We start from the raw sequence: 62,613 nt of genomic DNA, 5'->3' as shown, positions 1-62,613 counted from the left end.
CTTTGCCCCCAACTATGCAAACCTGTATGTGGGACAAATTGAGGAAGCACTCATTTACAAAACAGAGACACACACCCTACTTTGTAAAACACTCCTATGGAAGAGATACAAAGATGTCTTTGCGCTCTGGGAAGGAAGTCAGCAGGAGCTAAATTAATTCCAAACTCCGCTAAACAAGAGCTCTGAATACCTCAAATTCCCCATGCAGACTGATGAGAGAAAAATAAAACTACCTGCATTTATGGATCAAAGAGAGTGATGCATTACACACAGAGTTATACACAAAGGCCACAGACCGCAATACCCTGCTGCGTGCAGATAGTATGAATACCCTTCCCCTCAAGAATGGTCTACCATACAGCGAGCTACGCAGGGTTAAATTCATCTGTGGCCACCAGTCAGATTTTGACAGCAATGCTAAGAAAATGACAGATACATTCAAAATGAAAGGCTACAAGGACAAAACCCTTGATGCTGCAATAATGAACATCTCAATCTCTCAGTTTGCTAAAAAACTAAACCGAAGAAAAAAAACAATTAAACAGTCTGTGTGTTCAGAGAAAATGAAAGCGAGTAATCTATCTCATCACCTGTTCATGTGAGAAAGCCTACGTAGGACAAACGAAAAGACAAGTAAAATAACGCATTGCTGAACAATCAGGTGTAAGAATACTGACTATCAAGTAGCAGCTCACTTTGAAGCTAACCATCCTCTCCCATCAAATACACAGGCATTGAGCATGTTCATCTACCTAGGAAAGGAGGTAAAACTCGAGATCCTACTACAACAGAGGGAGGCCTACCGGATATCCTGTCTAAAAACATTGACCCCTAGTGGTCTGAAAATTGACTTGGATCTCAGGCCCTTCTTATGAACAATAAGTCTTATAAATTAATATATTATTTCTACGGCTTATTAGCGTACACCCAATATGTTCCCCCTTTTGATGCTTATTATGCATTATGGTTGAACCAACATATTACATGTAACAACATTTTTATGAATTTGGAAACAATTCAATATTATACAGTGCATTCGGAAAGTATTCAGCCCGCTTGACTTTTTCCACATTTTGTTACGTTACAGCCTTATTCTAAAATGTATTAACTAGTTTTTTTCCCCTCAATCTACACATAATACCCCACAATGACAAAGCAATTTTTTTTTTTTTTTATGTTTGCAAATGTGTTAAAGATAAATAACGGTCTCTCCAGAGATGATTGATTGGGTTCAAGTCCGGCCTCTGGCTGGGCAACTCAATGACATTCAGAGATTTGTTCCGAAGCCACTCCTGCATTGTCTTGGCTGTGTGCTTTGGGTCGTTGTCCTGTTGGAAGGTGAACCTTCACCCCAGTCTGAGGTCCTGAGGGCTCTGGAGCAGATTTTCATCAAGGATCTCTCTGTACTTTGCGCCGTTCATCATTCCCTCGATCCGACGAGTCTACCAGTCCCAGTCACTGAAAAACATCCTCACAGCATCATACTGCCATCACCATGCTTCACCGTAGGGATGGTGCCAGGTTTCCTCCAGATGTGACGCTTTGCATTCATCAGACAAGATACTCTTGTTTCTCATGTTCTGAGTCCTTTAGGTGCCTTTTGGCAAACTCCAAGCAGGCTGTCATGTGTCTTTTACTGAAGAGTGTCTTCCGTCTGGCCACTCTACCATAAAGGCCTGATTGGTGGAGTGCTGCAGAGATGGTTCTCCCATCTCCACAGAGGAACTCAGTGACCATTGGGTTCTTGGTCACCTCCCTGACCAAGGCCCTTTTCCACAATTGCTCAGTTTGGCCGGGCGGCCAGCTCTAGGAAGTCTTGCTGGTTCCAAACCTCTTCTTGGGACCATCAATGCTGCAGAATTATGTTGGCACCTTTCCCCAGATCTGTGCCACGACACAATCCTGTCTTGGTGCTTTACGGACAATTCCTTTGACCCCCTATGACCTTATATAGACAGGTGTGTGCCTTTCCAAATCATGTCCAATCAATTGAATTAACCACAGGTGGACCCCATTCAAGTTGTAGAAAAAGTTCCAGGATGATCAATGGAAACAGGATGCAACTGAGCTCAATTTCGCGTCTCATAGCAAAGGGTCTGAATACTTATGTAAATAAGTAATGTTTTTAATTTTGAATACATTTGCAAAGATTTCTAAAAACCTTTATTCACTTTGTCATTATGGGGTATTTTGTGTAGATTGATGAGGATTTTTTATTTATTTAATCCAATTTATAATAAGGCTGTAATGTAACAAAATGTGGAAAAAGGGATCTGAATACTTTTCAAATGCACTGTATTTAAGTTTCACTCAATTCATTTACACCCCTCACTATTGTTATTGGTAACACTAATTGCACCGTTTGTCTTCATAACCTGGTTTAAGCATTCATGACATTACCCCGAAGAAGGCACAGTGATGCCGAAACTTTGGTGTTTTACCCAATAAATGACTGGGAGTTGTTATATATAGGTCTTGCGACTCTTTATGTATTTTGATAGCTTACAAATAAAAGGGAGTTAACAATGACAAACATCACAACGTGGAACGACAACAGATACATGTTGATTGATTTAAACATGGTTTCATATTTGGTTGGTTTCCTGGACACAGATCAAGCCTAGTCCTGGACTCAACTGCTACTGTTAATGGAGAATCTCCATTGAACATCATTCTTAGTCAAGGACCAGGCTTAATCTGTGTCTGGGAAACTGGCCAAATAAGTGGTAGCCAAAATTCTTGAGTACAGAAAACTGCAAATCATGAGCACACTCACGATATACACCTAATCTGTATCTGTGTAGATGAGCACAGCATCACATTTACATCCCGGTGCCACAGATTTAGCTTATCTGGTATTGCAGAGTGGCGCATTAGGGTTGATTGTCCTGCTGCAGAAGACAGGGTTTCAAACCGTGCACCATTTCAATGTGCAGGGCACAGGAGGTTGGTGGCACCTTAATTAGGGAGGACAGGCTCTTGGTAATGGCTGGAGCAGAATTAGTGGAATGGTATCAAGTCCATCCAACACATGGTTTCTATGTGTTTGGTGCCATTCTATTTGCGCAGTTCTAGCCATTATTACGGGCCGTTCTCCACTCAGCAGCCTCCACTGGTGCAGGGGCATACATCAAGTAGGCTACTCTTGACATCACACACATAAGATCAGGGTCATATTCATTAGTGCATACTACAGCAAAACGTTATGAAATGGAATAGGAAAATTAATGTTTGTTATTGGGTAAGTTCAGGTAGTCACTCCCTGTTTCGGTTCATTTTCTTCTGCTTGATGTCAGTGAATACGACCCAGAAAAGTGTTCAAACAAAGTATTACTGTCAGGGACGGATATCCTACTGTACAGCAGCAGGGCCTCGTTCAGGTCGGAGTAATGTTACTGAATGTTCAGATAAAAAATGTATTGTGTACAACATGACTGGCCAATATTATACAGTGGGGCAAAAAAGTATTTAGTCAGCCACCAATTGTGCAAGTTCTCCCACTTAAAAAGATGAGAGGCCTGTAATTTTCATCATAGGTACACTTCAACTATGACAGACAAAATGAGAAAAAAAATCCAGAAAATCACATTGTAGGATTTTTTATGAATTTATTCGCAAATTATGGTGGAAAATAAGTATTTGGTCAATAACAAAAGTTTATCTCAATACTTTGTTATATACCCTTTGTTGGCAATGACAGAGGTCAAACGTTTTCTGTAAGTCTTCAAAAGGTTTTCACACACTGTTGCTGGTATTTTGGCCCATTCATCCATGCAGATCTCCTCTAGAGCAGTGATGTTTTGGGGCTGTTGCTGGGCAACATGGACTTTCAACTCCCTCCAAAGTTTTTCTATGGGGTTGAGATCTGGAGACTGGCAAGGCCACTCCAGGACCTTGAAATGCTTCTTACGAAGCCACTCCTTTGTTGCCCAGGTGGTGTTTGAGATCATTGTCATGCTGAAAGACCCAGCCACGTTTCAATGCCATTGCTGATGGAAGGAGGTTTTCACTCAAAATCTCACACGATACATGGCCCCATTCATTCTTTGCTTTACACGGATCAGTCGTCCTGGTCCCTTTGCAGAAAAACAGCCCCAAAGCATGATATTTCCACCCCCATGCTTCACAGTAGATATGGTGTTCTTTGGATGCAACTCATTCTTTGTCCTCCAAACACAACGAGTTGAGTTTTTACCAAAACGTTATATTTTGGTTTCCTCTGACCATATGACATTCTCCCAATCTTCTTCTGGATCATCCAAATGCTCTCTAGCAAACTTCAGACGGGCCTGGACATGTACTGGCTTAAGCAGGGGGACCCGTCTGGCACTGCAGGATTTGAGTCCCTGGCGGCGTAGTGTGATACTGATGGTAGGCTTTGTTACTTTGGTCCCAGCTCTCTGCAGGTCATTCACTAGGTCCTCCCGTGTGGTTCTGGGATTTTTGCTCACCGTTCTTGTGATCATTTTGACCCCACGGGGTGAGATCTTGCGTGGAGCCCCAGATCGAGGGAGATGATCAGTGGTCTTGTATGTCTTCCATTTCCTAATAATTGCTCCCACAGTTGATTTCTTCAAACCAAGCTGCTTACCTATTGCAGATTCAGTCTTTCCAGCCTGGTGCAGGTCGACAATTTTGTTTCTGGTGTCCTTTGACAGTTCTTTGGTCCTGGCCATAGTGGAGCTTGGAGTGTGACTGTTTGAGGTTGTGGACAGGTGTCTTTATACTGATAACAAGTTCAAACAGGTGCCATTAATACAGGTAACGAGTAGAGGACAGAGGAGCCTCTTAAAGAAGAAGTTACAGGTCTGTGAGAGCCAGAAATCTGGCTTGTTTGTTGGTGACCAAATACTTATTTTCCACCATAATTTGCAAATAAATTCCTTAAAAATCCTACAATGTGATTTTCTGTATTTTTTTTCTTCTAATTTTGTCTGTCATAGTTGAAGTGTACCTATGATGAAAATTACAGGCCTCATCTTTTTAAGTGGGAGAACTTGCACAATTGGTGGCTGACTAAATACTTTTTTGTCCCACTGTAGATAGACATATCAGAATTATTAGTTGTGTCTGAATAGGAAATTGAGTCAGCTCTATCAATTCTACAGTTTTTGAGTGCTTCTTTTTTGTTTTTGAGTGTTTCACCTCACTGAATACACCTGGGGCACATTCAGCAGAGTGCAACGTTGTTGGATGTTCAGATAGAAATATAATATGTAGAACAGACAAGCCTCTCTTACCTGTAGAATAAGGAACCATGTTAGCTCTATTAATGACATTTCTATCACCAGTTTCTGAACATTTCCCCTCACAGAATACAAGTAACAATAGTGCGAAGGTCAAAGATCCATTGTCCAATCAGAGCAAGATTTTTGGTAATGATGTGTCCACTGTCCAGCCATATCAAAGCAAAGGGAGTTCAGGGGTGTGGAGAAGCTCCTGTCCTTGGTCTGAGTCTCTGAGGGCGAAGACCGTCACACCTGAACTGTACGCTGCGGGGATCACGACATGGCTCATCCTAAACTGATCTTCGTCATCATGGTCTTCCTCACGAATCATCTGCCTCAATTGACCTAAGGGAGTAAAGGACCACACGCACACAAATGCACAGGTGTGCACACACACACGCGTCATTGGCCGTCATTGAAAATAAGAATTTGTTCTTAACTGACTTGCCTAGTAAAATAAAGGTAAAATAAAAAATAAAATAAATAATTGACATCCTGCTTTGGCAGAACTAAATTGTGTGTTATTCTGAGACAAAGAGTGAGAGAGAGAGAGAGAGAGAGACAGACATAGGGCGCCTTCCTGTGCCCAGGCGTTACTGACGCATGCCAGATCTTAAAGTGGCTGGATAGGTATTTTACATAACACAGTCGATGACGTGGCACACAACCATTGGTTGATGCATGCAAGATCTGAGCAGGGGAACATGACCAGAGTAACAGAGATCAGTGAAATCTCTCTCTCACCCTCCACATCCAGGGCTTTCCAGCGTGGGTCAGACTGGTCGTCTGATAGGCTAGACAGAGGGGCGTCAGCTGTCAATCTCAGCAGCACATCCTCTCGACGTATCAGCAACACAGATTCACTGCAGAGTCGCTGATGCACCTCCCGCTCACTCACTGGGACATAGAATGCATGAAGTCACACAGGCTATACTCTCTCTCTCTCACACACACACACACACACACACACACACACACACACACACACACACACACACACACACACACACACACACACACACACACACACACACACACACACACACACTACTTACCCACATCCAGGGGGTTGGTCATATAGACAGTGTCGGGTCCGACCCCAAAGATGAGTTGGTGGTGCCATGCGTCGGGAACCTCCTCTCCCTCTGGCACTGCCAGCTGCATGTTCATGGTGGCCACGGGCACTGCCCCTTTCTGGATCCACTGTGCCAGCCAGGGTACCAGCCTCACCCGCCGGCGAGGGTGGAGGGGGAAGTGGCGACCCAGCACGCGCCCACCACTGGCCTGCTCCGCCCCAGCTATCAGCTGTGCGTGTGTGGCGCCTGTGAGAGGGGAAGAGACAGAGAGGAGGGTGTATCACAGATATACAACAGTGGAAAATAAATACAGAAACACACAAACACGCACACACAAAGATTCTTGTCATAAATTGTGGAAATTAGGTTAGATTGCTGTCAGGTGATTATTGTGAAAACAGTGCACAGTTGTTAGCTAAAAAGAACAATGAGAGTAAGCGGTCAATACCAGCCTCGCTCCGGGAGAACAGGTAATCGGGCAGCGGCGCCTCGTTCCTCCTCAGGCACGTCCGCACACACCGGTCAGCCGTCTCGGGTGCCACAATGATGCCGAGGGCCTGTAGGACATCCACTACGGCCGTTGCCCCACAAGCGGACGCTCCTATCTGCATGGTCTGCCTCTCCATTGCCTCCTGGATGGACCATAACATAGCCCCTTGTCCCTGCCTTTCCTCTCCATCTTTGGGACATTGGGATGCACAGCAAGCAGTTTCAGTCTGCTTCTCCTCATGAGGATGCTCTCCCTCCATCTTCACAATCCACACCTGCTGAAAAACGACTTATATGATGATCATATTTATTTTTTAGACTGCATTGCATATTGATATGCTTGACCGATACAGACTCTTATCAGAATCACTGTTATAAGTTGTATTGTTATGCTAGGTCGGTGAGAATCGCACACGGAGCCTTTTGATCTGAATCTACATTTGGGGAATACTGACAAGTAGCCCAATAATAGACTACCTTACAGTACATTTTCTATTTAAAAGGCAAATTGTCTCTGGCAGCCAAAACAGCCAAATACACCATCTAAACTTAAATAGATTCTCAAATGGCCTACGATTTTAGAAAACATATCACATCAAAATAATTATTTCACAAATGCAAAATATGCACTTACTGTCCACTGTTTTACAGTTGCAGAAGTATTTTTCAGTGACAACAAAGGTGTAATCATTAGCCAAACAGTTGCAACTAAAACTAGAGTTTGTATTGGACAAATTCAGGTAGATCCCTCCCCAATTCGTTCCGTTTGCTTCCGCTTAAGAAATGTTTTGCGTCCTTCTTCCGTTTACACCAAGGGTTGGATTCCAAATAATTTCCCAATCGTTTCATTTTGAACAGAACAATTTTGTGGGTTCCGTTCCAGTACTGTTCCAACCAGCAAAATAAAGTTCTGAACCAGTTTGAACCAAAACAAGTAACGGCTTATATCGTTCCTTACTGTTACTTTTTAAACCTCCAAAATCGTTACATATATATATATTTTTTCTTCCCGAAAATACGATGGTGTGGAAGGAACGTTCAATGTCTGAACTTCTGAGAGTTGGCTTAACATTGGACCAGAGCTACAAGCTTGTGTGTGCCAGCAGCGGTTAGGGTGACCACATGTCCCGGATTGTGCGGGACAGTCATGCATTTTGACCCTTTGTCCCGCAACAATCATGTCCGACATTTTATCAACAAATTCAAACAACATTAATTTAGAAAAAAGGTTAATTTGTCTCTTATTTTAGTCAAACATTACAACTTGTCTCTTGCCGTCACAAAAAAAAAATATATCATAAGGATGTGGTAGCCTGAGCCTACTGGTAATGTTAAACACTTCTCCAATCGTTGTTGAGATTTGATATTCTGCGCAAGATGAGAAGTAGGCCAATGCCACAGATAGGATTTAAGAAATATGATTGGTTGACAATAGGCCTTTCGGCTTAAAGTCCAGCTAAACTTGAAGAGGACAGTAGGCCTAACTGCCAAATGTTTTTATTAATGTAGGCTAAAATGTTCAGGGAATGTCCAGCAAAATCATCCGGTTGTCCTGCATTTGGGTCTTTTAAATGATTCCACCTAAGTAGTGATGCGTGAGTAACATCACTGGGGAAGCCAAGCCCCCCCCAAAAAAGCCAAGCCCACTATAACCTGTTAGTTCATACACGCATTGACACTGTGATATATAGGCCTAAGGCCAAGACAATAAGATGACACAGTGGCAAAATAAATTCAACCACACAATTGTTTCATTACAAAACCAGAGAGCAACATCTGTCCGGTGAAGTCCACAAAACATATTGCATGTAACAAGCAGTTACATGACCTACAGCATGGTCAAGCAAGGTCATGTTTCTGACATTTTCGGACTATGAAACAACTATACATTTAGAACCACAGAGAGTTACCGCAAGTCGTAAAGAAAACAGGAGTTGCCGCCACTCTTCCAGCACCATTTCAACTTTAACATCATCTAATCACCTATGCTTAGTCTAATACAGTGACAACTACAAGATACCAAAAACGATTAAGTCCAATCAACTTAAACTAAATATGGTGTGGCTGTCCATGGTTCTAATTTCTGTGTGTGTGAGTGTGTGTGTGCGAGTGTGTGTGTGCAAGTAGAAAAAACATGTTGACTCACCCTACTTGTAAAAACGCCAATGCCGTCCTTTTCTTTCATGTTGACTAAACAGTCTGTGACTCTCTCATACAGTACAGTTTCAGTTTTTGTTGTCCTAGGCTACCTGGCTAAAATGCTTGTTCGCTAGCCTAACTTCACTTCAGGAGCAACAATGCGCCAGGCCAGCTAGTAAACATGAGCATACTACATCTAGCTACATGTTGAACTTCCATCCTCTCAGGTCAGTGTATGGTCAGGGTATAATGTATGAATGTATGGTTGGATCAGAATCGCAAAAAAAAGGTCAAAATTCCTATCTCCGTGATGTTTGGTTTCTGATGTGATTGCTCTGAAGCCAAATTCAAACTAGCTTCCTTTGACACTTTTTTTGGCACACTATGACCATTCACAGCTGAGATCACTCACTTTAGCTCAATGCTGGTTGGCTATTATTTAATAAAGGGAGGCCAAATGCTTGCAACAATGTAATACTCTATTTTGACCAGACAGCATCAAATAGATAACTGTTTTGTTCGCTCGGATGCTTTCTCCAGTGAGATACATTCAACTTGTTGAATAACACTTATGAAACACAGAGAGACGAAAGATAAATCATTATTATTTAATTTTTTACAAATTATTTTTTGTTGTAAATTCTTTGGGGAATCCTGGCTTCCCTTGGCATCCATGAATACACGCCACTGGTACCACCAACATTTAAATGAAAACACTTCTTAGCTTTTTGTAGTTAATGAATCCAATGTAAAATGTGATAGCTATAGTATCCTTAACTAGCATTGAAAAAGTGAATTATTATTCTCTAATTAAAAAATCAGCGCAGATTCGAGTCCCTTGTGAGAATTTGTCTGCCAGTGGGTAACCTGCCATTCGTTCTATTGATCAACGTGCAATCACTGGAGAATAAACTGGATGAGCTCCGTTCGAGACGATCTTACCAACAGAACATCTTATAAACTGTAATATATTATGTTTCACCAAGTCGTGGATGAACAACGACACTGGGTTTTCCGTGCATCGGCAAGACAGAACAGCTACCTCTGGTAAGACGAGGGGTGGTGGTGTGTGTCTATTTGTCAATAACAGCTGGTGTGCAATGTCTAATATTAAGGAAGTCTCGAGATATTGCTCGATGAAAAAAGTACCTAATTGTCATACTTGAGTAAAAGTAGAACTATGTGGGGCCTCCCGGGTGGCGCAGTGGTCTAGGGCACTGCATCGCATTGCTAGCTGTGCAAGCCCAGGCTCTGTCGCAGCCGGCCGCGACCGGGAGGTCCATGGGGCGACGCACAATTGGCCTAGCGTTGTCCCGGTTAGGGAGGGCTTGGCCGGTAGGGATATCCTCGTCTCATCACGCACAAGCGACTCCTGTGGCGGGCCAGGCGCAGTGCACGCCAACCAGGTCGCCAGGTGCATGGTGTTTCCTCTGACACGGCTGGCTTCCGGGTTGGATGCGCACTGTGTTAAGAAGCAGTGCGGCTTGGTTGGGTTGTGTTTCGGAGGACGCATGGCTTTCAACCTTCGTCTCTCCCGAGCCTGTACGGGAGTTGTAGAGATGAGACAAGATAGTAACTACTAACAATTGGATACCACAAAATTGGGGAGAACTTTAATAGTAAATTTACTTTAAATATACTTAAATATCAAAAGTAAATGTAATTGCTAAAATATCCTTAAGAATCAAAAGTATAAATCATTTCAAATTCCTTATATTAAGCAAACCAGACAGCATCATTTTATTTACGGATAGCCAGGGGCACACTCCAACACAGACATAATTTACAAATTACGCATGTGTTTAGTGAGTCTGCCAGATCAAAGGCAGTAGGGATGACCAGGGATGTTCTCTTGATAAGGTTGTGAATTAGACCATTTTCCTGTCCTGCTAAGCAGTCAAAATGTAAAGAGTACTTTTGTGAGCCAGGGAAAATGTATGGAGTAAAATGTACATCATTTTCTTTAAGAATGTAGTGAACCACGGTGCCGGAGGAGATGGCCGCCGTTTTACGGTCTCCTAACCAATTGTGCAATTATGTGTTTTTCCCCAGCGATATTTGTAAATTATTTTGTACATAATGTTTCTGCAACCGTATCTTACAGAAGAGATTCTGGATATCAGGACAGCGATCACTCACCTCGGATTAGACAAAGATTTCTTCAACAACAACAAGCAGGACTCACACAATATTCTCCAAACACCCCACAGGGCAGACATCCCAATTTTTCGCAAAAGGAAGTGAGGCAGAGGACGAAGAGCCGGATGCCTTGTCCGGACCCGCAGAAGGCAGAACTAGGAAAGCTGCCGTTACCGTCAATATTACTCGCCAACGTGCAATCATTGGACAATAAACTGATATCCTACCAACGGGACATCAAAAATTGTAATATCCTATGTTTCACGGAATCGTGGCTGAATGACGACATGGATATTCAGCTAGCGGGAAACACGCTGCACCGGCAGGATAGAACAGCACACTCCGGTAAGACGAGGGGGGGGGGGTCTGTGCAGATCTGTAAACATCAGCTGGTGAACGAAATCTAAGGATGTCTCTAGATTTTGCTTGCCTGAAGTAGAGTATATTGTGATAAACTGCAGGCCACACTACTTGCCTAGAGATTTCTCAGCTATACTTTTCGTGGCTGTTTATTTACCACCACAGACAGATGATGGGACTAAGACCGCACTCAGTCAGCTGTATAAGGAAATAAGCAAACAGGAAACCACTCACCCAGAGGCGGCGCTCCTAGTGGCCGGAGACTTTAATGCATGGAAACTTAAATCAGTTCTACCAAATCTCTATCAACATGTTAAATGTGCAACTAGAGGGAAAAGAATTCTAGATCACCTGTACTCCACACAGAGATGCGTACAAAGCTCTCCCTCGCCCTCCATTTGGTAAATCCGACCACAACTCTATCCTCCTGACTCCCGATTACAAGACAAAATTAAAGCAGGAAGCACCAGTGACTCGGTCTATAAAAAATGGTCAGATGAAGCAGATGCTAAACTACAGGACTGCTTTGCTATCACAGACTGGAACATGTTCCGGGATTCTTCCGATGGCATTAAGGAGTACACCACATCAGTCACTGGCTTTATCAATAAGTGCATTGAGGACGTCGTCCCCACAGTGACTGTGCGTACATACCCCAACCAGAAGCCATGGATTACAGGCAACATTTGCACTGAGCTAAAGGCACTGATGTTTACTTCCGGCGCCGACTGAGATGGCCGCCTCGCTTCGCGTTCCTAGGAAACACTGCAGTTTTTTGTTTTTTTTACGTGTTATTTCTTACATTAGTACCCCAGGTCATCTTAGGTTTCATTACATACAGTCGAGAAGAACTACTGAATATAAGATCAGCGTCAACTCACCATCAGTACGACCAAGAATATGTTTTCCGCGACGCGGATCCTGTGTTCTGCCTTACAAACAGGACAACGGAATGGATCGCATGCAGCGACCCAAGGAAACGACTCCGAAAAAGAGGGAAACGCGGCGGTGTTCTGGTCAGACTCCGAAAAAGGGCACATCGCGCACCACTTCCCAGCATTCTTCTTGCCAATGTCCAGTCTCTCGACAACAAGGTTGATGAAATCCGAGCAAGGGTGGCATTCCAGAGGGACATCAGAGACTGCAACGTTCTCTGCTTTACGGAAACACGGCTTACTGGGAAGACGCTATCCAGGGCGGTGCAGCCAACGGGTTTCTCCACGCATCGCGTGGACAGAAACAAACATCTCTCTGGTAAGAAGAGTGGCGGGGGCGTATGCCTCATGACTAACGGGACATGGTGTGATGAAGGAAACATACAGGAACTCAAATCCTTCTGTTCACCTGATTTAGAATTCCTCACAATCAAATGTAGACCGCATTATCTTCCAAGAGAATTCTCTTCGATTATAATCACAGCCGTATATATCCCCCCCCAAGCAGACACATCGATGGCTCTGAACAAACTGTATTTAACTCTTTGCAAACTGGAAACCATTTATCCGGAGGCTGCATTCATTGTAGCTGGGGATTTTAACAAAGCCAATCTGAAAACAAGACTCCCTAAATTTTATCAGCATATCGATTGCGCAACCAGGGGTGGTAAAACCTTGGATCATTGTTACTCTAACTTCCGCGACGCATATAAGGCCCTGCCCCGCCCCCCTTTCGGAAAAGCTGACCACGACTCCATTTTGCTGATCCCTGCCTACAGGCAGAAATTAAAACAAGAGGCTCCCACGCTGAGGTCTGTCCAACGCTGGTCAGACCAAGCTGACTCTACACTCCAAGACTGCTTCCATCACGTGGACTGGGACATGTTTCGTATTGCGTCAGATGGAAATATTGACGAATACGCTGATTCGGTGTGCGAGTTCATTAGAACGTGCGTCGAAGATGTCGTTCCCATAGCAACGATAAAAACATTCCCTAACCAGAAACCGTGGACTGATGGCAGCCTTCGCGTGAAACTGAAAGCGCGAACCACTGCTTTTAATCAGGGCAAGGTGTCTGGCAACATGACTGAATATAAACAGTGCAGCTATTCCCTCCGCAAGGCTATTAAACAAGCTAAGCGTCAGTACAGAGACAAAGTGGAATCTCAATTCAATGGCTCAGACGCAAGAGGCATGTGGCAGGGTCTACAGTCAATCACGGACTACAAGATGAAATCCAGCCCAGTCACGGACCAGGATGTCTTGCTCCCAGGCAGACTAAATAACTTTTTTGCCCGCTTTGAGGACAATACAGTGTCACTGACACGGCCTGCAACGGAAACATGCGGTCTCTCCTTCACTGCAGCCGAGGTGAGTAAGACATTTAAACGTGTTAACCCTCGCAAGGCTGCAGGCCCAGACGGCATCCCCAGCCGCGCCCTCAGAGCATGCGCAGACCAGCTGGCCGGTGTGTTTACGGACATATTCAATCAATCCCTATACAAGTCTGCTGTTCCCACATGCTTCAAGAGGGCCACCATTGTTCCTGTTCCCAAGAAAGCGAAGGTAACTGAGCTAAACGACTACCGCCCCGTAGCACTCACTTCCGTCATCATGAAGTGCTTTGAGAGACTAGTCAAGGACCATATCACCTCCACCCTACCTGACACCCTAGACCCATCCAATTTGCTTACCGCCCAAATAGGTCCACAGACGATGCAATCTCAACCACACTGCACACTGCCCTAACCCACCTGGACAAGGGGAATACCTATGTGAGAATGCTGTTCATCGACTACAGCTCGGCATTCAACACCATAGTACCCTCCAAGCTCGTCATCAAGCTCGAGACCCTGGGTCTCGACCCCGCCCTGTGCAACTGGGTACTGGACTTCCTGACGGGCCGCCCCCAGGTGGTGAGGGTAGGCAACAACATCTCCTCCCCGCTGATCCTCAACACGGGGGCCCCACAAGGGTGCGTTCTGAGCCCTCTCCTGTACTCCCTGTTCACCCACGACTGCGTGGCCACGCACGCCTCCAACACAATCATCAAGTTTGCGGACGACACAACAGTGGTAGGCTTGATTACCAACAACGACGAGACGGCCTACAGGGAGGAGGTGAGGGCCCTCGGAGTGTGGTGTCAGGAAAATAACCTCACACTCAACGTCAACAAAACTAAGGAGATGATTGTGGACTTCAGGAAACAGCAGAGGGAACACCCCCTATCCACATCGATGGAACAGTAGTGGAGAGGGTAGCTAGTTTTAAGTTCCTCGGCATAGACATCACAGACAAACTGAATTGGTCCACTCACACTGACAGCGTCGTGAAGAAGGCGCAGCAGCGCCTATTCAACCTCAGGAGGCTGAAGAAATTCGGCTTGTCACCAAAAGCACTCACAAACTTCTACAGATGCACAATCGAGAGCATCCTGGCGGGCTGTATCACCGCCTGGTACGGCAACTGCTCCGCCCTCAACCGTAAGGCTCTCCAGAGGGTAGTGAGGACTGCACAACGCATCACCGGGGGCAAACTACCTGCCCTCCAGGACACCTACACCACCCGTTGTTACAGGAAGGCCATAAAGATCATCAAGGACATCAACCACCCGAACCACTGCCTGTTCACCCCGCTATCATCCAGAAGGCGAGGTCAGTACAGGTGCATCAAAGCTGGGACCGAGAGACTGAAAAACAGCTTCTATCTCAAGGCCATCAGACTGTTAAACAGCCACCACTAACATTGAGTGGCTGCTGCCAACACACTGTCATTGACACTGACCCAACTCCAGCCATTTTAATAATGGGAATTGATGGGAAATGATGTAAATATATCACTAGCCACTTTAAACAATGCTACCTTATATAATGTTACTTACCCTACATTATTCATCTCATATGCATATGTATATACTGTACTCTACATCATCGACTGCATCCTTATGTAACACATGTATCACTAGCCACTTTAACTATGCCACTTTGTTTACTTTGTCTACACACTCATCTCATATGTATATACTGTACTCGATACCATCTACTGTATGCTGCTCTGTACCATCACTCATTCATATATCCTTGTGTACATGTTCCTTATCCCCTTACACTGTGTATAAGACAGTAGTTTTGGAATTGTTAGTTAGATTACTTGTTGGTTATCACTGCATTGTCGGAACTAGAAGCACAAGCATTTCGCTACACTCGCATTTAACATCTGCTAACCATGTGTATGTGACAAATAAAATTGGATTTGATTTGAAGGGTAGAGCTGCCTCTTTCAAGGTGCAGGACTCTAACCCGGAAGCTTACAAGAAATCCCGCTATGCCCTGCGACGAACCATCAAACAGGCAAAGCGTCAATACAGGGCTAAGATTGATTCATACCACACCGGCTCCGACGCTCGTCGGATGTGGCAGGGCTCGCAAACTATTACAGACTATAAAGGGAAACACAGCCGCGAGCTGCCCAGTGACACGAGCCTATCAGACAGGCTAAATCACTTCTATGCTCGCTTTGAGGCAAGCAACACTGAGACTACACTACATGAGATCATCAGCTGTTCAGGACGACTGTGTGATCTCACTCTCCGTAGCCGACGTGAGTAAGACCTTTAAACAGGTCAACATACACAAGGCTGCTGGGCCAGACGGATTACCAGGACGTGTGCTCCGGGCATGTGCTGACCAACTGGCAGGTGTCTTCACTGACATTTTCAACATGTTCCTGATTGAGTCTGTAATACCAACATGTTTCAAGCAGACCACCATAGTCCTTGTGCCCAAGAACACAAAGGCAACCTGCCTAAATGACTACAGACCTGTAGCACTCACGTCTGTAGCCATGAAGTGCTTTGAAAGCCTGGTAATGGCTCACATCAACACTATTATCCCAGAAATCCTAGACCCACTCCAATTTGCATACTGCCCAAACAGATCAACAGATGATGCAATCTCTATTGCACTCCACATTGCCCATTCCCACCTGGACAAAATTAACACCTGTGAGAATGTTATTCATTGACTACAGCTCAGCGTACAACAAAGCTCATAAGGACCCTGGGACTAAACACCTCCCTCTGCAACTGGATCCTGGACTTCCTGACAGGCCGCCCCCAGGTGGTGAGGGTAGGTAGCAACACATCTGCCACGCTGATCATCAAAAGGAGGAATCTACTGAGATGAACTTGATCAACCAAGTCGATTTCACCTTTCTCTCAATGCCACACACTTGTCACTAATTATCAGGACTTCCCTGACATGCTCATTCACACCTTTTTTTGTACATAAATCCTGTCCAGTTTTTGTTTTCTTTTTTTACAGTTGTGTGTGTCCAAGTTAAGAGAAAGTTTATTTCCTATTTATTATCCATGTGTATTTCCTTATTTTTGTTATTTGATATATATTGGTTTAATAGTAATCCTTATCACCTTTACCTTTTATGTTATGCAATCTGCTTGGAATGCATCTTCTCTGTTGCAGAACCACACACAAATCCAACTTTACCATGTCCAACCACAAGTCCTCAATAAATATGTGAACTTTGGCACTGTCTCTGCCGTCAGCTTGCTCTCTGACCGGTGCAGAGAACCCCTGGTGACATCTATCCAAGCAGGTTACCCATCTTGGGTTTATTAGACTATTTTTCAGCAGCCATGTTGGAAATGACCGCCAGGGGGTAATGGACAAAATCTGCGATGGCATTTATAGCCAAGAATATACGTATTTCAACATGTCCAAGCTGTGTGGGAAATTTGCTGCTGGAATATGGTCAAAATGACCTCAATATGGCACATATTATGGTCTTACGAGTATCTTATAATCAGAATCGTTGTCTACCTGTGAGGGTTTCTTTAATGAGTAAATAACATGAAAGTAATTTTCATTTTGTTTGAATTTATTTTAACCTACTTTCTAACAGGAAATCTGGATGGCTGGTTGACTGACCGGCTTCCCAGACTGGCTCCAATCTTTAGCTAATGTCCATTAAGCTATCTGGTGTTAGTGTACCAAGTGTGAAACTTGTATCATAAAAATTGAACAATTATGTCACCTATCCCTGGACTATACCGTAAAATAGGCGCTAAAGCTAGTTTGCGTCTATGAATGGGTTAACTGACACGTGACCGTGGTAGCTAGCTACTGTATAGCAAGCTAATCTTATCATCAAGAAGTCCCAAAGAGAAGTCTTCACAAAACCGAATGTAACGTTGTTTTTTTTAAAGGACACTAACCTTAACACGAAACTAGATTTGCTCTGCTTCCTGATGTCTGCACTTTTACTATAATTGCAGAGTATGCAATGACAAGAAAAAACAACTGTTCTACATGCTATATTTAACGTTGATTCCGGTTGGTTTGGTATATCCTCTGCCTGGATTGGACGAGAACATTTCCATGATGTATAACTATTGGTAGACAAACATGTCAATCACTCATGGCACGCAATGAATACATATTGGAGAGTAGTTGTCTGTATCTACGGCAGCGAATGAGAGGGGTGAACACCATGACCACACGAGGGCAGTGATGTCCATTATTTTCCAGATAAGACATTTCAAATCACAAATGACTGTCAACATAAAAGTTGAGGGATACTTTTAATACCTTCACTTTCATCCTCAGACTGACCGTTACAAGAACTGCATTTTGTTCGGGGGCAAAACACGTTAACAGGTATGTTTCTGCATTTACTTCTGTTCAATGTCATGTGGAGGTAAATTATTTATGAATGATTAAATCAAGAATAACAGCATTTATGAAGTCAATCTTTAACAATTTCTTGATTCAATTAATGTTGTCATAGAAAGTTGCACCTCTACATTCGCAAATGTTTGTGTTTCATTTGAAGGTTGTTTATGTATGACAGTGTTGTAAAACAGGTTCAATATAGCCAGTTAAATTAAATGGGCAGATTCCAGGCTAAAAGTACATTAACAATGTCATTATACAAAAACTTGTATGTATTATGTTTGTTTGTTTGAATTATTGTCTTCATTATCTCCATTATTTTGCTGTAGGTTTAACAAAAGCATGTGGACAGTAGTTGGCATGTTCGCCTCTGTGTGCCCCACTGGTAAGTCTGTTATATTCTGCCATACCATAAATAATTCAGAAAATAGGGATTGAAATGGATCATATTGTGAGAATTCCAGATATGTATTTTTCAACATGGCACCAGTAAAATTGCAGGCTATCAAACGTTGAAGGTTTGGCCTAGGTAGAATTTAATTAAACTAGACACAAATAGACTCTGGAAAAGAAGAAGGGACACCTGACACAGCCACAAGACCACAAATTCAATCCCAAATACGTGCCAGTAGTTAAACCACGTATGTACCTAGTAATCATGTGGTTGCAGAAAGCACATTATATGTGGTGTCAAGATATGAAGATGTCTCCTTGAAATGTTATGTAAACACAGACACTAGCCACCATCTCCCAATGATGTTTAGAGGCGGCACTTAAAAAGCTATAGTGTACCCCTACAGACGGGCAAAAAAAGCCTTATCTGAGGAAGGGTAGGGGGAAATTGCGATACTATTGTTGCCGATTGTACCTGAACTAAAACGTATTCTTAAAATGGTGAGCGTATGTGTTTTCAGCATTTTTATCTCCAAAAGTAATTTTCAAAAGGCTCTCTTGTCCATTTGCAGCAGAAATATAGTGATCAATATGTTTGGAACATCAAATCGCAATAAAATCACAGTATCGAATCCTAATACATATACAATTGTGATACACTATGTATACAAAAGTATGTGGACATACCTTCAAAATAGTGGATTCAGCCATTTCAGCCAAACCCGTTGCTTACAGATGTATAAAATGCAATCTCCATAGACAAACATTGGCAGTAGAGTTGTCTTACTGAAGAACTCTGTGACATTCAATGTGGCACAGTCATAGGATGCCACCTTTCCAACAAGTCAGTTTGTCAAATTTCTGCCCTGCTAGAGCTGCCCCGGTCAACTGTAAGTGCTGTTATTGTAAAATGAAAACGTCTAGGAGCAACAACAGCTCAGCCGTGAAGTGGTAGGTGACACTAGCTCACAGAACAGGACCGCCAAGTGCTGAAGCGTGTAAAAATCTTCTGTCCTCAGTTGCAACACTCATTACCGAGTTACAAACTGCCTCTGGAAGCAACTTCACCACAATAACTGTTTGTCGGTAGCTTCATGACGCCATTGGACTCTGGAACAGTCGAAACACGTTCTCTGGAGTGGTGAATTACGCTTCACCATATGGCAGGACAAATCTGGGTTTGGCGGATGCATAGTAACAACTGTAAAGTTTGGTGGAGGAGGAATAATAGTCTGGGGCTGTGTTTCATGGTTTGGGCTAGGCCCCTTAGTTTTACTGAAGGGAAATCTTAACGCTAGAGCATACAATGACATTCTAGACAATTCTGTGCTTACAGTTTGGAGAAGGACCTTTCCTGATTCAGTATGACAATGCCCCCGTGCACAAAGCGAGGTCCATACAGAAATGGTTTGTCGAGATCGGTGTGGAAGAACTTGACTGGCCTGCACAGAGCCCTGACCTCAACACCATCGAACACCTTTGGGATGAATTAGAATGCCAACAGTGAGCCACGCCTAATCATCCAACATCAGTGCCAGACCTCACTAATGCTTGTGGCTGAATGGAAGTAAATCCCTAAAGCAATGTTCCCAAATCTTATATAGCCCTTTTGCCAGAAGAGTGGAGGCTGTTATCGCAAGGGGGACCAAATCCATTTTAATGCCCATGATTTTGGAATGAGATGTTCGACAAGCAGGTGTCCACATACTTTTGGTCATGTAGTATACATATAGAATCTTAATACATCTGGTATTGACACCTCAGTATTGTGATAATATTGTATCATGAGGTTCCCGGCATTTGCCAGCCCTAATCTGAGGAGCTTGTGACGTAGCATTTCTCTTCTGTCTAAAACTGTCAAGGATATGAGACAGATGTTTTTTTTCTCCAATTTATTTATTTATATATAGCTGATATATCAAAGTGCTGTACAGAAACCCAGCCTAAAACCCCAAACAGCAAGCAATGCAGGTGTAGAAGCACGGTGGCTAGGAAAAACTCCCTAGAAAGGCCAAAACCGAGGAAGAAACCTAGAGAGGAACCAGGCTATGAGGGGTGGCCAGTCCTCTTCTGGCTGTGCCGGGTAGAGATTACAACAGAACATAGCCAAGATGTTCAAATGTTCATAAATGTCCAGCATGGTCAAATAATAATAATGACAAGTAGTTGTCGAGGCTGCAACAAGTCAGCACCTCAGGAGTAAATGTCAGTTCGCTTTTCATATCTCTACCGCTCCTAGTGTCTCTAGAGAGTTGAAAACAGCAGGCCTGGGACAGGTAGCATGTCCGGTGAACAGGTCAGGGTTCCATAACCGCAGGCAGAAAGGTTGAAACTGGAGCAGCAGCACGGCCAGGTGGACTGGAGACAGCAAGGAGTCATCATGCCAGGTAGTTCTGAGGCATGGTCCTAGGGCTTAGGTCCTCCGAGAGAGAGAAAAAAAAGAAAGCGAGAAAGAGAGAATTAGAGAGAGCATACTTAAATTCACACAGGACACCGGATAAGACAGGAGAAATACTCCAGATATAACAGACTGACCTTAGCCCCCCACACAAACTACTGCAGCATAAATACTGGAGGCTGAGACAGGAGGGGTCAGGAGACACTGTGGCCCCATCCGATGATACAGGGCCAAACAGGCAGGATATAACCCCACCCACTTTGCCAAAGCACAGCCCCCACACCACTAGAGGGATATCGTCAACCACCAACTTACTATCCTGAGACAAGGTCGAGTATAGCCTACAAAGATTTCTACCACGGCACAACCCAAGGGGGGGGCGCCAACCCCAGACAGGAAGACCACGTCAGCGACTCAACCCACTCAAGTGACGCACCCCTCCTAGGGATGGCATGGAAGATTACCAGTAAGCCAGTGACTCAGCCCCTGTAATAGGGTTAGAGGCAGAGAATCCCAGTGGAGAGAGGGGAACGGCCAGGCAGAGACAGCAAGGGCGGTTCGTTGCTCCAGAGCCTTTCCGTTCACCTTCACACTCCTGGGCCAGACTACACTCAATCATATGACTTACTGAAGATATGAGTCTTCAATAAAGACTTAAAAAGGTTGACATGGGTAGGCAGACCATTCCATAAAAATGGAGCTCTATAGGAGAAAGCCCTGCCTCCAGCTGTTTGCTTCGAAATTCTAGGGACAATTAGGAGGCCTGCGTCTTGTGACCGTAGCGTACGTGTAGGTATGTACGGCAGGACCAAATCGGAAAGCTAGGTAGGAGCAAGCCCATGAAATGCTTTGTTGGTTAGCAGTAAAACCTTGAAATTAGCCCTTGCCTTAACAGGAAGCCAGTGTAGGGAGGCTAGCACTGGAGTTATAAGATACATTTCTTTGGTTCTAGTCAGGATTCTAGCAGCCTTATTTAGCACTAACTGAAGTTTATTTAGTGCTTTATCCGGGTAGCTGGGAAAGTAGAGCATTGCAGTAGTCTAACCTAGAAGGCCAGAACAAAAGCATGGATGAATTTTTCTGCATCATTTTTGGGCAGAAAGTTTCTGATTTTTGCAATGTTACGTAGCTGTCCTTGAAACGGACAAAAAAGCGGTCCTTGAAACGGTCTTGATATGTTTGTCAAAAGAGAGATCAGGGTCCAGAGTAACACCGAGGTCCTTCACAGTTTTATTTGAGACGACTGTACAACCATCAAGATTAATTGCCAGATTCAACAGAAGATCTGTTTGTTTCTTGGGACCTAGAACAAGCATCTCTGTTTTGTCTAAAAGTTTAAAAGTAGAAAGTTTGCACCCACTTCCACATCCACCTCCTTATGTTTGAAACACAGGCTTCGAGGGAGGGCAATTTTGGGGCTTCACCAGGTTTCATTGAAATGTACAGCTGTGTGTCATTCACATAGCAGTGAAAGCTAACATTATATGTTTTCGAATTACATCCCCAAGAGGTAAAATAGTGAAAACAATAGTGGGCCTAAAACGGAACCTTGAGGAACACCGAAATTTACAGTTGATTTGTCAGAGGACAAACCATTCACAGAGACAAATTTATATCTTTCTGACAGATAAGATCTAAACCAGGCCAGAACTTGTCCGTGTAGACCAATTTGAGTTTCCAATCTCTCCAAAAGAATGTGGTGAGCGATGGTATCAAAAGCAGCACTAAGGTCTAGGAGCACGAGGACAGATGCAGAGCCTCGGTCTGACACCATTAAAAGGTAATTTACCACCTTCACAAGTGCAGTCTCAGTGCTAAGATGGGGCCTAAAACCAGACTGAAGCATTTCGTATACATTGTTTGTCTTTAGGAAGGCAGTGAGTTGCTGCGCAACAAATTTTTCAAAACTTTTAGAGAGGATTGGAAGATTCGATATAGGCCGATTAGTTTTTTATATTTATTTTTTTTACCTTTATTTTACTAGGCAAGTCCGTTAAGAACAAATTCTTATTTTCAATGACGGCCTACGAACAGTGGGTTAACTGCCTGTTAAGGGGCAGAACAACAGATTTGTACCTTGTCAGCTCAGGGATTCGAACTTGCAACCTTTCGGTTACTAGTCCAGGGTAACCACTAGGCTACCCTGCCTCCCCATTTTCTGGGTCAAGGTTTGGCTTTTTCAAGAGAGGCTTTATTACTGCCACTTTTAGTGAGTTTGGTACACATCCGGTGGATAGAGAGCCATTTATTATGTTCGTTTGCTTTCCAACGATCATCATCTTTTCCTCAAAGAAGTTCATGAATGTATTACTGCTGAAGTGAAAGCCATCCTCTCTTGGGGAATGCTGCTTTTTCGTTAGCTTTGCGACAGTATCAAAAATACATTTCGGATTGTTCTTATTTTCCTCAATGAATTTGGAAAAATAGGATGATCGAGCAGCAGTGAGGGCTCTTCGATACTGCAGTTCCAAACATAGAGATTTGGAACTGCTCCCTGCTCATCGCCTCTGTCACAGACGAAGGAACTTACACACATTACTACAAGACTTCCACCACTCCACTCATATACTCTAATGTTATTCTTACCATCGCTGGTGAGTGATGCCGGTGCCGTTCCCTTCTGTCTGAGTAGTTTTCAATTGCTTCTTTAATGTCATACATGAGAGATTTTGGCTGAATAATAATGTGTAATATCTCTAGTTAAAATTAGATTCTGCTTCGTTTCATTTGTCGTTGTTCATTTGAATGTTCAATCATTCCCTCATCTCATCACTGCATGAAAAGAGGGATCTACAGTATGATTATGAAATTTGGGGAAATGTACCATATTTGCAGAGATTTTACTTGTGTTCACCAATCCACAACTCAAAACACAAGTGGTAAATGACCTGGAAACATCCCCCCCCCCACCACCCCCCAGTGTCCACACCAGCAAACTACAGCACACATCTATAGTGTCCCATCAGTGAAGGAAGCTCTGCTCATGGAACATACCACTGTGAGGCCAGTGAGGGGTATCCTGAAGGGACACCCGAGTCACCAGGACAACCAAAGGGGTCTCTGAGCAGCACTCGCACCGAGAGCACAGTGGTGAAGTGTGTGGTAGAGTACCCGCGACTGCTAAACATCTGTTACCTGCCTGACAGGGAAGCCCAGTGTAAACATGACTGGTCACATTCCAGGTCGTCTTTATTGCAGCCACACTGCACAGATTAGGGTGAGGTAAAGAACCCCCTGCTTCTCAACATTACTGTTACTTGCCAGTGGAAATAAGGCTGTGGACATGTTCCAGGTTGTCTTTGTTACAGTCGGACTGCGTAGAATAAGTGATCTACAAATAACTACTCATTACGTGATTTAAGATAAGCAATTATACACCTTGCCTTGCTCAAATTGATCACCTCAAACACGTTGCATGACAGTGGTCACTTTCTAGGTTGTCTTTATTGCACTTGCGCTGCACAAATTACTACATATGGAGCAGTGTTTAGCGTGAGGGGGAGAAGGGCCTTGGTCAGGGAGGTGACCAAGAACCTAATGGTCACTCTGAATGAGCCCCAGAGTTCCTCTGTGGAGAGGGGAGAACGTTCCAGAAGGACAACCATCTCTGCAGCACTCCACCAATCAGGCCTTTATGGTAGAGTGGCCAAACGGAAGCCACTCCTCAGTAAAAGGCACATGACAGCCTGCTTGGAGTTTGCCAAAAGGCACCTAAAGGACTCAGACCATGAGAAACAAGATTCTCTGGTCTGATGAAACCAAGATTGAATGCCAAGTGTCACGTCTGGGGGAAATCTCTACGTGAAGCATTGTGGTGGCAGCAGTTTGCTGTGGGGATGTTTTTCAGCGGCAGGGACTGGGAGACTCGTCAGGATCGAGGGAAAGATGAACATAGCAAAGTACAGAGAGCTTCTTGATGAAAACCTGCTCCAGAGCTCTGAGGACCTCAGACTGGGTCAAAGGTTCACCTTCCAACGGGACAAAGACCCTAAGCACACAGCCAAGACAGTGCAGGAGTGGCTTCGAGACAAGTCTCTGAATGTCCTTAAGTGGCCCATCCAGAACATCTCTGGAGAGGCCTGAAAATAGCTATGCAGTGACACTCCCCATCCAAGCTGACAGAGCTTGAGAGGATCTGCAGAGAAGAATGGGAGAAACTCTTCAAATACAGGTGTGCTAAGCTTGTAGCGTCATACCCAAGAAGACTCAAGGCTGTTATCGCTGCCAAAGTACTGAGTAAAGGGTCTGAATACTTATTTACGTAAGGTATCTGTTTTGTTTTTTAAATAAATTAGCAAAACATTTTTTTTAACTGTTTGCTCTGTCATTATGGGGTATTGTGTGTAGATTGATGAGGAAAAACAACAGTTTAATCCATTTTAGAATAAGGCTGTCAGGAAGAAAATCAAGGGGTCTGAATAGTTCCCAACTGCACTGTATATCCCTTCTGCTCAGAAGATAAAATGCAGATTATCCATCCAGATGAGTGGCCACCATCTTCCCCATTCTTGGCTGTGGTTGGAACAATGACAGTGTTAATAGGACTGACAACATTACTACTGATGGTCAAAAGGTGACAGCAATATCACAGCTCAAGTGTAAATACAACAATTCTCCATTCTCTCCTACTAAAATGAAATGGTGCAGTTATTGTTGTGTTTTATTAATACGAAGACATGTTTTTTTTTTTAACTAACCACCTTAGAATCTCATTTGTCACATGATTCACCTACCAAAAGGTACATTTCAATAGGTGGTGCAGGTCTCCACATGACATTTTCAGAGTTGCTCCTCTGTCCTGACCAACTGTGTTTTTCTTTGTTGTCTTTATGCAGGGACCGGCGGCTGCTGATCCACAGAGGAATACACAAGCCCCTCTAGGAACATGCTCGATTCACCTATCCTCTCCTTTCACCAGGATGCACGCACACAGACACTTCTGTCCTTATCCATTTTGGATAGTGTGTCTGGGAGGTGCATAGGAGTGTCTGGGAGGTGCATGGGAGTGTCTGGGAGGTGCATGGGAGTGTCTGGGAGGTGCATAAGTGTCTGGGAGGTGCATGGGAGTGTCTGGGAGGTGCATGGGAGTGTCTGGGAGGTGCATGGGAGTGTCTGGGAGGTGCATGGGAGTGTCTGGGAGGTGCATGGGAGTGTCTGGGAGGTGCATGGGAGTGTCTGGGAGGTGCATGGGAGTGTCTGGGAGGTGCATGGGAGTGTCTGGGAGGTGCATAGGAGTGTCTGGGAGGTGCATAGGAGTGTCTGGGAGGTGCATAGGAGTGTCGTTGCAACCTCATCTGACTACAGAAAAATCACTCAAGCTTTGTCATTCAAGTTAAGTTTAGTGATAAAAATTACTTTTGTGGTACTACATACAGTATTTGGGTAAACTGTCATTAATATGAAGTTATATTGTTTTGGCTGGGATTCAACTCGCTCAGTATTCAAAACAGGTACTATAGGTTGTGTTTGGGATGGCTCTCTATTTTTCTCTGTACCAATAGGGCAGGAAATGTCTACTTTGCGAGGATTTCAAAGTCCTACTTGAGTTGTTAGTTAGTGCTTATTGTATGCAAACCTTTGGAGTATGTGCATAAATCCTAATGTGTGGCCGATCTGATAAGACCAGGTATATGTAACTGAGATTAGGTCATATCATAAAAAGTGTGTTTTTGTCCAGCCAAATACAAATATGAGAAACATTTGGATGATGCATCTAATTCCACATCTATCTCAGTAGTTTCATTGCATATTGTCCAGAACAATCCTGATTGTAAAGAAGATGAGACAATAAATGATGACAATTTAAAGCTCGTCTGCCTCTTTGATCCTTATAATAATAATAATAATAATAACCTTATGCCACATGTAAGTAAAGTAAGCCTTGTCGGAGCCTGTTTCTATAGTGGGAGGCATCTTGGTCTACAAGTACATATACACCCTATGGACGCAGGTTGACATTTGTCATGAATCTTGCCCTGTAGGCAGAACTGAGCGGTTTCTACTAGATGGGCCAGCTGCCAAGTAAAAATTGGCTATCTCATAAAAATCTATAAAAACATAAATGGGCTTTTTTGATCTTAATTTAAGGTTAAGCATTAGGGTTAGCAGTGTGGGTGAGGTTGGGTTTAAAATCTGATTTTATGACTGTGGCTGTGCCAGCTAGTGACCAATAAATGCCAACCTGCCTATAGACAGGACACAGTGCTGAGTGCCAAGCAGAGAGGCATTTCATAACTTGACTGGGGATCAAAACCCTAATCTTCCCATCTTAGGGCAGTCACTAACCACAAGGCCACTGAATTGGTTGATGAGTTGGTTGGTATGCCACATGTGCCAATCGTATTTGATGTACGAGTTTGATGATGGTTCTTGTTCCAACAAAAATGTCCCACCCATCACAACAGATTGCTCAATAGTTCATAGCAATACTCTAATGACTTACATAGTGATGATTGATGACTATTATTTGGGCAAAGCAATGTACTTTTGTATACAGTGGGGCAAAAAAGTATTTAGTCAGCCACCAATTGTGCAAGTTCTCCCACTTAAAAAGATGAGAGGCCTGTAACTGTCATCATAGGTACACTTCAGCTATGACAGACAAAATGAGAAAATAAATCCAGAAAATCACATTTTAGGATTTTTCATAAAATTTATTTTAATATTATGGTGGAAAATAAGTATTTGGTCACCTACAAACAAGAAAGATTTCTGGCTCTCACAGACCTGTAACTTCTTCTTTAAGAGGCTCCTCTGTCCTCCACTCGTTACCTGCATTAATGGCACCTGTTTGAACTTGTCATCAGTATAAAAGACACCTGTCCACAACCTCAAACAGTCACACTCCAAACTCCACTATGGCCAAGACCAAAGAGCTGTCAAAGGACACCAGAAACAAAATTGTAGACTTGCACCAGGCTGGGAAGACTGAATCTGCAATAGGTAAGCAGCTTGGTTTGAAGAAATCAACTGTGGGAGCAATTATTAGGAAATGGAAGACATACAAGATCACTAATAATCTCCCTCGATCTGGGGCTCCACGCAAGATCTCACCCCGTGGAGTCAAAATTATCACAAGAACGGTGAGCAAAAATCCCAGAACCACACGGGGGGACCTAGTGAATGACCTGCAGAGAGCTGGGACCAAAGTAACAAAGCCAACCATCAGTAACACACTACACCGCCAGGGACTCAAATCCTGCAGTGCCAGACGTGTCCCACTGCTTAAGCCAGTACATGTCCAGGCCCGTCTGAAGTTCGCTAGAGAGCATTTGGATGATCCAGAAGAAGATTGGGAGAATGTCATATGGTCAGATGAAACCAAAATATAACTTTTTGGTAAAAACTCAACTCGTTGTGTTTAGAGGACAAAGAATGCTGAGTTGCATACAAAGAACACGATACCTACTGTGAAGCATGGGGGTGGAAACATCATGCTTTGGGGCTGTTTTTCTGCAAAGGGACCAGGACGACTGATCCGTGTAAAGGAAAGAATGAATGGGGCCATGTATCGTGAGATTTTGAGTGAAAACCTTCCATCAGCAAGGGCATTGAAGATGAAACATGGCTGGGTCTTTCAGCATGACAATGATCCCAAACACACCGCCCGAGCAACGAAGGAGTGGCTTCGTAAGAAGCATTTCAAGGTCCTGGAGTGGCCTGGCCAGTCTCCAGATCTCAACCCCATAGAAAATCTTTGGAGGGAGTTGAAAGTCCGTGTTGTCCAGCAACATCCCCAAAACATCACTGCTCTAGAGGAGATCTGCATAGAGGAATGGACCAAAATACCAGCAACAGTGTGTGAAAACCTTGTGAGGACTTACAGAAAACGTTTGACCTCTGTCATTGCCATCAAAGGGTATATAACAAAGTATTGAGATAAACTTTTGTTATTGACCAAATACTTATTTTCCACTATAATTTGCAAATAAATTCATCATTTTTGTTTTTTAAAATCTCATTTTGTCTCTCATAGTTGAAGTGTACCTATGATGAAAATTACAGGCCTCTCACCTTTTAAGTGGGAGAACATGCACAATTGGTGGCTGACTAAATACTTTTTTGCCCCACTGTATATAGTGTATGTGGACACCCCTTCAAATGAGCGGACTCGGCTATTTCGAGCATATAGCCATGCAATCTCCATAGACATAAATTAGCAATAGAATGGCCTTACTGAAGATCTAAGTGACTTTCAAGATGCCACCTCTCCAACAAGTCAGTTTGTCAAATTTCTGCCCTGCTAGACCTGCCCCGGGCAACTGTAAGTGCTGTTATTGTGAAGTGGAAACATCTAGGAGGAACAACGGCTCAGCCGTCAAGTGGTAGGCCACACAAGTTCACAGAACGGGACCGCCGAGTGCTGAAGCGCGTTGATTGGCCTGCACAGAGCCCTGACCTCAACCCCATCGAACACCTTTTGGATGAATTGGAACGTCGACTGTGAGCCAGGCCTAATTGCCCAACATCTGTGCCCTACCTCACTAATGCTCTTGTGGCTGAATGAAAGCAAGTTCCTAAAGCAATGTTTCAAAATCTAGTGGAACCCCTTTTACCAAAAGAGTGGAGGCTGTTTTCGTAAGGGGGACCAACTCCATATTAATGCCCACAATTTTGGAATTAAATGTTCAACGAGCAGGTGTATGCACAAGTGTCAATTGATAGATAAGCAGTCGCAGTATGCACTTTTCTCTGTTGATGTGTTTGTTTTTCTTGGCAACCCCTTTGATCGATGCCTGACTTGGCATCTGGGCTCCACGGTGTCTGATGGTTTAAGTGATACTGAATCAAGATGACTCAAGCTCTGTCAAAGCATTTGCTCACAATAGCTGACCCCTACACAGATACTCTAACCATAACATGATGACCATGACTTGTGACAAACAGCCCATGACAACAAGCTACGTATTGGGATGCATCCATGTGCGATCAACAGAAAAGAACATGCCTGGGCAATAGGTAATATCGTAGATTATGCCAATTTCATAAAGCCTCTCAGAGTACGAGTGCTGATCTCGGATACGTTTTTCCTTTTAAATCATAATGAATAGGAGGGATCCGAGATCAGCACTCCTACTCTGAGATGCTTTGTGCAATGGTATTTTTACATATCTGTCCATCTTCTACACAGGAATAGAGATTGTTGTTCTTTATGATAAATATCCCCCAACGCCTCTAGGTGTCAGTCTTGCTCCACACGCTCTCTTACTGCACACTATGAGTATCATTAAGGTACCATCAATAGGCATACTACAGTAGCTGCATTGTTGATGTTGATGCTTAGTGGAATTGCCATACAGTCTATGTTAACTCCTTTTCTATGTTCTCCTTTTCAAATCCCTTTGATGCATGGGGAAGCTCTGTCATGAGCCATGCTTACCTAGATCATAGCGTCATAGAGAATGTATGTCCTCCTTGAGTGCCATGCCTGCTTTGTATGCAGTATCACCCTGTGTGTGCTGTGTCCTCATCACATTTATCTGGTTATATCCCTATCCTCTCTAAAGGGTATAAGGGGGTGTTTATCTGCCAGGGTCTATGACTCGTGAGTTGAAACAGATTTAGATTTAAAGCCACAGTCATGTGATGTTTTGCAATCATTTCAATTATATACCCCATCATTTTGAAACATATGACTCATGGATGGATTATACATTACATGGCCAAAAGTATGTAGACACAGCTTCAAAATAGTGGATTCGGCTATTTCAGCCACACCCGTTTCTGATAGGCATATAAAATTGAATGCACAGCAATGCAATCTCCATAGACAAACATTGGCAGTAGAATGGCCCGCACTGAAGAGCTCAGTGACTTTCAACGTGGCACTGTCATAGGATGCTACCTTTCCAACAAGTTTCTGCCCCGCGAGAGCTGCCCCGGGTCAACTGTAAGTGCTGTTATTGTGAAGTGGAAACGTCAAGGAGCAACGGCGGCTCAGCCGCAAAGTGGTAGGCCACGAAAGCTCACAAAAACGGGGCCGCCGAATGCTGAAGCGTGTAGCTTCAGCACGGTTGCAACACTCACTACCGAGTTCCAAACTGCCCGGGAAGCAACATCTGCACAAGAACTGTTCGTGGGGAGCTTCATGAAATGGGTTTCCATGGCCAAGCAGCCGCACACAAGCCTAAGATCACCATGTACAATTCCATTGGACTCTGGAGCAGTGGAAATGAGTTCTCTGGAGTGATGTCTCAGACTTCTGGCAATGTAGAAATGACATAAACATACTATGAAAGGTAGCGTCTTGCATTATTACTCAACTGACACCAAATAGAGAGAGAATGATAGTGGTTATGTCTTATATGGTGTCATTGTGTTTTTTGACACTGACATATTTAAGATGAACTTTAACTAGTTGTCCCAAGCTTTCTATCAACTACAGTCGTTCAGCTATATGACATCTCTGCACCACAGCCTTACTTTAGCTGCGGTGTCAAAATGGTGTAGACTAGACTACATGGCATTTCAAAACAATAACGTCAACCAGCGGAAATCACATGAGACGCCTTATAATTGTTTTGATTCAGTCTAAGCCATGTCGTCAGTATCTAGCTGGGGCTCATTGTCTTATTTCACGGAGCCATTCAGGGACCAATTGTCATAGTTGGTAGAGTGGTGACAACATGGTGTGTTATCTAGCTTGTAATAAACTGTCTGTGTGTCTGTGTGTGTGTGTGTGTGTGTGTGTGTGTGTGTGTGTGTGTGTGTGTGTGTGTGTGTGTGTGTGTGTGTGTGTGTGTGTGTGTGTGTGTGTGTGTGTGTGTGTGTGTGTGTGTGTGTGTGTGTGTGTGTGTGTGTGTGTGTGCACGTGTGTCTTTATGCTGCATTCATTCTATATTCATTGCACAGCCAAATGGTAAAGTGAACTACCAACTGTGCTTTTTAAGGCCAAGCCATTTAACTTGTATGCAAAAGAGAATCTCCTGTTGACAATAACACATTTCAATTCATTAGAAGACCTTGCCTCATCTGAAAAGGTAGCATAGTTCTACCATAAAAGGCCACATTATTCTTGTCAGTCTCCCTTGCTACACATGCTGCTAAAAAGGAATTAAAAAAAATTAAAACAGAGAACCGTACAATCCTACAGCCCCTGTGGATATTATTTTTAATAATGGTGTGAAGGCGAGTCTATTTAAACACTATCTCTGTGACCTCTCTATGTGCCTCGACTCTATGGGGACCCAACGGATTAACCACTTGCTTCTGAGGTAAGCTGACTCATAATAAAATGTAGCTCACGCTTTCAAATGCCCATAATGTGGCATTAGTATTGAAATGAGCTACACCTTTGTGTGCGAGGGTGGTTCCGGGTCTAGGTAGACACACATGGAATCGTGCCTGAGGGAGGTGGAACGCACAGAGGCTCCAATAGCTTGTCTACTGTATCTACAAAGTCAATATGGTTAACATCACTTACATGTAGAGAGAGAGGGGTGAGACGAAGAGGCAATTGGTTGAATGCTCATGTCTCCGCTGGCCACACACTAGTCACATACTTGCTAAAAACATACAAATGTGCATGATTATGTTCCAGATCAACGAGAAAAGCGGTAGGCATGTAATTTAGAAGGATGGACTGAACTAACGGTTTAGGCTAGCATGTATTCTGTTCAAATGTCTATCAACCCTAAAGCATATGCATGGCTCTTTCAAATGTCGTTGCCTTATTCTCCCATCCATTCACATTTCTGAAGAGAGCAAGATATTTATTCAATATATTCAACCTTTATTTATCCAGATTAGTCATCAAGTAAGTAGCGCACGAGAAGCTAAATACCAAAGCAAGGTGATGCTATGATATCTAAGGAAACAGTCACAGAAAGCAACCATCTTTGACTCAACACCTGGACATTCTGTACTGTGCCTGGTTGTCAACATATATTTGATTACATGTAGACTCACAGTGAATGGGATCATCTATGGTTGTTGTGTCATATAAGGATTTAGAAAAAAAAGGTCCCTTACCTCTTAGTTTTGACCAGGAGACCTTGTCTGGTTCCCAGCCAGCGATATAGGTTCGGGTCCTGCTTTAGCGATCCTGGTCACGGCACCAAGAAATGTTGTGGGGAAAAAAAAAAACTCCGAAGGCAGTCCAATCTCAATATACAAAAGCTTCATTACGAGCATGCATTCAAGGGAAAACCAATTTGTCTCGCTCTTTGTTATTGTTATACAGACCCAGAATGGGTGGGGTGTTTCACATGCCCTTCGAATGAGTCCAGTATTTATGCCCATCACCACAGATGGTATGATTAGTCTTTCTCTAGGCCTACTAAGGACATGTCCACTCCCCCACACATCCTGGGATAAGAGGGACAATGAAAGATTGCCACACAGAAAGCCAGAACAAGTCAGCTCAGAAACAGCTACAAAACAAACACATCAAGGAAAAGGGCAACCCCACAGACAAGACGAGGAACGGGATGACCCGCACCCCCCCCCCCCCCCCCAGTTCATGCAAGACAACAAAAAAACATATTTCCTCCTCCATACACTCACTCTCTGATGCTGTAGCATAATCTGCCCAGCGACCTCTCCTCTCAGATAGAAAAACATACCAATCACAGGTGGGGCACATCATTTTAAAATGACCTTATGACAGTAATGAGGTAGCAAATGCAATTCTGCATAACCACAGCTCCTCTTGAAAACAAGACAAACACACTGTGATCCAGTTTACCTTACTAGTCCATGTTTGGAGAGTATCTTCACCATAGAGATGACATTTGTATGAATTACAGGATCTCTGTGATCGTCACCCTCTGCAATTCATTAACTATCATTTCACTGGTGGGTACTCGTCTCGTGTAGCACACACCTAGACTCACAAAGTTAGATATCTTTGAGATTCTGACATGCTACTGGTCAAAGCCATGGCTAAATCATGCAATGGCTAATTAAAAAAAAAATCTGCATTTGCATTTAAAAAAAGGTCAATCTTCAAGTGATTCACTTCCATAGAGATGGAAGAGAGAGAGAGAACCTCCTAAGTGTGCCGCTATCCATCTCTATGTTCACTTCACACGTTCAAACCCTAGTTTTATTAGCTCAAACACATTTAATCTGATGCCTTTTTATGTTTCAGATAAATACCCAAAGTTTACAGGATCATGAAGTGCTCTAAGTCTGTTGTTAAGTTCCTATACAACCATTGCAGAGATTTCAGGTGAGTTTACAGCATCGTGAATACCACAAGTGTGCCCTCAAGTTCTTAGGACCTTGAAGCACATATCTGATGGTGTGAAATAGGATAAGAAGAATGAGGAATAGCATAAGTGGATTTGGCCTACTTTCAGATCAAGTCGATATTGAAAGTATTACAAACAAAGACCGCGATTGATGACGCAGGGATGAGAGGGAAGAGATTAAATAAACTATGAAACAGTACAATTAGTCAACCCCCCTCCCCCCACACACAGTAATACATCACCATGGTAATATGAAAATAACAGATTAATTATCATGTATTTACGAGCGATGAGAAAATTGAGTTGTTGACTTTGAATGTTATCAAATCAATTGAATAACTTCAGAACTGTTCATCCACCATGCCAAATCGGTAAGCTATGATTAGAAATACATTATCACAAATCACTCGTTTACAATGAGTGGCACAATTCTAAAATTTCCATCAACTACAGTTGAAGTCAGAAGTTTACATACAGTAAGTTGACTGTGCATTTAAACAGCCTGGAAAATTCCAGATAATGATGTCATGGCTTTAGAACATTCTGATAGGCTAATTGACATCATTTGAATCAATTGGAGGTTTACCTGTGGATGTATTTCAAGGCCTAGACCTCAGAAATCAGCCAAGACCTAAGAAAAACAATTGTAGACCTCCACAAGTCTGGTTCATCCTTGGGAGAAATTTCCAAACACCTGAAGGTACCATGTTCACCTGTACAAACAATAGTACGCAAGTATAAACACCATGGGACCACGCAGCCGTCATACCGCTCAGGAAGGAGACGCGTTCTGTCTCCTAGAGATGAACATACTTTGGTGCGAAAAGTGCAAATCAATCCCAGAACAACAGCAAAGGACCTTGTGAAGATGCTGAAGGAAACTGGTACAAAAGTATCTATATCCACAGTAAAACGAGTCCTAGATCGACATAACCTGAAAGGCCGGTCAGCAAGGACGAAGACACTGCTCCAAAACTGCCATAAAAAAAGCCAGACTACGGTTTGCAACTGCACATGGGGACAAAGATCGTACTTTTTGGAGAAATGTCCTCTGGTCTGATGAAACAAAAATAGAACTGTTTGGCCATAATGACCATCGTTATGTTTGGAGGAAAAAGGGGGAGGCTTGCAAGTCGAAGAACACCATCCCAACCGTGAAGCACAGAGGTAGCAGCATCATGTGGGGTGCTTTGCTGCAATAGGGACTGGTGCACTTTACAAAATAGATGGCATCATGAAGATGGAAAATTATGCGGAATGTGTGTGCGAGCATGGAGGCCTACAAACCTGACTCAGTTACACCAGCTCTGTCAGGAGGAATGGGCCAAAATTCACTCAATTTATTGTGGGAAGCTTGTGGAAGGCTACCCGAAACATTTGGCCTGAGTTAAACAATTTAAAGGCAATGCTACCAAATACTAATTGAGTGTATGTAAATTTCTGACCCACTGGAAATGTGAAGTACTACAAGCTGAAATAAATCACTCTACTATTATTCTGACATTTCACATTCTTAAAATTAAGTGGTGACCCTAACCAACCTAAGACAGAGAATTTTTACTAGGATTAACTGTCAGGAATTGTGAAAAACTGAGTTTAAATGTATTTGGCTAAGGTGTATGTAAACGTCCGACATCAACTGTTTAAGTAGATGAAATGTGCATGAACAGCACTCATGTGACAAGCCGATCACGGCCTATCACAGCCCTAAAATCCCTGTTTAGTCATTATTGCACTTAGGGCTGGATTCAATCCGTAGCGCCAAAGATCAGCGTTGAAATGTAAAAGTAATTTCCAATTGAGCCGACATATGCAGCATCTACTGCGAATGCAGTCTCCGCTAACGTGGAAACATTGTCTTTAAATTTAAATCTGGCTATAACGCTGATCTATGGCACCTCGAATTGAATCCAGCCCTTGGTAGTTCTGCAACCCATTCAAACCTGAATAGATAAGTGAAATAGATAGAGAAAGTTCTATAGAATTGACTTGTTTGCTCCACCAGGCATTGAATGGATTCAATTTGGGAAGAGAAGCAAATTACACAACAGCATGTATTTTAGTGGCACAAATGCTAATTCAGTTTATCGCTGGTGTAACAAAAGATGTTGGCTGCTTTGCATCTTTAAAATGTCTGTTGTGTTCCCATTCCCCTCCTATGTACAGAAAAGAGCAGTAAAGACACTGATTAGAAGAAATATTTTTGGTAAAGCTACAGAATAACCATTGAGGTCAGTTGTGCGTCCCAAATGGCACCCTATTCCCTATTTAGTGCACTACTTTTGACCAGGGCCCATAAGGAGTAGAGTGCAATTTGGGATGCATTCCAGGTCAAAGATCAAGTAGAGAAATTCAGTAGATCATTATAATCTATAGGAGATTAACAAGAAGGGCACCAAAGGGTAAATCCCCCACTAAAAGAACAATTAAAACGTATATTGAATGAATTCCAATGAGGTTATGATAACCTCAAAGAGGTGATATGATTTGACTATTGCATATATTTTTTTTCTGAGCAGACCTGGGCTTCAACTCCTTTAAAGATCAATTGCCTGTTTGAGCTTGCATGGTTCAATCCAAAAATAGAAAAGTCCCACAATTGCAAACCAGCCCAACTGGCCCTCCAGGCTAACTCAAGCAAACGCTGAAAGTATTTGAAAATGTTTGTAATATTTGTAAGTATTCAAACCCAGGTCTGTTTCTGATTCATTTACTCCATCCAATGTTGAACGAATACGTTCTTCGTAAAGTTAGTCATAAATCCCACAGTGCTCAAGCCGAGGTTAAACACTCCAAAATGTTTACAGTTATCTTTACCGTGCTTTTCTTTTTCTTTTCTTAACATTTCTTTCTATGTACTGTATGTGTGTATCGCACCTCACTTTATTAAATCCCACCTGACAATACATTAGTCTCCGGCTCAAACGTGAGCTAAGTAGGTCCTCCGCCGCTGTGGGTAAGAGGTGCACTGTGGATATTGGGTTAGACCGCGTCCGTCTCCAACACCTGCATCAGACAGGCGGGCAATGCCCGCTGCGCTGCCTGTCCGCACAGATGAGTACCTCGTGGTTCTGACACCAAATGCCATTTTCTTCGCTACATTTCCAGAGCCCCTGCCGTTCCTGCATGCCGGCGTGCCAATTAAGTCGTCAACCTGTGACATTTAGAAGATTTTCCAGCAACCTGGCTTGCCCGCCCACCTTTAACCACACGGGCGAAAGGGACGGGAGGGAGGCGGGGATCGATCCTGGTCTTATAAAAAAAAAGTACTCCCTGGAAGTGAATAGTGACACAGGAGAGGCTCCTATTTGTTCCTAATGGCCGCTGTGGATTGTTAGTGTGAGCCAGGCCGCCAGGGAGATTAGGGCATCCCGGAGACCGGGATGGGGAAAGGTTGGGTCATGGCCCCAATGAGCAGCGTGTTTGATTGCTGTTATACCCCTGAAAGGGGGGGGGGGATATGAGAAACGATTCACACTGACACGTAGCATCAGTGACTCTTCAGTCAGTTGTCATTAAGAATGGCATAAAAGCCTCATTCACGTGTGTATTCCTACGCATTACTAATCAAGCTCCGTACAAACATCAATGTAGCACACAGACGATCATATTATCACATTCACATGAAGTATTAGAATAGTATTTACGATACTGTATTAATATCAGTGATGTAGTGGTAAAAACAAATGTGGGTAATGGGTCAACCTCAAACTTCAGTGGTCGATTGGAATAAGATGAACAACCGCCGATAAATGAAAACGTATTAAACGTATTAAACTGTTTTGTTTGCATTTTGATAGCATTTTAACGTAGGCCTATAGGGAAGATAGGCGATGGGGAGATGTTGATATTGAAACACGTCTTCTTTTTAAGTTCCTAACTTGTTTGAGAAGATTAGTACAGATTTTCTCAGGGGACCCCAACCTCAGGTTTGGGAACCACTGTACTAAACTCTCTTTCTGCTCCTCTTCCTCCTGCATGAATTGAAGACTGCCTCAGCCTCACCAATGAGTGCTACATCACAGTCTGTCACAGTAGCCCACTCGCTGTAAAGCAAAGTTATTATTATTTAAATTAGAGCAAATTACAGGAGGTCCGGACCTTAGTGTCCTCATATGTACAAAACAATAATAATATGATTGTCACTTACACCAGATAGGTATAGTGAAATACAGTATGTTGTTTAACAATAGTAGTATGGCACCCCTAGAGCAAATTAGAGTTAAGGGCCTAGCTCAAGGGCAAATCGACAGATTTGTCCACCTTGGGAATTTGAACCAGCAACCTTTCAGTTACTGGTCTAACACTTTAAATGCTATGCTACTTGCCGTCTAAATGTAGTTACAGCCCTGACAGGGTCTGCACCAAAGAATCCTAAAGCACAATTTTTAAACACACTGACCATTTACAAACATATACTATTCTCCAAAATCACAACATGCCTGTTATGTCCGTATATGCCTCCTTGATATATACAGTAGGGACTTTGAAAGAGATTCAGAGAGACCTCTTGCTGTGTTCGACTTCCTCTCTCATTCCCTCGCTCTCATTTTCTCTCTCGCTCTGGTTTGTGCTCTTTGGTAAACATGAAGTGAAGCCTCAGATCCATTCCTCATCACGTCTTCCCTCTGACTTCCTTGTTGAGTGTTTATTGTTTCTGAGTGATTGTGCCTGGACGAGTGGGGGTGGATGAGTTTGCTGTGTGTGCGTGCGTGCGTATTTGTGCGTCCGTCTCTAGATCTAAAACTCATTTCTATGGAAATGATCCAAACTGCTTAAGAGAGACAAAAAGTCGGAATTGTCTGCCATTAGGCAGGGATGGTAGCTTAAGTCGGTGTAGTGTTCAGCATCAGTCAGTCCATGTGTTGAGCATACGTACACACACACACACACACACACACACACACACACACACACACACACACACACACACACACACACACACACACACACACACACACACACACACACACACACACACCTCTCAGGAAGATTTCAAGAGCTTACCACATGCATGCAGTGTGCTCCCATCTGAGACCCCTGTGTACGGTTACATTTTTTTGCCATGATGCATTTGGCCATAGGACAGTGGGGGAAACACGAGACCAGAGTGAAGGGCGATGCTTCTCGATGACCCAGGTATGACAAACGGCTTTGGGGAAGAGGTGCCGCTCACGGGGGAATTAAGTGCCAAAGTAATTGAGGGGACTGAAATAAATTTTCCTCTTGGCTAATGGGGCGAAAAGCCCCTCGTCCATTTTTCTCGGCCATATATTGAAACCAAATACGATGGTGTCTGTTCCTAGCAATGATTCAAACCAGCCGCGACTCTAGTGCAAACATCTTTCCCCAACCCCACTAGAGCCATTTCAGAAAAGACTCATGTGTACTATTTGTGTTGATGACTTGGCAATGACGCCTAGCAATTTGCAGTGTTCCTCTGTGCTAATTTGTCATTGGAGAGGCAACAAAATAGAAACTCTAAATTCTCCGTTGTAGCCTGTGGGGAGGCTGGTGTAAACAAACACAAAATCAACTTCCCCTTTTCAGAGAAGAAATGCATCCAAATATTTACAGAAATCAGATGTAAAGTAAAGCTGTAGTATAACTTCAGTTTCTTAAGAAGCGTAGGCTTCTCATACATCCGATATTTGCTTTCCTCTTTAGCACTTACTTGCATTCAACATGAACATACAACACGCACACAACAAAAGAACGGGTTGTCTTTGTGAGTGCGACCCTCATTTCACATCGTCTGTGTCTGTGACTGACTTCACACAAACAGGGGAAAGTGCAATCTCGCCTGCAGTGGCATTCATACACACTCCTGCATTCAGGCCGTTTGATCTTCAGATTTAAGCGGAATAAACGACCCGACAACCACTGAAGTCAAACCTCACACATTCAATATGAAATACTCCTTATCAGTCATCCGATATTACAATCCAAGACAACTCCATTGTCCCTTGTGTGCCGGCCCAACCCCCGACATCACTTTTAAACAACACTATGCAAAAGGTCTTACTGTCAATTACAAATGTTATTTGTCACACGCACCGAATACAACAGGTGTAGACCTTAACGTGAAATGCTTACTTCACAAGCAGAGTAAGAAAATTAAATGCTTACGAACAGTGCAGAGTGAGAAAATATTTTCGAAATAAACTAAAAAAGAAAGTAAGAATAAAATAACCATTAACGAGGCTGTGTACAGGGGGTACCGGTACCGAGTCAATGTGCGGGGGTAAAATAGTGAGTAGCAGCAGGGTAAAAAAAAGGGGGTCAATGCAAATAGTCCGGGTAGCCATTTGATTAACTGTTCAGCAGTCTTCTTATGGCTTAGAGGGTAGAAGCTGTTAAGGAACCTTCTTTGACCTAGAATTCAGCCTCTCCACATCGCCCATTCTGTCACACCTCTGTGAAGCAGTAGGTGATGTTGTGATGATATTCAAGACAGGGCTATGCATGCAAAGATTGACAGATATTTAGATTGTTATTTTCAATACTCAAATGACAATACATTTATACACAATTGACTAAAATGTAATTAATTCTTACATCATTGCCAGCAGCATACCACTGCTGGCTTGCTTCTGAAGCTAAGCAGGGTTGGTCCTGGTCAGTTCCTGGATGGGAGACCAGATGCTGCTGGAAGTGGTGTTGGAGGGCCAGTAGGAGGCACTCTTTCCTCTGATCTAAAGAAAATGCCCCATGGCAGTGATTGCCCTGTGTAGGGTGCTGTCTTTCAGATGGGACGTTAAACAGGACTCTGAGGTCATTAAAGAGCCCATGGCACTTATCGCGAGAGTAGGGGTGTTAACCCCAGTGTCCTGGCTAAAATTCCCAATCTGGCCCTCAAACCATCAGTCACCTAATAATCCCCAGTTTACAATTGGCTCATTCATCCCCTGTACCTATTCCCCAGGTCATTGCTGCAAATGAGAATGTGTTCTCAGTCAACTTACCTGGTAAAATAACAGATAAAGAAATTATGATACTACATACCAGTGTGGCAGTTGTACGTAAAGGTTCTTAAAACCTCTAAAGGAATCGACCCTTTCTTGCAATTCTGGCCTAAAATGACATACACTGACTGGATAGGCATATTCTTGGTACCATTTTTTTTATTTTTAACCTTTATTTAACTAGGCAAGTCAGTTAAGAACAAATTCTTATTTTCTATGACGGCCTATTCAGGGGCAGAATGACAGATTTGTACCTTGTCAGCTTGGAGGTTTGAACTAGTCCAACGCTCTAACCACTAGGCTACCCTGCCACCCCAATTTGAAAGAAAAAAAAACATTTGAAAGGAATCACTTTGAAGTTTGTGGAAATGTGAAAGGAATTTTGGAGAACAATAGATCTGGTAAAAGATCATACAAAGAAAGAAAAAAATGTGGTTTTGTATTTTTTTTGTACCATCATCTTTGAAATGGAAGAGAAAGGCCAATAGATGGCAGCAGTGTATCTGCAAAGTTTTAGATTGACCCAATGAACCATTGCATTTCTGTCAAAAATGTATCAAGACTGCCCCAATGTGCCTAATTTGTTTATTAATAACGTTTCATTTTCAAAATTGTGCACCCTCAAACAATAGCATGGTATTCTTTCACTGTAATAGCTACTGTACATTGGACAGTGCAGTTAAGATTAACAAGAATTTAATCTTTCTGCCAATATCAGATGTCTATATCAACCTCATGCTAATTGCATTAGCCTACGTTAGCTCAACCGTCCCGTGGAAGGGACACCGATCCCGAAGATGTTCAATGTGCATCATTAATTAAGGTAGAGACATCGCATCCGCCTACGTTGCGCTTCCGCATCTGCGGTGAAAGGTGGCAGAGCTAGAGCGGTGTTTGTCAGACCATGATACATCCCAAAAATCAGTCTTCTCACTAAAACTTCCGTAGCGTCCTAAAAACTATGGAAAGAGGAGACTCTCACGAGCATGGTGATGTTCTCCATTTTGCTCTACGACTCCCACAAATGTCACAGGACTGGTCTGAGGATAACCGCTAAAACATTTTATGGAAGTATATGAAGGTAGTTTATATATATATATATTTCCTGAGCTTTCTTATATCTCCTAGACATAGAACAGACACTTCAAAAGCTTGTTTCTTATGTGTTATTCAATGCGTTTCTCTGGGCTATAGCTGATCATATTTGGTTTAATTATTTGTTTTATTTATTTTTTGATACCTAAAGTGGTCCTAAAATTCTAAATCTAATAGCTAAATGAGCCATAGTATGACCATCTTAAAACAGCTTAAAACAATATACCCCACCCACTTAGGTTGCCTTGTTAAAACCTGTTCATTCTCTTAAATGAAATACCATGACGGTTTTCTCATTTGCTGGGAATCTTGTTTGACATTTCTGATATAACATACTTTGGTTATATCTTTATCAACCTACTACATACCCCTTAAAAATATATATATTTTGTATGTGCATGGTGTGCTATTAGCATGCTAACCCTCATTAAGACAGATGGGTAGAATAGCTAGCCATCGCTAGCATTCACTGGTTGAAGTAGCTTCTGGGTGTAATGGAGTGGTCTGGTAACTATGACATGAATATTTACAGTATATACAGTGCATTTGGAAAGTATTCAGAACCCTTGACTCTTTCCACATTTTGCTACATTACAGCCTTAGTCTAAAATAAATTAAAATGTTTTTTCCCCCTCAATCTACACACAATATCCCATAATGACAAAGAAAAACCAGTTTAGACATTTTTGCAAATGTATTAAAAATAAAATAAATAAACTTATTTACATAAGTATTCAGACCCTTAGGTATGAGACTCGAAATTGAGCTCACCTGCAACCTGTTTTCGTCGATCGTCCTTGAGATGTTTCTACAACTTGATCGGAGTCCACCTGCAGTAAATTCAATTGATTGGAAATGATTTGGAAAGGCACATACCTGTCTATATAAGGTCCCACTGAAGATACTGAGTGGCATATTAAGTGTTCATCTACCTGGGTTTTCCCTTATCTTCTTACAAGTCTGAGTTTTAAGACATTTACATTTGGAAAAGACGGGAGACTAATTAATAATAGAGATTTGGGTGAGGGGTGGGAGGGAGAAATGTGGACATGAATAATAATGAAAGTTCATGTCCTGGACCTGGCATGGCTAAGCAGCTAATTATGCTACTTCACCTAGAAGTCATCCATCTTGGCTCTTGCCGACAGAGGCACACCATGAATAACCATGTCGAAGCACTACTAAAACACAGGTACTGCTGAGACTGAGGCTGTCCTAATATGGACACCATACAAACGTACAGATTAGGTAGACTCGCTCCAAGATGGTGAATGCGATGCCTCAGGCCTCAACACTGTCTGGATGGAGAGCTAGCTGAGAAGGACTTTGAATTATTGACATTTGTCTTTCACATCCGCTCAGTGAATGAGAACTTAAATAGTCCAACTAGCTCTGTTCTCTATATTCTCTGCGGAACAAGAGGCTATTGAATTTGTGAGAACACTGTAATAAAGACAGATTCGGAATTGGATATTTTTCTACTCTAACTTTTCCCATGTATTGCATTTGTACAAGCAATTGTATTTTTTGTGTTGTTTCTCAAGGTCACAAGAACACGGTGGATTGAGATTGGGTAACATTGTGGACTCTGAGTAGGGATGAGGCTGGGGTTAGTTTTAGATACTTTATTTGAAAGAGCTTTCAGACAGTACGTCTTTGAAAATGCTAATAAGGGTATAGCAGAACCATTATATGCGCGCAGCTCACTGAGACTAAGGTATTATAAATACAACATACTGTAATACTCTGTATTTACACAGCTCATAGAGGACAGTAAACAACCTGTTTACAGCAGCAAACCAACATACATTTATAGCCACAGTTAAACACACTGGGCAAACAATGATATGCTCAAAACCAACAGCAGCCTTTTCAATTGATAGAAACCTGGATTTCTCCTTTAGACAAGTTAAAAGCAGAAGTAATCATGAATAATAAATGTAACAATCTACCAATTAAAATTGAAGGCTGTATTCCAAACCAAACTCTTTGGGGTGAGATGTCAAGAGAGGGCAAACTGTATCACTATGGATGCTTACTACCTAATGCAAAGCTCACTTTCTTTACTACCCAATGCAAAGCTCACTTTTCTTTCCAACCGAACTGTTTGCCTTAAAAACTGAGGGCTTAACAGATGCTGTGCCTCCTCGACTGGCAGCTACTTGGCATACAGCGTGCCAGGAAACCCAGCAGATCTCCTATGGTTCGCTGGGGCCTGTATGAGCTCGGTGCACAGCAGGTAATTGAAGGCGCAGCTGGAGAGCGCTAGTCATTCGCCCTCGCCCCGTGCATGGAGAGGTTGTCGACACCGCGGATCTCCAACAAGAGACGAAAGCAGCTGGGGTCTCGGGAGTGCCGGCAATAGGGGGAGAGAGAAAATTAAAGAGAGGAAAGAGGAGCTCTCGGCAGCTCTTGACCCATGACACCAGCTTCTTCAACCATTGGGGACGGCATGAAAAACATGCGCCTAAAGAGATTGGAGAGAGAGAGACTGAATCTGCCCATTGGGAGAGAGAGAGAGAGAGAGAGAGAGAGGTGAAGGGAGGTAAAGCAAACTATATTACACTGAGAACAGATTGAAATGGAAAGCAGAGCACAGAGGTGGTGCTTCTGAATGAGGGATACGGGGCTTATGTGATACAACTCCTCATGATAGAGATACTCTCCACGGACACAGGAGAAGATAAGTTAGGTGACGGGAGGAGCATGACCCATTCTCACCCCCAATTCACTTGTACATGTGTACTTCTCTGTAGAGATGGCTTGAGGCCTCTGACTGGTCTCTGCATAAAATGCATACAACCCTTCTGCATTTTATGATGATTTTGTGATGTTTATTGTGGGAAAACGTTGAAAAACGTGTTGACATTGTGCCAGTGCTTAGCTAGCTAGCTACATTACTGAATGAGAGGGAGATGCTAGTTCGCTAGTTCGCTTGCTAGCTTTACCACCCGCCTGTGCTAGTACGTTTAACAAAATAACATAGTTATTGCTTGGAGTCTGAAATGAGCAATTTAATTTGAATGGTTTAAGTATGAATATTTGTCAAATCCATTACAGAAAAGTCAAACTGAAAATGTTTCTTCGGTCTCTTTATTTCTCCTGGTTAGACAATGTACTGTAAAGGTTACATTGTAACTACAAAGTAATTCAAATGTCACTTCACGTTACAATAAGTTTCTTGCTCATGGGTAAGTACATTGTAATTACAGAGTTGGGTTGTTAAATATTTTTTTTACATTGTGAGTACAATTTAACTTAACTTTATGCCTAATGCTCTCCTGTCTCCTAATTTCTCCTAGTTGGCCTATTCTCTGCAAAGGTCGGGACATTGAAAAAGGCTCAAGTGTACCATTTGTTCCGCCTGAGCCAGTCTGACCACAATTCAGAGATCACTATGAGGACACACAAATGTGTTTAATGGATCGCGGGAAAAGAGCAGGAATAGGCTTTTAGGCTACAGTCCAAGCTATGTCTTCCAATGGTGCTACTGCTGACGGAATCCAAAGAATTTCCAACTAATAAATGCTACATAGCGCAATGATGTGAATCACACTGCTACTATTTAGATATTCGCGCCTCACAGATTGTGGTTGTTGTGGATGGCTGTTCACAAATGTATATGTACTTTAATCCAAAAATTGTTGAATTGAAATAGTTGAACCTCTACAAGATCGGTGTCTCCCCCCGGGACGGTTGAGCTAACGTGCGCTAATGTGATTAGCATGAGGTTGTAAGTAACTGTCACGCCTTGGTCATTGTATCTTGTGTTTTTGTTATATGTTTGGGTAGGCCAGGGTGTGACATGGGTTTATATGTTGTATTTCATATTGGGGTTTGTATTAATTGGGAGTGTGTATTATTAGGGGTGTGTCTAGTTAGGCTTGGCTGCCTGAGGCGATTCCTAATTGGAGTCAGCTGATTCTAGTTGTCTCGGATTGGGAACCGTATTTAGGTAGCCTGAGTGCGCATTGTATTTCGTGGCTGATTGTACCTGTCTTAGTGTTAGTCACCAGATAGGCTGTATTAGTTTCACTCGTTTGTTGTTTTCATATTTTCAGTTATTTCATGTACCGCTTTATCTTTATTAAAAGTCATGAGTAACCTACACGCTGCATTTCGGTCTGACTCTCTTCAAACAACAGTCGAAGTTCATTACAGTAACAAGAACATTCTTTGTGTTATCTTTTATCAGATGGAATGTATTTTATTCTCCTACATTCATTTCACATTTCCACAAACTTCAAAAGTGTTTCCTTTCAATTGGTATCAATATAATGCATATCCTTGCTTCAGGTCCGTAGCTACAGGCAGATCGATGTCATATTAGGCGAAAAATTGAAGAAAAAAAAAGTGTCCGAGCTTTGCTACTTATCAATCATTGTTTTTGTGACCAGTGGACAGCCAGTGAAAAATGAGCTCTTGCAAAAGCTGCCCAATGTGGATCCCAGCCCAAGGAGTGAAAGTTTGAGGGAGTTCCTCCATACTATTGTGCTCCATACCGTCAAACTTTGATTCCTTTAAGACACGAGTGGAGCTTTTATTGCTCAATTGAATTCATGCTGATTTAAATAATAATAATAATTATTATTGGCCTAATGAACTAATGGACCAACACTCAAACTCACACTTTTGATAGATTTAAAACAGATGCAAATTATTGTGATATCAAAGTGTCACCAACAAAAATGTAAATAATAGGCCTATAGCAAATCCAGCATATAGCATATATTTTTCACATTCAGATTTCACTTTTTGGTAGTGCTCAAAGCATGTCATTCCATGAGAGCAGTATCTCCCTTTTCAACTCGAAGCAATGAGCCCAAAATTATAAACAGAGTAGGCTAATTAACCCTTAGTTTGTGGGTTATGCTCAGGTTAAACAATTTGTCCCTAATCTATATTTCCAGATTTCCATGTCCTATTCTTGAAGATCAAGGGGTATTATATTAATTGGAATGACTGGAAATGTGACAGAGTTTGGTTTATAATGTAAAGATACAGACTAATCGTTTTATTAGCTGTATTAAAGTAGAAAGCAACGGGATAGAAGAAGCCTACATAATCAACCTATAAAGTAAAATGGCGGTAGGCAGCCTAGCAGTTAAGAGCATTGGGCCAATAAACCTAAGCTCACTGGTTTGAATCCCGAGCTAACTAGGTAAAACATCTGTCAATATTCCATTGAGCGAGGCACTTAACCCTAATTGAGCCTGTAAATTGCTCAGGATATGAACATCTGCTAAATGACGTAAATGTCAAATGCAAGATCCAGCTATGTAAACTCTAATATTGATTTATGCTGCAATAGATGTCATTAAATTGGTAATAATCCATTTGGACTTTCTCTAATGTATATCAGATTACGTTATTGAATTTTTGGTAATACCAAAATTACGTTACTGATTACAATTTTAGACCGTTAACTAGTAACTGTAATGGATTACATTTAGAAACTAACCAACCCTGAATGGGTGGGGAGAGCTCCCATTTCACTCCCAATATTCCATAAATGAGACATTGTAAAAGAAATCGTGTTTAATAGTGTCGGCATAATCACTTTGCAGTAGCTTTTCCCCCCTTGTCCTTTTCATTTCCTTCTCTTTTACCGTGTGGATTTTTAACACATTACACATGCAGAGTAAATTACCTTTCAGAAAAGTTTTTGGGGGCAGAAGTTTGAAATTGAAATAAAACCTGGGCCGTCTCAACGGGAAATGCATTTAGTCTTTAATCATACACTCATCTGATAAAGATTGCAGGGAATAATGAATAATCTGACGGTCTGGGTTAGGCAGATGAAGACCATTGGTGATGACGAGCAGGTGAATGGAATAGTGAAGCTGTAGCACAGACTTAAAGAGAACATATTCTCTCTCTATGTGCTGCACTTTGAATATATTGGAGAGTAATGTTGGGTAACACTTCCTTTGAAGGTTATTATTTATCTGAAAATTAGAAGACTGGTGAGGATACTGAGCAGGTGAATGGTATCCCAGTGCTGCTGTAGCACAGGTGTAAAGATGACATATTGGCTGTGTCCCAATCCAAAGGCAATTGCCTGCTGCCCACCAGCCTCCAAAGACACCTACATTAGTAGGTAGCACTTTCCAGTAGGTAAATGCCATTTAAGACGGGATTCGAAGGTAGTTTCACGTGACATGTTCACATTCCACCGAACGTGAACAAGTTGTGCTAGCAATTCCGTTTACAACTACCACAAAATGGAAATATCTGACACAAATAAAAAGTAACAGAATCGATCTCCTCAGTACCTGCTCATGAATTAAGTTGGCACCGACCAGAATTATTATCCTACAGTATAGGGTCCTCCTCTCTCATAATGCTTGGTCTGCAGCGCCATCTTTGTGGATATGACAGGTAAGCTTGCATGCATCTCTTTGAGACAGCTTATTTAGCTATTTTACTGATTGTTTAAGAATGATTAATAGCCAGAATAGTGGTGTTTCACTGGGAAGCTAATATTGCATTAGAAATGCTAATGTTTGTATGAGTAGGCTTAGATTGTGATTAATTTATACAACTACCACACCTGTGCATAATATTAAATGACAATGATGTTCAGGATAACAAGGTTTTACATTCGTTGATTACGAATAGTGAAAGGTGATATGATGCAAACTAACAACATAAGGCGGCCCAGGATAATTCAAATCAATTGTTATTTGTCACAAGCACCGAATACAACAGGTATGTAGACCTAACGTGAAATGCTAACTTACAAGATCTTAACCAACAATGCAGTTGAGAAAAAATAAGAGTTTAGTTAATTTAGAAAATATATTTGAAAGTTTAAAAAAAGCAACAATAAAATAACAATAAAAAAGTCCATATATAGGGGGTACTAGTACCGAGTCAATATGCAAGGATACAGGTTAGTCAAGGTAACTGAGGTAATATGTACAGTTGAAGTCGGTAGTTTACATACACCTTAGCCAAATACATTTAAACTCAGTTTTTCACAATTCCTGATATTTAATCCTAGTAAAGATTCCCCGTCTTTAGGTCAGTTAGGATCACCACTTTATTTTAAGAATGTGAAATATCAGAATAATAGTAGAATGATTTATTTAAGCTTTTATTACTTTTGTCACATTACCAGTGGATCAGAAGTTTACGTACACTCAATTAGTATTTGGTAGCATTGCCTTAAATTGTTTAACTTGGGTCTTGGGCCTTCCACAAGCTTCCCACAATAAGTTGGGTGAATTTTGGCCCATTCCTCCTGACGGAGCTGGTGTAACTGAGTCAGGTTTGTAGGCCTCCTTGCTCGCACACGCTTTTTCAGTTCTGCCCACAATTTTTCTAGAGGATTGAGGTCAGGGCATTGTGATGGCCAATCCAATACCTTTATTTTGTTGTCCTTAAGCCTTTTTGCCACAACTTTGGAAGTATGCTTGGGGTCATTGTCCATTTGGAAGACACATTTGTGACCAAGCTTTAACTTCCTGACTGATGTCTTGAGATGTTGCTTCAATATAGCCACATACCTCTTCCTTGCTGAGCGGCCTTCCAGGGTATATCGATATAGGACTCATTTCACTGTGGATATAGATAACTGTTGTAACTGTTTCCTCCAGCATCTTCACAATGTCCTTTGCTGTTGTTCTGGGATTGATTTGCACTTTTCGCACCATAGTACGTTCATCTCTAGGAGACAGAACGAGTCTCCTTCCTGAGCGGTATGACGGCTGCATGGTCCCATGGTGTTTATACTTGTGAACTATTGTTTGTACAGATGAACTTGGCACCTTCAGGCATTTGTAAATTGCTCCCAAGGAAGGTCCAGACTTGTGGAGGTCTACAATTTTCTTTTTGATTTTCCCCATGATGTTAAGCAAAGAGACACTGAGTTTGAAGGTAGGTCTTGAAATAGATCCACAGGTACACCTCCAATTGACTCAAATTATGTAAATTAGCCTATCAGAAGCTTCTAAAGCCATGACATTGTTTTCTGGAATTTTAAAAGTGTTTAAAGACACAGCCAACTTAGTGTAAACTTTAACCCCACTGGAATTGTGATCCAATGAATTAGAAGTGAAATAATCTGTCTGTAAACAATTGTTGGAAAAATTATTTGTGTCATGCACAAAGTAGTTGTCCTTGCCAAAAAGATAGTTTGTTGACAATACATTTGTGGAGTGGTTGAAAAACAAGTTTTAAAGATGTCTATGTGTATGTAAACTTCTGACTTCAACTGTACATGTAGGTAGGGGTAAAGTGACTACGCAAAGATAATAAACAGCGAGTATCAGCAGCTTTAAAAACAATGGGTTAATCAATGGCTTGGAGGTAGGGAGCCTTTTGTACCTCGACTTGATGCTCCGGTACTGCTTGCCGTGCAATAGCAGAGAGAACAATCTATGACTAGGGTGGCTGGAGTCTGACCATTTTTAGGGTCTTCCTCTGACACCGCCTGGTATAGAGGTCTGGACGGCAAGGAAGCTTTTCCCCAGTGATGTACTGGGCTGTAGGCACTACCTTCTTTAGCACCTTGCAGTCGGATGCCGAGCTGTTGCCATACCAGGCAGTGATGTAACCAGTCAGGATCCTCTCGATGGTGCAGAACTCTTTGAGGATCTGAGGACCCATGCCAAATCTTTTCAGTCTCATGAAGGGGAATAGGAGTTGTCGTGTCCTCTTCACAACTGTCTTGGTGTGTTTGGACTATGATAATTTGTTGGTGATGTGGACACCAAGGAACTTGAAGCTCTTGACCTGCTCCACTACAGTCCCGTCAGTGTGAAAAGGGGCGTGCTCGGCCTTGTAGTCCACGATCAGGTCCTTTGCCTTGATCACGTTGAGGGAGAGGTCGTTGTCCTGGCACTACACTGCCAGGTCTCTGACCTCCTCCCTATAGGCCGTCTCATCATTAAAGGTGATCAGGCGTACCACCGTTGTGTTGTCGGCAAACTTAATGGTGTTGAAGACGTGCTTGGCCACAAAGTCGTGTGTGAACAGGGAGTATAGGAGGGGACTAAGCACGCACCCCTGAGGTTCCCCCGTGTTGAGGATCAGCATGGCAGATGTGTTGTTGCCTATCCTTACAACCTGGGGGTGGCCCTTCAGGAATTTCAGGATACAGTTTCAGATGGGAGGTGTTTAGTCCCAGGGTCCTTAGCTTAGTGATGAGCTTTGAGGGCACTATGGTGTTGAATGCTGAGCTGTAGTCAATGAACAGCATTCTCACATAGGTTTTCATTTTGTCCAGGTGGGAAAGGGCAGTATGGAGTGCAATAGAGATTGCGTCATCTGTGCATCTGTTGAGGCAGAATGCGAATCGGAGCTAGTCTAGGGTTTCTGGGATGATGGTGTTGAGGTGAGCCATGACCAGCCTTTCAAAGCACTTCATGGCTACAGACGTGAGTGCTACAGGTCGGTAGTCAGTTAGGCAGGTTGTTGGGCACATGGACTATGGTGGTCTGCTTGAAACATGTAGGTATTCCAGACTCAGTCAGGGACACTTGCCAGTTGGTCAACGCATACTGAGTACACATTCTGGTAATCTGTCTGTCCATGTGGCTTTGTGAATTTTGACCTGTTTAAAAGGTCTTACTCACAATGGCTATGGAGAGTGTGATCAACAGTCGCCCGGAAAAGCTGGTGCTCTAATGCATGCTTCAATGTTTCTTGCCTGGTCTGGTAGGCTCGTGTCACTAGGCAGCTCGCAATTGGGCTTCCCTTTGTAGTCCGTAATAGTTTACAAGCCCTACCACATCCGACGAGCGTCAGAGCCGGTGAAGTAGGATTCAATCTTAGTCCTGTATTGATGCTTTGCCTGTTTGATGGTTTGTCTGAGGGCATAGAGGGATTTCTTGTAAGCGTTCAGGTTAGTCAAAGTCTTGAAAGCGGTAGGTCTACTCTTCAGCTTAGTGCATATGTTGCCTGTAATCCATGGCTTCTGGTTGGGATACGTACGTAGGTCACTGTGGGGATGACGTCATTGATGCACTTATGTATGAAGCCGGTGACTGATGTGGTATACTCCTCAATGCCATCGAATGAATCCCGGAACATCTGTCTGTGCTAGAAAAACAGTCCTTTACCTTAGTATCTGCGTCACCTGTCCACTTCCGTAGTGAGCGAGTCACTGGTACTTCCTGCTTTGGTTTGTGCTTGTATGAAGGAATCAGGAGGATAGAATTATGGTCTGATCTTTCAAATGAAGGGCGAGGATAGCTTTGTATGCATCTCTTTGTGTTGAGTAAAGGTGGTCTAGAGTTTTGTTCTCTGTTTAAACATGAGACTTGCTGGTAGTGATGAGGTAAAAACAGATTTAAGTTTTCCTGCATTAGAGTCCCCGGCCACTAGGAGCACCGCCTCTGGATGAGCATTTTCATGTTTGCTTATGGCCTTATACAGCTCGTTGAATGCGGTCTTAGTGCCAGCATAGATTTGTGGTGGTAAATAGGCAGCTAAGAAAAATATAGATAAACTCTCTCAGTGAGGGAGTGTGGTCTACAGCTTATCATAAGGTACTCTACCTCAGGCAAGCAAAACCTTGAGACCTCTTTAATATTACATTTTGCGTACCAGCTGTTATTGACAAATAGACACAGACCATCAGCTCTCGTCTTACCGGAGGTAGCTGTTCTGTCTTGCCGATGCATGGAAAACCCAGCCAATTATATATTTTCCATATCGTCGTTCAGCCTTACTCTGTGAAACATAAGTCTCGAACGGAGATCATCCAGTTTATTCTCCAATGATTGAACGTTGGCCAATAGGACGGATGGTAGAGGTGGGTTACCCACTCGCCGACTAATTCTCACACGGCACCCGGATCTGCGTTCCCTGTATCGGCGTCTCCACTTCATGCGAATGACAGGGATTTGGGCTTGGTCCGGGAGCAGCATTTACTCCTTTGCTTCTGACCGTTAAAGAAAACAGGTACATCCAGTTCCAGGTGAGTAATTGTTGTTCTGATATCCAGAAGCTATTTTCGGTCATAAGTGACGGTGGCAGAAACATTATGTACAAAATAAGTTACAAACAATGTGAAAAGACACACAAAATAGCACAATTGGTTAGGAGCCAATAAACTCTCATTTTAAGCTAAATGCATTGGTAACAAATACTGGCATGTGATAAAGGATAACATGTCCAATATAATTATATAAATGCATATCAAACAGGAATTCATATTCAATTAAATGAATAGAGCATTGTAATATTGATGACTTTCTCTCTCCTTGCAGGGTTTTTAGACAGATGAACAACAGGCACCAGATGCCCAAGCCTCAAAACCAAAAACATGTGGAGACACCAACACTTGTCATTTTGAATAAATATTAACATTTGTGTTGGTTTTCCTGTATCTGTGCATAAGTCCTTAAAACACAGTCCATTGTACAAAATAATTAAGCAAGGGACATCTCCAGGAGATTAACCTCCAACATTCATAAACCTGAGAGGCACATGAGGGCAAATTTTAGTCATGACCGCCACAGGTTCTCTTATACACAGGACAGGAGTTTACATGTTTTTGTTCCAGCCCTTTATTAACACCTAATTTCAACTAATTGTGGTCTAAATTGAAGACTTGTCCACAGTGCAATGCCCTGGGACAGAAAATCAGTTCTGCATTTTAGAATGAGCTCCTATAAATTACAATGTCCTGACAAATCTGCATGATTAACAACTACATGGGTGAATCTAATATTATCGTTCTTTACTATCTGCAGGCTGTCAGAGTGATATGTCCTTCAACTTTGAACACGCAGAGACAAGGGGGGAGAAATTAACCTTAGTCCTGGTTAAAGTTGTTGAAGCCACAACTACCTTTATTAATAATGTGCAATCGTTTTGTTAACAACAGAAAGTTGGCTAATGTTAACGTTAGGTAAACAGACAACGCTAGCTAGCAAGCAAGCAAGCTTGCTGAAACAGAGTCATCTACAGAATGTACAAATAACTTGGCTGGCTAGCATGTCTAGAATGAACAGAACACAGCTGGTTGCATGTCCTACATTTTTCATCAGATGTTATATATATATATATATATATATATATATTTCTTACCTCCAAACAAGTCTGGCAGGACTGTTTTCTCCTGTCCCTGAAAACAAATGTGAAAAAAAACTATTTGCTCCATGTCCTTACTGGCTAACAAGTTCACCAATTCATGATTCACACATTGCCGAATCTACGACTGGGCCTCGTTAGTTTAGTTGTTCATCTCTAAACAGCCGATAAGCATGACGAGATTGCCTACTACGTTAGCTAGCTATTGCGACCCATGTGCTAGCAAGCATGGCAACGGGCTTAGTAAACAACGGTTACTCAACGTTTGAATTGAAAATTCATAAGAAAGTAATTTGTTGAACATTTTTAACGTAATTTGGTGAATAAATAACATTATACTTACATTTCGAAGTTATTCATTATTCTTCTGGAAAATGTTCTCTCAAACGGGGACTTGTGTCTGCCATTAATTCAGACTTTTTTTCAGAATTTCCCGTGCGCCACAAGGTGTTATGTGATAGCCTCCCCGGAGAAGGATTACATGGGATGCTGCTTTCAAAATACACCCTAATGAAGGCAGCATTTGAAGGTACCCTGGGATTGGGACACAGACATTGTGTCTATATGAGCTGTACTTAAAATATTGGAGAGTAATGTACATTGTTATTTGTCTGAAAGTAAGAAGAGCAAATGGTGATGCTGTACAGGTGAATGGTAGCACTGCTGTACCAACTAATTAAACATAACATTATGAATCGCTATGTGCTGTACTTTAACTATTGGAGAGTACTGTACATTGACATGTATCTGCATGTCAGAAGACCAATGCTACGCAGGTGAATGGTAGTGCTGCTCTACCACATAATTAATTATGTGCTGTATGTAACAGAGTTGGATTGCTAATCTCATTCTTTAGCTTGAAGTATTTTCACCCCCCACTATTGAACTGGTATCTTTTCGGGGCAGCAGCTGGCTAAAATGTTATTAAGAGGGGTTGTCACTTGTGTTTGCAAGACAGAGGACCGAGATTGCTCCCAGTAAAGGATGTGTTGATGCTCTTTAATTATTTGTTAATTTTCTATTTCATTTTTTATTTCTTTATTTGTACATTTTTTTTACTTCAGTTCATTTTAGTAAAAACTTTCTAACACTTATTTTTCTTAAAAATGAATTGTTGGCTTGTAAGTAAGCATTTTACTGTAAGGTCTTCAGCTGTTGTACTCGCGCATGTGACAAATACAATTTGATTTGACACACACAAACAGCAGGGTTGGGTTCAATTCGAATTGAAGGCAGTGATTTCAGGAAGTAAAATAAAAATAGAATTTAATAATTGAAAACATTTAATTTATTTAAAAAAATGTAAGTAAATCACTTCCTGAATTGACTGCCTTCAATTCGAATTGAACCCAACCCTGCTGTTTGTGTGTGAGGGTAAGTGCGCGCGTACATTCCTGCATGCATCTAACCCCCCAAAGGTAACAGGCGGTGAGCGGATATAGTTTGACAAAGAAAAATTATTCTTCTAGCCACGTCTGTCTTTTTGATGGCCCTTACATGAATGGCAGGCGAGGGAAAAGACAACAAACGAGTCTCCAGGAGAAGAGAAGATGAACATATTGTGTTTACCGCTCTCATGATATGATTATCAGTGTGATCTTTCTTTACAAAACTATTTGTTAATCTTTCAGTGGGTAGATCACGTTTGCTGTGTCGCTGATGGACGTGACGGAGGTAGATCCATCTATCATTGCAGACAGCCCATCTTGTTTGGAAATGAAACGGTATATTATTGATTTTGGTACAGACTGTGATCAATCTTCAATTCCATTTTTTTTCTTACATCTCATAAGCCATCCATCTATATTTCTCCATAGAGCTATCGTCCCCCCTCCCTAGCTAGAACAGCTTTGCTGTGTTACTGTTAGTTGAGTATAATAGGAAGTGTGTGTGTGTGTGTTTGTATGCTGATGTGTGTGTAGACGTTTGTGCATGTGTGTACATTTGTGTGTTCCCAGCTTGTCAAACTAGCCTAATAACATAACACGCAGCAGTAATATTAGTCTTTCAAGGATGACCGACGATGTCCGTAACACTTTGGTCATTATGGTCTTTGTTGTTTAATCATGTTTTTTCCCCTCACTCTTTTCCTCAAAGCTTTCAATAATTACTTCCCTTGTGATCGCGCTGTTTAAAGTTCACGCCCATGTGACAAAGCGCCTTCCAAATACCAAGGGAATACAAACACAGAAAGAGAGCGAAAGAGAGGCACAAAGATCTGCGCGGCACTTCGTAGAAGTTCAAATCCAACACACACAGATCCCTATCACCTGTTCATACTATTTTATAGCACCAACCCTTTCAAAACAAATGGGTTTGAGTGATTAACCTTGTCCAACGTTTCGTCCAATGCCTTTTGAATGCCATTATCTCCCTCCTCGTTCTTTTTTTGGAACGCTGTGGGAATTAATGGAATTGTTGTGATGATGATGTATGGAGGATTCTGGGATAGGACAGATGGGAATGTAATTACGGATGTTACAGGGGCACTGGAAATACTCGCCATAAAAAAGGGTTCAAGAAAGCACGACAACACCATCCATCATGCCAGACAACAGTCAGTAAAAATGGAATCAAGGGAATGTGTATTCTTCACTACATGTTAATTAACTTGAAATTATTTGGGGGTTGGCTTTTGACGTCAAAGTTTCTACATTTGAACAATATATATATATATTATTATATATATATATATATTTTTTTAAATATTTTTATACCTTTGTGCAACAATGCGTTCTGTCTGTTACGAGATGCCACCAAGCCATTAGATGGCGCTGCTGTTGTGTATATCTGTGTGATACTATACTATAGACAAGTTAGGCATTACTTACTATTACTTACTATGCATTAAATGGATCTGTATGCATGCTACAGAGTGATGCTGATGTACATACATTCTAATCAACATTCCCTTGCTTCTATAGAATAAACACCATACAAAACTATTTATTTCGACAACTGTCTCATACCATACTGTGATATTTATTGTGTTGAAGTAGACTTATACAACATTTATTTATTTATTTGATATCTTTGTACAACAATGGGTTTCGTTAATTCAATTTCAACAACTCTCTCATACCATACTGTGATATGTATTGTGTTGAGGTAGACTTAGGCTATATAAATGTAACTGCTCTACTTGTTAATTTAAATGAAAACATTTCACTTGGTAATAAGTTTAATCCCACATTTGTTCACCTCATAGGGAGATAATGTATGGAAAATCAAGCTTTAAGGTTGAAATAGGGATATTGGAAACTGCCTCCAAAGTTTGACTGTGATGCTTTGAGTATCCTCTAAGCTGGCTTATGACAGCAAGACAGGAGGGTTATAGGAGATGGGAGATCTGGGCTGTGAGCCAGAGATGGACAGAGAAGGGAGGGAGAGATGGAGGGAGCAGTGGCCCTCAGGCCTAACAGGATCATGGGAAGGTGGGTTCATTCCAGATCACAGTCGCGAGGTGCTTCCCAAATGGCAATATGTTTCTTACATAGTGCACTACTTTTGACCAGAGCCCAATGGGCCTTGGTCAAAAGTAGTGCACTATATAGGGAATAGGGTGTAGTTTGGGACGAAGTCACGGTGTGCTAAACTGAAGGGACGAGTCAGGGATGAAGAAGACAAGAGCATTTTATCCCTCACCCATCTCTTTACCTTCCTTTTTGCCCTTTTCTCTTCTCTCTGCCTGCCCTCACCTCCTCTTTCTACAAGACAATTTGTCTGAGAGGGTGGAAGGAGAGAGACACGGGTCACTGAGAGTTCAAGGGGGGTTCTATTCGGGACACGAGAAGACAGTTTTGACACATTAGTTCAATAGATAGCCACAAGGGGGTGCGTGTACCGTTAGTCTACAAATTAGCATCTTTGACATCTTAATCCCAATCTTAACTATGTGTTTAAAATGCAAAACTGACCCGAGATCAGCATCTAGGAACAACTTCACCCTCCTTTTTTGCTCTTTGGATCAGCACAAAGCATGAGTTATAGGGAATCGATAAGGTTCGGTATCTAAGGGTAATTGCTCATGTAGAGTAATGGAGCATAGATACAGAACAGTTCTCTGTGTGTTTCCATCAATTCGCAGGATGACGAATGAAACACAGAGTAAGTCACGTTTAATTTCTCATGTCCTTTTATCTTCATGATACTCTGCACTCTAGCACCCTGGAAGGAACACTAGTAGAATGTACCTATCCCTCTTAGTAATCTTATAACCAAAGCCTTTTTGTCCTGGAATTCTAATGGAAGGAATGCCAGGAAAAACTAAAGGCCAAGTGGGTAGAAGACCAGGAAAATAATTCCAAGCCCATCCAGAAGATGAATAGACAACGTGATGCACATTATATATATATATATATATATATATATATATATATACACAAACACCCCACTACAACATTCCCGTGTTCTTCCTATCTTGTCTCCGGGAGCTCTCTTCACTCCTGTGGAGAAACCGAAAGAAGAACTAGTGATTTGTGTGTCTCACCTTGGGATGTAGAGAGAGATAGAGAGATTACATTTGACCCCGAGGGACGTGAGTTGAGGCCGTGAGAGCATTCTCATTGACATTCATACGCCATTAGCTGAGACACCAGCATCGGTTCCCTAGCTGTGTGATATTATGTTTTTAAAAAAATAGTACATATCGTTATGAATGGCAGTTTCACGGTGTGGTCAGGGAAACAGGTAATTGATTAGAACAGGGAACAATTTGCCGTGTGGACGAGCCCACCTGTCTTTCTCTCCTGCAGACCCGCTGCCTTGGGGAGAAGCCCTAAATTAATGAGCTTGCTCCATACTATATGAAGGCAACATAAGGCAACAGCGGAAATCAGCAATGCCTCATTTAATCTATGCTAGCTAAAGCAGCCTTCTGTACACTTCAGTACAAATGCAAATGCCTTGTAATTGGTCACGCTAACTAAGGGTCCGACAAGTAACGTAAATAGCACCTCCATTAACATTCTTAAAGAAGACCGCGATCAACACAAGAGGAATGTTCCAATGAGCCTGTTCATGTGTATAGGGGCACGTGTGTGTGTGCATCCATTTGCAAATGTGTTTGTGTGTGTGCACGCGCATCCGTGCATGCGAGCGTGCATTTGGGTTTCCAGGGCTCATGCAGGCATCCATCTTTGTCTCTTCCTCTACGTCTCGTCTGAAAGGTCAGTCAGCTGTCAGCAAATAAATTCAATAGCACAACCTTTCCCGACGTCTTTCTCTATCCCCGTGTCTCCCTTCAGGGCTACACAATACCTCTCTAACACAGCTCCGCCGAGCAAGTCACTTGGCCATTGATGTGACCATTACACCTGCTGCCAACAAAAACCTATAAACTCCACTGACATTGACCACCGACAAGTTCAATCATCTTATGGTATCTACTTTGCTCTACGGTGAAATGACGCATTCATTAATTGAAAGCAGAATGGGGGAATGTTATCAAGCCCAAAATGCTAAAATGAAACTCAGACAACCTAACAGGAATGATGTTTGACTTCAGTGTCAATAGCCTCCCATGTGTAGGCTATATTTGAATCAGACAGAAGCCTTGATATGATATCTATACTTTAAAGGACAGGGAGGCACCAACAGTGAAAACAGACTGAAACAGGGAGAGACTACATGAACTTATACAAGCATTTCTTATTCGACAAGTTTTCCTTTGTAAAACATTTTGCTACAATGTGCACTAATGAACATTACCCCAGGCTTAGATTTCAGCACCATGGACAGCGATGCTCAGCTACTGTACTACTACTACACTGGGACGTGGGGACACTGGGCCATGTCCAAGCATTTTCAAAGAGGAAGACCAAATGAGACGTCAGTTAAGAGCATCCACTTTGACGTATTCAATTATGTGTTCTAGACTGCTATTATATTCTACACAACTCACACAACAAGAATGAGGCAGCCTACTAAGCATGGATGCGTGGCATCAATTTAGGGTCAATATGTTGTAAATGAATGAACAATAATCCAATATTAGTATTGTTTATTAAAATGAGTAGTCAGTTGTGCTGTGGCTGATGACTATTTCCCTAATTATATTGATCACAGATCACGAGGACACTGGAGTTGTGAAGGTTATTGTTTGTCTAAAGTTGAGGAAGTGACACGAGTGCAAAATGGAACCCGTACCCGGTTTGCACTACTTTGATCTATGCGTGAGACAGAGGCCTTTCATTCACTTTGAAGAGAAGGTCAGGAGAAAAAGAGACAGAGAGATAAGGGCCACACTACAAACACATCCACAACAGCACCACCAATATTTGCTATGGCACCCTATTCCCTGTGTGGTGCACTATGGGCCCTGGTCAAAAGTAATGCACTACATAGGGAGTAACGTGCCATTTGGGACGCACCCATAGACCTTCAGCCATGAAAGTAAATGTCACTGCTCAGAAATAGTTTGAAATCAACTTCCAGTAAAAAGCATCAACTGAGAGATATAACAGCGACAGCAACAGTTGAGAGAAGCATGGACGACAGAGTATTATTACCATTATGATGGGTTAAAACACGGTTAAAACGTTACAGGTGCCATGAAAATTATGACTATGGCTGTCTCGGTGATGTCACCTCAGGGAGTATATGCAAAGTCACACTTAAGTTGTTATTCCAGCTATGATTGGACAATGTCCCACCAGAGAAAGCTAGGTGGAAATTAGATCCTCCAATCACGTTCCACATCACTTAACTCCCCTCTTTACACAAACAAGTTCCATCAAATTCCCTCTCACATCGCCCATTCTATTTGTTCCCTGATTTTACAGCAAACTGGCAAGAACCATCCCCCTCATCTTCATTGCAGTGGGAAACGACATTACCAGGCCACCCTCAATGAGCATCTCATCAAGCAGCCCAGCATCTCATTGACATGGCAGTGGGTGGACTGGTGGGCTAGGGAGAAGCCTATTGGAAGTGAAGTCAATTCCCATAGCCACTGGGCATCAGAGGGGGAGAGAGAGAGAGAGAGAGAGAGAGAGAGAGAGAGAGAGAGACCCCGAGGGGAGATCTAATAAAGAAGCACTCAGCCTCCTGAATGTGTTTACATCAATATCCACCTCCACAATGGAAGGGAGGAGGAGGAGAAATAGAGAAAGAGAGAATATGTGGGAGAGACGAAGAAAGACAGGGCGGAGATTTGATAAAGAGGGGGAGGACATGGGGAGTCTGCGATAAACAGAGGGTGAAGAGGAGAGAAAGAGAGAGGGAGTGGAAAATGTGAGATTAAAATAAATGAAACTTTTGAGAGGGAGGTAGTGGGAGGAGAGAGAAATAAAGAGAGAGGGGGGGAAAATAGAGAGAGAGCGATCCTTTGGGAAGTGGACCAGTTTATACAGTCTTAACAAAGGGAGTGTATTGCAAGAATGATTAGTATGGCAGAGCGTGGAGGGGGGGATGACAATATGCTTTCTGCCTCTTCCATAATGTGCTGAGCCATAGCCGGCAGCAGAGTCAATACTCCTCACTCTGCGGGACTTCTCTTTTCCGTTCTCTTCTCAATCCATCCCTCCTGCCAATTAACTCAACCACCTGCTGCATGCACACCGGCTAATTGACTTGCTACCCTTGTCAACACAGCCACGCGGAATGTCAATCTAGTCCATAGGAGACAGGCTTGTTGGTACATGCTGACTACATTATAGTTGAAATTGAAGGGGTAAAAGCATGTGATTATAGGACACAAGTATTCTCTATTAGGCAATTTGATTGAATGAGTAGGAATCTATATCTGGTATGGTGTATACTCTCAATTCAAAGGGTTGTGAGGCTAATGAGTGAAGGTTTGGAGGTGTGTGTGTGTGTTTGCATGTGTGTGTGTGTGTGTGTGTGTGTGTGTGTGTGTGTGTGTGTGTGTGTGTGTGTGTGTGTGTGTGTGTGTGTGTGTGTGTGTGTGTGTGTGTGTGTGTGTGTGTGTGTGTGTGTGTGTGTGTGTGTGTGTGTGTGTGTGTGTGTGGGTGGGTGTGTGTGTCCATGCTTGCTCATGTGTGCCTCATCCATCGAGAGATTACAGTTGGCCTGGACTGTTCCATGCTCTCTACTCTGTGGACTCATCCATCTTTGTGACCAGGACCTGGATCAAAGAGAGCACATTGATGGATGAGAGAAACTACGCTGCTATGAGGATCAAAGTGAGAGAAAAAAAATGTTGGCCAGAGCAGTTCCACAGACTACTATGTGTTGTAATTACAAGAGTGTCTGTCCATTATCACCCTGTTGTACCATTAAAAAGTTAATTGTTCCACAATGTTCCATTATACTGTAACTATACTGTAACATCCACAGAGAAACACCCAATCCCTTGCACATACAGCCACAAATTAAAATATAGCTGCAAGCAACGACGTTGGTGTTCAAGCGTTTGGCCCCACAGCACCACTTTCAGGACAAATTGGACAAATCACCCTTGGATGAGCTACATCTGTACTTCTTACCATATTTACCAAATAACATGG

At 42.5% G+C, this 62,613-nt stretch overlaps 1 protein-coding gene and 2 long non-coding RNA genes across 6 annotated transcripts; 1 reads left to right on the top strand and 2 right to left on the bottom strand.

The window, feature by feature from the left end:
- Window positions 1-5,016: 5,016 nt before the first annotated feature.
- On the bottom strand, window positions 5,017-17,728 carry LOC124008626. 3 transcript variants are annotated; one of them, XM_046320077.1, is made up of 5 exons: window positions 17,600-17,728; window positions 6,753-7,068; window positions 6,284-6,550; window positions 5,973-6,125; window positions 5,017-5,573 (listed from the first exon to the last, which is right to left on the bottom strand). In XM_046320077.1, the coding sequence occupies exons 2-5, from the start codon at window positions 7,051-7,053 to the stop codon at window positions 5,404-5,406; spliced, it is 891 nt and encodes a 296-aa protein (XP_046176033.1). In that variant the 5' UTR covers window positions 7,054-7,068; window positions 17,600-17,728; the 3' UTR covers window positions 5,017-5,403. The 3 variants fall into 3 exon arrangements, with proteins under 3 accessions (XP_046176033.1, XP_046176036.1, XP_046176034.1); XM_046320080.1 differs by having other exon boundaries at window positions 6,290-6,550; XM_046320078.1 differs by having other exon boundaries at window positions 6,753-7,071; window positions 17,600-17,727.
- A 188-nt stretch (window positions 17,729-17,916) lies between these two features.
- LOC124008931 lies at window positions 17,917-26,632 on the top strand. The gene is made up of 3 exons (XR_006834182.1): window positions 17,917-18,041; window positions 18,386-18,441; window positions 25,683-26,632. It is a non-coding gene; the product is annotated as an uncharacterized LOC124008931 (long non-coding RNA).
- A 17,120-nt stretch (window positions 26,633-43,752) lies between these two features.
- LOC124007687 lies at window positions 43,753-54,673 on the bottom strand. 2 transcript variants are annotated; one of them, XR_006833992.1, is made up of 3 exons: window positions 54,489-54,673; window positions 54,143-54,179; window positions 43,753-44,597 (listed from the first exon to the last, which is right to left on the bottom strand). It is a non-coding gene; the product is annotated as an uncharacterized LOC124007687 (long non-coding RNA). The 2 variants fall into 2 exon arrangements; XR_006833993.1 differs by having other exon boundaries at window positions 43,753-44,567.
- Window positions 54,674-62,613: the final 7,940 nt, after the last annotated feature.

Source organism: Oncorhynchus gorbuscha, linkage group LG21 (genome assembly GCF_021184085.1).
Source record: "Oncorhynchus gorbuscha isolate QuinsamMale2020 ecotype Even-year linkage group LG21, OgorEven_v1.0, whole genome shotgun sequence".
NCBI lineage: Eukaryota > Metazoa > Chordata > Actinopteri > Salmoniformes > Salmonidae > Oncorhynchus > Oncorhynchus gorbuscha.
The sequence above is the reverse complement of the archived record's forward strand: the minus strand, read 5'-3'. Positions and strand labels throughout refer to the sequence as shown.

Excerpts from the sequence above, each read along its gene's own strand:
- LOC124008626 (XM_046320077.1), bottom strand. The coding sequence starts at position 7,053 with ATGGAGGGAGAGCATCCTCATGAGGAGAAGCAGACTGAAACTGCTTGC. Across the intron at positions 6,126-6,283 it reads GACCAACCCCCTGGATGTGG|TGAGTGAGCGGGAGGTGCAT; the intron begins GTAAGTAGTGTG and ends TCTATGTCCCAG. Across the intron at positions 5,574-5,972 it reads GAAAGCCCTGGATGTGGAGG|GTCAATTGAGGCAGATGATT; the intron begins GTGAGAGAGAGA and ends TTACTCCCTTAG.